General features: G+C 38.8%; 3 protein-coding genes across 6 annotated transcripts; 2 read left to right on the forward strand and 1 right to left on the reverse strand.

Annotated features, from left to right (window-relative positions):
- Positions 1 to 22,681: 22,681 nt before the first annotated feature.
- On the forward strand, positions 22,682 to 26,020 carry LOC127119314 (ADP-ribosylation factor 2). Its single transcript, XM_051049520.1, has 7 exons — positions 22,682 to 22,850; positions 23,235 to 23,407; positions 23,737 to 23,807; positions 23,961 to 24,080; positions 25,328 to 25,446; positions 25,533 to 25,614; positions 25,759 to 26,020. Exons 2-7 carry the CDS (start codon positions 23,260 to 23,262, stop codon positions 25,762 to 25,764), a joined length of 546 nt encoding a protein of 181 aa, XP_050905477.1. The 5' UTR covers positions 22,682 to 22,850; positions 23,235 to 23,259; the 3' UTR covers positions 25,765 to 26,020.
- Positions 26,021 to 30,558: 4,538 nt separating this feature from the next.
- Positions 30,559 to 40,616, reverse strand: LOC127119315 (type 2 DNA topoisomerase 6 subunit B-like). Of its 4 annotated transcripts, XM_051049524.1 has the most exons (13): positions 40,337 to 40,615; positions 40,216 to 40,246; positions 40,013 to 40,118; positions 39,572 to 39,652; positions 39,442 to 39,468; positions 38,955 to 39,060; positions 38,791 to 38,866; positions 38,307 to 38,327; positions 37,688 to 37,902; positions 36,939 to 37,083; positions 36,637 to 36,830; positions 36,132 to 36,261; positions 30,559 to 31,196 (listed from the first exon to the last, which is right to left on the reverse strand). In XM_051049524.1, exons 2-13 carry the CDS (start codon positions 40,219 to 40,221, stop codon positions 30,885 to 30,887), a joined length of 1,419 nt encoding a protein of 472 aa, XP_050905481.1. In that variant the 5' UTR covers positions 40,222 to 40,246; positions 40,337 to 40,615; the 3' UTR covers positions 30,559 to 30,884. The 4 variants fall into 4 exon arrangements, with proteins under 4 accessions (XP_050905481.1, XP_050905478.1, XP_050905479.1 ...); XM_051049521.1 differs by lacking the exon at positions 40,216 to 40,246 and having other exon boundaries at positions 40,337 to 40,614; XM_051049522.1 differs by lacking the exon at positions 40,216 to 40,246 and having other exon boundaries at positions 37,706 to 37,902; positions 40,337 to 40,610.
- Positions 40,617 to 44,983: 4,367 nt separating this feature from the next.
- LOC127123052 (uncharacterized) lies at positions 44,984 to 45,454 on the forward strand. Its single transcript, XM_051053315.1, has one exon. The coding sequence runs from the start codon at positions 44,984 to 44,986 to the stop codon at positions 45,452 to 45,454; it is 471 nt and encodes a 156-aa protein (XP_050909272.1).
- Positions 45,455 to 72,089: the final 26,635 nt, after the last annotated feature.

The raw sequence follows: 72,089 nt of genomic DNA on the forward strand, positions 1-72,089 counted from the left end.
AGAGTCTTTCGGTCCTTCTTGGATGCTCCCTCAGGATACTCTTGCGTCTCAAGATAGTGCTTGATATCGAAATACCACGGCTTCTCATCATCAGGCGTTGTATCAACAGCGAACACATAAGCCGGTCTATCTAGACGACCAACTTCCACACTGGGGAACTGATTCCACCTCTGCACCTTAATCAAGGCGGCCAGAGTAGCCAAAGCATCTGCCAAAGGATTCTCCTCCCTGGGCACATGATGCATCTTCACCTTGGTGAAAAACGTCAACAATCTCCTCGTATAATCTCGATACGGAACCAAATGAGATTGATGCGTATACCATTTCCCGTTAACCTGATTTATCACCAGAGCTGAATCTCCATATATGACAAGATTCTTGATTCTCAAATCAATCGCCTCCTCAATCCCCAATATACAAGCTTCATATTCAGCTACGTTGTTGGTGCACTCAAATGTCAGCCGGGCAGCAAAAGGAATATGAGATCCTTTCGGCGTAACCAAAACAGCACCAACACCGCTTCCATTCACGTTAACGGCCCCATCAAACATCAGAATCCATTCGGATTCAGGGTCAGGCCCCTCCTCCGGGATTGGTTCCTCGCAATCTTTCGATTTAAGGAACATGATGTCCTCATCAGGGAATTCAAACTTCATCGGTTGATAATCGTCAATAGGTTGCTGGGCGAGGTAATCAGACAATACACTCCCCTTGATCGCTTTCTGAGAGGTATACTGTATATCGTATTCAGTCAAAATCATTTGCCACCTCGCAACCCGTCCGATCAATGTTGGCTTCTCAAAAATGTACTTGATTGGATCCATCTTGGAAATCAACAAAGTGGTATGAACCAGCATATACTGCCTTAGTCGGCGAGCAGCCCAGACCAAAGCACAGCAAGTTTTCTCGAGCCGTGAATATCTTGTTTCACAGACGGTAAACTTTTTGCTAAGGTAATATATGGCATGCTCTTTTCGACCAGACTCGTCATGCTGCCCCAATACACACCCCATAGACCCCTCGAGGACTGTCAGGTACAGAATTAACGGTCTCCCCTCCACAGGAGGCATCAGAATCGGAGGCTCCTGCAAATACTCTTTTATCTTTTCAAATGCCGCTTGGCAATCATCATTCCACCTGACCGTTTGATCTTTTCTTAACAATTTGAATATCGGTTCACACGTGGCTGTTAGATGAGATATGAACCGTGAAATGTAGTTCAATCTACCTAAGAAACCACGAACTTCCTTCTCTGTTCTCGGTTCAGGCATTTCTTTTATTGCTTTTACCTTTGCAGGATCAACCTCGATTCCTTTCTCGCTCACAATGAACCCCAGCAATTTACCGGACCGCACTCCGAACGTGCACTTGTTCGGATTCAACCTCAGTTTGAACTGTCTCAACCGGTCGAACAACTTGGCCAGATCTACCAAATGCCCCTCTTCTGTCTGGGACTTTGCTATCATGTCATCAACATAGCATTCAATTTCATGATGAATCATATCATGAAACAAAGTCACCATGGCTCTCTGATAAGTAGCACCGGCGTTCTTGAGACCGAATGGCATCACCTTGTAACAGAAGGTACCCCATGGTGTAATGAACGTTGTTTTCTCCATATCATCTGGCGACATTTTGATTTGATTATAGCCAGAAAAGCCATCCATGAAGGAAAACACCGAGAATTGAGCTGTATTATCTACCAACACGTCAATGTGAGGCAATGGAAAATCATCCTTCGGACTAGCTCTGTTCAGATCTCGGTAGTCCACACACATTCTCACCTTCCCATCTTTCTTCGGGACTGGCACAATGTTCGCGACCCATGGCGGATAATTAGTGACAGCAAGGAAACCAGCATCCCATTGCTTCTGCACTTCCTCTTTAATCTTCATGGCCATATCAGGTCGAGTTCTACGCAACTTCTGCTTCACTGGAGGACAATCTGCTCTCAACGGTAGCTTGTGTACAACAATATCGGTATCCAACCCTGGCATATCTTGATAAGACCAGGCAAAGATGTCGACATACTCTTTCAACAACACTACCATCCTACTCTTGACACTTTCCTCCAAAGCAACCCCGATTTTCACTTCCTTCTTCATCTCGTCGGTACCCAGATTCACGACCTCAATCTGCTCTTCATGCGGCTGAATCACCTTCTCCTCTTGTCTCAACAACCTGGCTAATTCCCCTGGCAGTTCACAATCTTCTTCGTCTTCTTCTTCAGCAAGATAGATTGGATTGTCGAAGTCATACAAGGATGTAACAGGATTGTTATCAATGAGATCCGGAGAGGAATCGCATCTGCATGAATGTTGATTCATGCATTGCTTTAGAACCGGTGTGAGAAAATTGAAAAAGAAAAATGAAAACATTGCCATTTTTATTTGTTTTTATTTTTAAACTGCAAAAATAAATGAAAAACAGGGAACACCGCTTTTAACTGAAAAACATCCTTTTATTAATGATGCAAAATTCTTGCAAATTTAAACATGAGGTGGCCCTTACAATGGACCATTACGTGTCGGGCAACACGTATGGTTTGCATGCATGTAAGAATGAAACAAGAAAAATATTACTCTTCGAGGAGAGTGACCCGAATGATCTCTTCGGCCTTCCAGTTCTGGATTTCCATCCTCGGTGCGCACGACTTTATCCACCGGTCTATGTCGCAGTCACTATCAGCGTCTTCACCCATCATACAGATGTGATCCGGATCCAGCATTCCGGCGCTTGTGAAGGTTATTGACGTACGACGTCCTCTTCCTCGCTCTGAGCCTCGGCCAGGCTGATACCCAACTCCGAACCTGTCCTTCTTCTCAGGGACCTGCATCATTTTGCCCCAACCAGGAGCTTCTCCGCTTTTAACCACCTCAGCAGCCTGTTTGTAGGAAGCGATGGATGGTTTCTCTTCTTCTTGCTTCGCGAACAGAGCATTCTCCACCTTGACGGTTTCGAATGACTGGCTCGGCGTTTCCCAGATTTCACCATCCATCTCCACGTACTTGAATGAAGACAGGTGGCTGACAAATATGTCCTCTTCCCCACAGACAGTAACGACTTGACCTCCCCAGACATATTTCAGTTTCTGGTGCAAAGTCGAAGTAACTGCTCCCGCAGCATGAATCCATGGGCGACCCAACAAGCAACTGTAAGCTGGTTGGATGTCCATGACATAGAATGTCGACTTGAACACCTCGGGTCCAATCTTTACTGGCAATTCCACCTCCCCAAACACAGCCCGTTTAGACCCATCAAATGCCCGCACAATCAGATCAGTCGGGGTCAAAATCAGCCCATCACAGTTGAGCTTTGCCAAGGCTTTCTTTGGCAACACATTCAATGAGGAGCCGGTATCAACCAACACATGCGAAAGCACGGCTCCTTTGCATTCCATTGCTATGTGTAGTGCCCTGTTGTGGTTCCTGCCATCCACCGTTAGGTCCATATCCGTAAAGCCCAACCCATGGCTAGCATGCACATTGGATACGACCGTCTCCAGCTGATTGATGGTGATCTCCTGAGGAACATACGCCTTCTTCAGAATTTTCAATAAGGCCTCCCTATGCCCCTCTGAGCTCAGCAACAATGAAAGAATTGAGATCTTGGACGGAGTTTGCTGCAAATGATCCACCAGTTTATACTCCGACTTTTTGATGATTCTTAAGAACTCTTCTGCCTCATCATCAAATTTGTTGTCCGACCCCGCAGGCGCCGGTGTCACCACAGGAGTAGCTCCATTCTCAACCACAGCCTTCCCTTTTGCCCTGGCTAAAGCCTCGGCCTTTTCTTTTTTATCTTTTTCTTCCTCCCCTCTCCTCAATGCATCAGGAGCAAACAGCCTACCGCTGCGAGTGAAACCGCTGGGACTGGCATTATCCACCTTTAGCACGGTGGTTTCACTTGCAGATTGCTCTTCCCACTTCTCCCCATTATAGTACACCTCCCCACCATAATGCCACGGCACGGCATCATCTTTGTCATAGGGAATCGGCCCAGGTACCGTGATGGTAACTGGAGCCTCCTCCACAAGGTTAGACAAATCCACCGGGTCGTAATAAATGGTTATGGTGGAGACCTCTTCCTTCGCTTCCTTGTCAGCCCTCTCAACCAAGATAACCCCTTCGTCCATCAGCCCTTGGACACACTTCCGCAGAAGCTCACAACCATTCACAGAAGTAGTGCACTCAGCACACTCGTAGCCGCAGCCCGGATAAACCCCATTCTTTAACAACTGCCTCTTGACCTCAGTCAGAGGCGTCCTCAGCTGATCAACATCAGACAACCCAACTCTATTCTCCTCGGAGATTGCATTCACCCCCCTCTGACCATGCGCAGGCATGGGATTCGCATTGACATTGGGAGATGGAGCAAAATTGATTGCCTTTGAATCCACTAAATCTTGAACTGTGTGCTTAAAAGCTTTACAGTTCTCAATATTATGCCCAGGCGCACCTGAGTGGAATTCACATTTGGCGTTCTCGTCATAGCTGGCTGGCCTTTGATCAGGTCTCAAAGGTGCCAGAGTTCTGGTTTGCACTAGGTCCAAATCCTGCAGCTTCTTGAACAAGAAGGCATAGGTCACCGGAGGCCTATCAAATTGTCTGTCCTGTGCTCTGCCCCGAACTTGATAACCAGCCCTTTGCTGCCTCTGCTGAAAGGGTTGTCTCTGTTGCTGTTGCTGTTGTTATTGCTGTGCGGATTGCGACTCAGCAGGGATTGTTACCGCAGCAGTGTGCTGAAAGTAACGGTCCCTACTGGGTCCACGCTGCGTATACACGGTGCTGGTATCGCCCTCTTTTTTCCTCTGACCCCCATTGTTACCAAACGGTTTCTTCGAACCGGAAGAAGGCGCAGAAGCGGTACCCTGGATCTTACCCAGCTTTAACCAACTTTCAATTCTTTCTCCTGCCACCACAATGTCAGAGAAATTGGTGACAGGGCAACCCACCATTCTTTCTGCAAACGGCCCCTGCAGGGTCCCCATGAACAAGTCAGACATCTCACGATCCACAAGCGGAGGTTGCACCCTTGCAGCCAGTTCTCTCCACCGCTGGGCATACTCCTTGAATCCCTCATTATGCTTCTGAGACATACCCTGCAGCTGGGTACGGCTCGGAGCCATGTCAGCGTTGAACTGGTACTGCTTAAAGAACGCGTCACCCAGATCCTGCCAACTCTTTATATCAGAAGATTTCAGCTTAGTGTACCATTCCAGGGAGCCTCCGGACAGGCTGTCCTGGAAGAAGTACATCCACAACTTCTGATCTGCCGTGTACGCAGAGATCTTGCGGACAAAAGCTTGTAAGTGAGTTTCCGGGCAGGAACTACCGTTATACTTGTCAAAACTGGGCGCCTTGAACTTCTGTGGGATCACAATCCCCTCCACCAGCCCCATGTTAGACATATTCACCACTCCAGGAGTGGCATAGCTCTCGAGCACCTTTATTTTCTCAGCCAGCAGCTGAATTTCCTTGTTCTGAGGAGGAACGTTGTAAGGCACAAAAGGTTCGTTCTGCATAGAGAATTGGTCAGCCTCTCTATCTTCCTCCTGATCTTCGTCAAAACCATAAAACGGAGGCACAAAATTGTCTTTCATATTCTGACCCGGCTGGCCACCAGCACCACCAAGACCGCCAATATTGTTCACGAGACCCACAGTCGTCCTCTTTCCACCGTCTCGAGACCCTTGCCCCTGGTTGGAGACTCCATCCAGGTTAACCCCACTGTTTGCTGCAGAAGCCCGCTCGAGCTTTTCAACCTTGTCTGCCAGAGCCTTCTAACCAACTGCAAAGCCTTGCATTATGTTGATCAACTCATTCATTTTATCTTTTAGCTCAAGCATATCTGCACTGGGAAGCTCCATGAGTCTGGGTGTATTCCTTCTGGTATAATATCTGTGAGGGTGTGTTGAGTGCAAAGGGATGACTCTACGAGCGCGAGCAATGATTCCTGTAGCAAACAAGCACGTTAGTAACAGTTACCTGCAAAATAAAACACAAGTTATTATGATCAATGCATGAATGCAGTGTCTATCCATATGAAAGACACTTTGTCTCTCGATCCTGGCATCATTGAGACAGATAATAATCCGGCATCAATATTCTGATGTTCAGCATCTGATTTTGTCGTGCAGATCGGAGATATGTGATTTAGCATGATACCCCCAACCATGTGTGTGCTTGTGTGGGTGCATACGGTAAAGCAAATAAAGCTCGAGGACCAATCACTGAATGAAAAATCACCATTACATAACCAAAGAGTGCACAATCAGTGCCATAGTCATACATCAAGTCAAATAGAGTCAAATACAATCCTCCAGAATAGGAAAGAAATACAGACAAGTGAATTCCGTCAACAAGCCCGACGGTAATCCAACACAAATGAAAGATCTAGCTCGATGAGGGTCCCACAGATGGCCCTATCTCATCTTCCATCCTCGCGAACTCTGCGGCGAACCTGAGCTCGGTGTTCTCCTGCTGCAGTCTCCCCACTTCTTTCTGATGAATCTTCATCTGCCTGAAGTAGTGGTCTCTTTCAGCCATGTAATGATCCCTCTCAGCGGTGATCCTCAGATTCTCTGACTCTTTGACCTTCAGCTTTGTCTCCCACTCAGCAATGAGACCCTTGACTCTGTCGTCCCTCTGATCCTTCACCAAGATTTGCCTTCTCTTCTCATCTTCAATCACCTTTGATGCTCTGAACAGCTTATCCTTAGTGATGTCGTGCTCCCGGTTGGATGATGCTAAAGCTTGGCTGATCTTCCCATAGTAAACTGTATCCATCTCAAAGCGCTTGGCTGCCAAGGCATGTCGCTTGTCTTGATCTTCCATCTTTGTTTTGATCTCCTGATTAGCTGCCTGAAACCGAGTAACACTTCTCTCCAATTCAGCTTTCTCGGCAAGTAACCGATCTCTGGCTCTCTTCATCTCAAGGAATTCCTCCATGCTGACAGAAGCACTTGGACCCTCAATCATGGGACACACAGGATCACCTCCAGGAAATGGTAGAAATGTAGCCTCAATCCTCTTCCGCAACCAATCCTCGAACAAAGGAAAATACCGACTGTTGACTTTGCCAAATGGAACCTTACCCTTCCTCTGAATGTCTCGCCACTCATCCAATACCTGCCTCAGCTTGGTCTGATTACCATCAATCGGGAAATAGAAGGACTCCTGAATCTCTCGCCCGAGAGGAGAACCCTCTACAGCAAACCCCATCTGTCTCCTGAGAAGCGTTGGGTTGTAATTAATGCAACCCTGAACTCCCACCAAAGGCACATTAGGTAAACTCCCACAACTACATATAAAATCCCTTCCAACCAAACCATTATGAGTCCAAGCAATATCATCAGCCCGCAAACCCATCAACCTGAAGGACCACTTGACACTGGGATCAATCTGAACAAAGGCACCTCGAGAAGGCAAATACCCCATAAACCATTTGAAAAGCAACTGAGAACAGCATCTGATCAAACCACCACGCCTCTTCTCATTCCTATTATGCACCGAGTAGTAAACATCTCCGACCAGAGTAGGAATAGGGTTTCTCTGCATGAATAATCTGATAGCATTATGGTCCACAAAATTCTTCTGATTAGGAAGCAGAACAATCCCATAAATGCTCACAGCAATCAGAGCACAAACAGTCTTCCAGTTACCCATAGCAGCATGTTCCTTGGCATTAGCCTCCAAGAAACTCAAATGAAACCCGGGTAGCTTCCTCTTTTCCTTCAATCCTTCCTTGACCATTTCCGGACTCAAATAAAGAGCACGTGAAATTCCAAAGACATCTGGCTCTGATCTAGTGACGTGGAAAGGAATCTGATCACGGATCTGAATACCCAGGATGCTAGCATAGTCCTCCATCAGAGGTCCCAACAGATAATCTGGAAATACGAAACACCTCAGCCCCGGGTCATAAAACTGGAGAAGAGTATGAATGGCGCTTCTGTCACTATCAGTGAGTCTGAAAACCATCTTCAGGATACTACCGTATGCCTCTCTGAACATCCCCACATGGTCGGGAGTAATCAATGCTATCATCTCCTTCAGCACACCAATCTCAGGATCGAAGAAACTGTAGACAACATCGGGCTTCAAACCGGTCCTCATCTCTGAGCAAAGAAATCTCTCAACCAGGATCTCGATCAAAAATGTCCCTGCATATGGGTAAACATGTGTTAGATGCAATTAATGCAAAATGTAATGATGCTGATGAATGAATGCAATGCGTTGCCATCCTCCAAGTCATCTGATCATTTGCACTGAATCTGGTCTCTGAACTGATCACAACCATCTGAGGAGTGTACAATCACAAATCTGACCCACGGGTTCCGAAATAAACGGAAGAAAGATACATCATCATCATCATCATCAATCTCTGAGCAGACATTCACAACCCTCTGAATCGGCCCGGGGAATCCTGAAATAAACGGATCCCCACTGATAAATATCTCGGCCCGGGGAATCCTGAAATAAACGGATCCCCACTGATAAATCACGGACAACACTCCGGCGTCTCGGCAACAAACGGCCATAAATCCGACTTATAAATAAGACCCACGGAACAAAAAGTCACCATCTGAGTCACCATCTGAACATGCATCTGAAAGAATCTCCCTCCCCTCACAGGTAAATTCTAAACAGGTCATCCTAAGGCGGACAATAGTCTCGACAATCGGGCAGAGATACTCAATGGGTTTTCCCTTTCGGGTGTGCCATTGCAGCTCTCCTGAGATCGTCTAAACCAAAGATCCGGGAAATGATCGGTCTTCATGGAGAATATCCATTTGCATCCTACCGACTTCTTCCTTGATGGTAGGCTTGTGATCTCCCAAGTGCCATTCTTAATTAAGGCCTGAACCTCTTCAGTTACGGCTGCTGCCCATTCAGAATTTTGGAGTGCCTCATGGATGTTGCTTGGAATATGTGTATTGTCAAGGGTTGTTACAAACGTCTTGTAACTCTGGGACAATTTTCCATAAGATACAAATCTTTCAATGGGATGTTTAGTACACGATCTTACATTTTTTCTCAAGGCAATAGGAATATTAATGTCGTCAACATTCACAGAGTTAGGAGCAGTATTACCTGAGGGAACGTCATTTTCTAGAGTCTTGGAGGTTTCTTGGTTTTGCCTTGGAGCTGTGCAGGACTCTATTCCCTTCTTGCTCTTCCTGGAGTATACTCTCACGTAGTTTTCTGGTGCAGTTTCTGTTGTAGGGGTTGTAGTTTCTACTGCAATTTCCTCTACATTTTCTAACGTAGTTTCTTCTGGTCCATGTGTAGGTTCTGCAATTTCTGTTGCATTTTCATTTGGTTCAGGTGTAGGTTTTGATGCCTTTGCAGTGAGTTTGGGTTCAGTTAGCTCAAGTTCCAAAAGTTGGGATTCTACCACTTCAATTGGATAGATCTTCTCCCCCTGAATGCCAACTTTGGGATAATATGGTTGATTCTCAAAAAAAGTTACATCCATGGTGTGGTAGAATTTTTTGTTTTGAGGTGAATAACATTTGTATCCCTTTTGGTGAGGAGAGTAGCCGAGGAATATGCATTTAATGGATTTCGGGTCAAGTTTACTGCGTTGGGGATCAAGATTATGGACAAAGGTTGTGCATCCAAATATTTTCAAAGGAATAGATGTAAGGATGCGATTGGTTGGGTATAAGGTTTGGAGAGTGGAGTAAGGCGTATGAAAGTTAAGGATTCGGGAAGGCATTATGTTTATTAGATAGGTTGCAGAGAGGACAGCTTCTCCCCAAAAATGGTTAGGGACATTTGTAGCTAGCATGAGAGATCGGGTTACTTCTAGGAGGTGTCTATTCTTTCTCTCGGCAACCCCGTTCTGCTGAGGTGTATCCACACATGAGGTTTGGTGTATTATTCCATGTTGCGTAAAGTATGAGCTTAGTGCAGAATTATAGTACTCATGACCGTTATCACTCCTAAGCACTCTAATCTTGCTTTGAAATTGTGTTTGCACCATGGTATGGAAACATTCAAATATTCTACCAACTTCCGATTTGTCTTTCATAAGGTAGACCCAAGTGATCCGTGTGTGGTCATCAATAAAGGTGACAAACCATCTTGATCCAGTTACATTTCTGACTCGCGATGGTCCCCATACATCACTATGAATAACATAAAAAGGTTGGGAAGGTTTATAGGGTTGAGGTGGGTGGGGGCTGCGTGTATGTTTGGACAATTGACAAATTTCACATTGAAACAACTTCTGATTTTTATTGAATACTTTAGGAAGCATTTTTTTCAAGTACATAAAATTTGGGTGTCCTAGTCTATAGTGCCACAGCATTGCAGAATTTTCACTACATGTGTCGCATCCTGCGAAAAAACAACCGGCGAGGCTCAAATAAAAACACACACAGAGCCGCCACTGCGCGTTATTTATCCCAAGATAGGGAAAGGAAACGCTCAGAGAAACCTGGAAAGGAAATGGTCTTGCGACCAAAGAGAAAGGGTAAGGGAGTCGGTTACGCAAGGGGAAGGTATTAGCACCCCTCACGTCCGTCGTACTCGATGAGATCCACGTTCTAAGAAAAGAAAAGGTTGCTAAACATCACACACACACGGGGAACGCAGGTGGGGTTAAGAGAAGGGAGCTCGATAGGACGTCGCGTCCTATGCCTACATATCTTGTCTGGAACAAGAATCAGAGCCGTTGTAGTTCGGCTTACGCACGCCAAACAACATAAAACGCACAAACAAACAAGAGTGGCAAACATGGAGCCCGACAACCACTTGATGGAATTACGTCGGCATCCGAACCAAAACGCACTCAAAAGGCAAACGTGGAGCCCAACAGCCAATCACTGGGCTTACGTCGGCATCCGAACCAAACACAATCAGATAACAAACAAACACACACAAAAGAAAAAAAAAAGTTTGCCCGGAGTGGTCTCGCACGACCACCTGCCTACATACCTCGTCTGGAACAAGGATCAGGGCGATGTAGTTCCCCTGAAAGGGAAAAAGATTTCAGCCAGAAACCGGGGAGACACAACACTAGGGAGACTACGACTCGAGCCTAGATGTTGTCATGCACAGTCATCCCTAAGTTCAGTTTTCTATCCTACTTGCATAAGCAAACTACTCCTATCCAGGAAAGAAGCAAGCACACAAGCATACAGAATATAAGCATACATCAAATGAGAACAAGCATCTCAAACAAGCATGTCAATCAGATATCCACACAGCACGCACTATAGCCAAACAAGGGGGCTCAATCAATAGGTTTGACTGCCTCAGCAAGTCATCTGTACGGGTTGTGTTTGCTCTTAACCTTGCCATTACGAGGCTAAGGTGAAGCAGATGAGAGGTGAAGTGAGGATCAGACCTCACAGCTCTTATCCCTAACCAGGGAGAGCTTCTGACAAATGAGCATGGGTCCAGAATGGGGGAACCCTTCTATACTCAGAGACTCTGACACAATATGCACTGCACAAGATCTTGGGCTTGTAATCTCAATGCTACAACCATGTAATGGGAGCAAGGAGAAGACTCAACTGAATAGTGGGGGACAGATTGCTTATCCCTAACTTCCACCAATTGCCTTATTTAAAGGACTTTCACCTGCTTGGCACAAAAAATAAACAACCACAATCATTGCCTCTTAAGGAGGACTTCAGACATTTGCCCGGCCAAATAACAGACCGGGTCTCCAGACTACATGAAGTTAGGAAGTTATACCTCAAGCAGTTTACACAACCGAGCAGCAGCTACCAAGCAAGTTCTTAAAAGAACTAGAAGCGGCTAAAGGTACCTGTACAAAAGCTAACCAATTAGCAACTCAGACAAACAGTCAGAAAACAACAAGTGTTCAACCAATCAGACTATACAAACTAATGCACAACAAAGCAAGCTCAAAACTCAAGCCCAAGCTTCACAACCTACAAAAACAAAGTTATGTTAGTGTACAAACATCAAACAACATCAATTGCATTTAACTTGATTCATTCTCCATGTGCATTGTGCTATTCATCCTGAAAAATCAAGCAAACATTAGCAACTAGACCACTAGGCCAAGCCTAGGGTCCAAAGGCAAGAAAAATTCCTAAACAGCAAGGTATCTCTAACCAAACTCAAATTAATGTCAAACAAAAGCCAACACAATTAATCCCATGTCCATATCATTCATTATATTCATTCCATGCACAAAACAATTCAAACTAGTTCAAATGAAACACAAAACATCCAAACAGAACTATTGCATTCAAATCCATATCAAAACAAATCCAAAAAATCTCAAATAAATTACACCTAAACAGGGTCTATTCAAGGTATGGCACACCAAATTTCAGCTTAATTGGGCAAATGGAACCATGTCAATGAAAATCAACAAAAACAGACACAATTATATGCTCCAAATCACAACATCAACACATGCAGCCACTTCAAAAATTCATAAATCCATGAAGACAATAAAGAAATGGATGAGACCAAAACAGGGATGTCATACAATGTGTCTATAACATTCCTACCAAATTTCATGATCATTCAATACCATATGAGCATTTCACAAAAGATCTACCAACATATGTCACATGAGCTTGCACATTTGACCAACAGAGATGAAAAATAGCAATCAAATTGAAAATGCCACATAAAATTCCACAAAAATTCACATAGCATCTTAACATGTTAATGAACCATCATGCAAAATTTCACATCATTCTAACAAGCCTAGGTCATTCAAATAAATCCAGCAAATTGACATAATGAGGTGTGACACAAATTGTCACACCTAAGTTCCAAAATTCATAACTCAATGATCAGGAATCAAAAATTCATAAAATTTACGTGGAAATAAACATCAGCCAGTCAACAATCATCACAAAAATTTTCAAGAATTTATTTGCAACTATGAGAATTTCATGAACAAAATGGCAAAGTGTATCAAATTTACATACATGTGAAACAAACCTAAGTCAAACATAATTTCTACCATGCACAACTTTGACCAATAGGTCAAAAAACATCTACAGTCAACAAGGAAGTCAAAGAAACAATTCTCATATTTTTCTGAATTTTCTATGATTTTTTATGAATTTTCTAACATGTTATGAATTTCTTATGAATTAATTAAATTAATTGAAATTAGTAATGGCATTATTGTAAATAATGGAGGCGGGAGCGGGAAACACCATATTTGAAAATTCAAACAGCATTTCAGATCAAACATACTCTTCTTCATCGTTTCAACTCAGCAAAATTCCAGAAATTCAAGAAATCGATGAACAATGAACATCAACCAAAATGAACATGCGTATAACCGTTGGACTCGTCTAAGCACAAGGATCACAAATATCAACTTAATTCGACCTAAAAGTTCCTTTATCTCAAGAATCGATCGCGTTAGGGTTTGTCCTCAAAACTTTGAATCCAGATTTCCTAGCCTACAGTCATCTATTTGCTAAACTACTCACATCATTGGATTCTACGTGAAATGAACTTTAAAACGCATATAACCATTAAGCATTTCATGCGATTCGATTTTCACTCACCTGGAGATGGCAGCGCTGGAATTGGACGAATTCGTGTGTTTTGGCTTCAAACAGATGTAGCATGAGCTTCAGGAAGGTGAATGATGCGTTCAGATTTGCTTGATTCCACTCCTAGTGCTCATAATCACGATTTGCCATTGATGATGAATCCTTGTACAGTCACGATTCCACACTCCTTGCCTTCCAATCTTCACAAACAGTTGGAGATGATGATGAGAGGAGTTCAAATCAAAAAGAAACTCGAAGATTGATCAACAATTGATGAAGTTTGATGAAGTTGAAGGTTTTGTGTTCTTGAGGAAATTGAGAGAATTGGAGAGTTTTCAGATCTGATTTTGGGATTGGTGAAATTCTGTTATGATTATCATGTGATTAGGAATATATATGTGTGCTTAAACCATGATTAACCATGCTAATTAACCAAATTGCATTTGTTAGTGAAAATGTTAATTTTCAAGTGAGGGCAAAAATGGAATTTCATAAGCCAGCTCATTGCCACCTCTTTGACAGCTCACACAACTTCCAAATGCCATGTGTGAGCTGTTGCCACTTGCCTCACTCTCATTGGATGTGTATTTTTGAAATTCACCATGTAATGCCACTTTGTCCAATTTTGCAATTTCATTTTTCAAGTCAAATTCCAAACCACAAACCTTAGGCATGAAATGATGATTCCAACATCTTTTAAATACCATTTATGAGGTGTAGCAAAAATCCCCACTCAAAAATTCCAATTATTTCACAAGTTGGACAATTTTGCCCTTGGTCCATTTTAACTGTCCAGTTGAAATTTGACTTTTTGCATTGACCACTTTTGGAAAAATCCAATTATGCACCATGAAAGTACATGTCAAATGGAGTTTGTGCATATAAAGAACTTGCAATTTGGACAAACCATGTGGAAGTTATGGCCTCCTGATTATGGGTCATTCTTGAAATTCACTGAGCCATAACTTGACAACCATACATGGGATTTTCAAGTTCTTGGACTTTTTGGAAAGGTGAGAACAAGATCTACAACTTCCATGTTGAACAATTTTCCATTTGAAGTTTCCTTGGACACGTGGCTTTGAGGTCAAAAACTTTCCATTTTTGGAAACTTCAATTACAAGTCACTTTCTATTTTTGGCAGTTTTTGCTCTGACTTGATTTTCTTCATTCTTAAGCTTTGCAATGTCAAATATCACTTGTTCCAACATGAATGAAGTGTAGCCAACTCATCTCCACCTCCAAATCCATCAGATCATGTACAGTTGACCACAGTTGACTTTTTGTACTGACAGATGAATTTGGCAATGCATTGATCCATCTGAGCTCCAATCTTCAACTGAAATGGCTCAAGGGTGAAACCCTAGCCTCAATAAGCACAATATACTCATATAATGAACCCCATAACCATCATAGACCCCATCTCTTGATCATGCCCTGGTTGGCTCAATGCACTTGATTAGGGTTGACCAGTGGTCAAAACCCTAATCTCAAGGAATCTGCTTCAATCACTTGATTCTTCTGATGATAACCAACCATGATGATGATGATGTATCATTGCAATCAAGATGAAGACCAACATCCATTGAGAATCATGAAACCCTAATCCATAGCCCAATCCTCAGATGGCCCGTGATCAATCAATAAACCCTAGGCTTGCACTTTGACTTCCTCATCTTCTGATCAAGACTTGGGAGAATGACTTGCACAATGTAACCACATGATATGCAATATGCAATGCCTAATGACCTAAAAAATGATATGTAATATGTTAATGCTAGTCCCAAGAGAGGAGGGCAAATTTTGAGGTGTTACAACATGCAGAAACTACAGCGCAAGAGGTTGCCTCGGATTCTGGTTTAGATGCTTCAGCCTGAAGGATATAGAGTCCAGCACATTCTTTAGCATTGCCAATCGTCCTCCCCGACTCCAAAATCTGAAATTCACACAGGTTAGGAAAGAATTTAGTGATACACTTCAAATCCTTTGTAAGTTTACTGATGGACAGCAAGTTACAATCAAGTTTAGGCACATACAGTACTGAACTAAGAGTAATATTTTGTGAAATAATGACTGAACCTTTACCCATGACCTTAGAAAGGGTACCATCAGCAATTCGAACAGTCGAATTATTTTGACATGGAGAATAGCTATCAAAGACAGTCAAATCTCCAGTCATGTGATCAGATGCTCCTGAGTCAATAATCCATGAATTTTGTTTTCCCATGCTAGTGTTTAGAGCATGAAAAAGATTACCTTTTTGTGCCACAGTAGCTGTACCAATTGTTTGTTGAAGCATTTTTTGTAAGGCTTCCATTTGCTCCTTGTTGAATGGTGATGAGTGGGAATTTACCTCAGCTGTGTTCCCCCTGCTGTCCCGGTTTTTAGTCCATTTTAGCTCTGATGGCTTTCCATGAATGATCCAGCATGTCTCCTTGGTATGACCTGGTTTCTTGCAGTGGTCACACCAAGGCCGAGTTTTCTTTTGGAAAGAACGCTGATCTCCCCTTGCTGCCATTGCAGATCCTTCTATAGATGGGACTGCACTGGATTTTCCAAGCATCACTTTTCTCCTGCTCTCCTCTCTTCGTATTTCCGAGAATGCTTCTCGAATTTTTGGAAGAGGTTTGGTTCCAAGGATTCTCCCACGAACTTCATCAAGTTCTGTGTTCAAACCTAATAGAAATTTGTAGACTCTATCTTTCTCCACCAATTCTTTGTACTTCTTTTTGTCCTCCGTGCAGCTCCATTCAACTTCATCATATACATCCAGTTGCTGCCAGTGACGATTGAGAGTATTAAAATACTCTGTGACTGAGCGGTCATCTTGACGCAAATCATGGAGTATGCTCTTGATTTCAAAAATTGCAGATGTATTGTCGACATTAGAGTAGGTTTCCTTTACGGCATCCCACATCTCTTTGGCAGTGTCATAGTACATGAAATTTTCTCCAATTTCATTTGTCATGGTGTTTAGCAGCCATGACATTACTAGACTGTTTTCTAGTTGCCATTTTTCGAGGGTTGAATCCCCCTTTTTTGGACACTTGGAGTCTCCTGTGATATAACCTTCCTTCCCTTTTCCTTGAAGGTAGATTTTGACTGAGCGCACCCATTGATTGTAATTCTGGCCATTCAATTTGTGACCAGTGATAGGAAGAGCATGTCCTTCAGCCAAACTGTTGGCTGAATTTTCTGCTTTAGTATCTGCCATGGGTGGTGCTCAAGATTTAGGGATGGTTCAGATCTTGTGCTCTGATACCATATAGAAATATATTGTATATTTCATTGTAATAGGAACTATTACATTGTACGATATAAATAGGATACAACAAGCTGTACTAACTTGTTAATAAACAGAGAAATAACTTCGTATAATTGCTGCTACCTAAATAAGGAAATAATAATAATAGAGAATAAATCTATTTACACCACTGTTTTGTAACAGCTTAACAAATCATAATCAAATGATTATGATTTGATATGTGCTAATCTTCAACAATGACGTTTTCGGGATGCCACTAATAACCAACGAATGGCAAGTTCTTTTCCTTGTGTCGATTCTATTTCAATGGGAACTTGGTGAGTCGATCCGCTCATGTGTCTTGCTTTTACTGCTAGATTGGGAGTTACCCGACGTATTGCTTCACGTGAAACAGATAGTGGATTTGTTTTTGTCTTTTTTTGAATACTTTTCATAGCTCAATAGATAATTAGATAAGCCAATGACTTTTTTTCCGTGTTTCATAATACGGTTAACCAACATGTTAACTACTCGATTACGATAAATTGGATCGGATTTTGCTATTTTTTTTCTGCAGTACCTCGTCGCGACATGAGCGTAATAATCCATTTTTTATAACTTATAGGGGCTAAAATAATTTATTTTGGATTTTTGGCTCCATATTTTGAACGCCCTTGTTGATGATCCTTTACTGCGACAACATCTAGGGTTCCTCAAACAATGTGATATCTCACACCAGGTAAATCCTTAACCCTCCCCCTCTTACTAAGACTATAAAATGTTCTTGTAAATTATGGCCAATACCAGGTATATAAGCAATGATTTTAAATCCAGAGGTTAAGCGTACTCTGGCAACTTTACGTAACGCAGAGTTTGACTTTTTAGGGTTAATAGTGGAAAAGTTGACAGATAAGTAATCCTTATTGCCACTCTACAAAACCGTACATGAGATTTTCACCGCACACGTCTCCTCGTTCAATTCCTTCGATGTAATCGATCCTTTATCCTCGTTCGATAATCTCCACTTCTTCCCCCAAACCCAAAATAACGAGAACTAATTAAGTCGGTCGCATTTTCATATTTGAATTGCACACTATCTTTTTTTTATTCTCAAAGATGAAAATTATTCTTTTTACTTATTTCTTTTCTTTTTTTCCATTATTCCTTCGTTTCATCCTGTAAGATCGGACCCATTTTCTTATTCATCGAAAGGTCAGGTACGAAATAAAGAAGATTGATTTTTTTGATCAAAAGTACTATATGAAATTGTTGATTTTTTCTCTTTCTACCTATGTTGTAAGTATACTGTTTAAATCAATATCAATAGAAAACCTTTTTTTTCTCTATATGAATCAATATTATTCCATTCCAATTCCTTCCCAATATTTCCCAAAGAAAATACCAAATTGGATCTTAAATTGACAAGTTAGTGTGAGCTTATCCATGCAGTTATGCACTTTTTGAATAGGAATCTATTTTGTGAAAAATCCCAGCTTTCGTGCTTTGGTGGGTCTTTGAGATCCTTTCGATGACCTATGTTGAAAAGATATCCATCTATTATGATACGACGATGAATTGTGTAAAACGTGTAGTAGCAACGGAACCAGAGAGAATATATGGAAAAGACAGTTCTATTGTATACTATTCTATTATTATATATTAGTTAATGATCTCGGCTCAGCAAGTCCTTTCTTTCATGATGAACTACCTATATTTTATCGTCGTGGGCCGAGGAGAAAGGCAACAAGAGGATTGTAACATCATAAAAGCAAGTAGATCAACGTCTTTCCAGAATATATTATAGGTTTTGGCAATGCAATGTGGTTGGGATCTCATGTTGATCCGAATAAGTCATCCTTTTTGCTGAAGTAATTGCCTGCTAGACAAGAGGATAACAAGTTCAAAATTCTGTGTTAATGGTCAGATTACCACTTTGTTTTTTGTTTTGTAATGATGAATCTTATATGTGTTCCTAAAAAAAATTGTGTCTTTTTCAAGGTCTCGGGGAGAAGTGGAAACACAGACGTAACTCCAGTTACTTCATAAATGAACAAATGTGAGTTGTATTCATAAATAAATGTGAGTTATAAGTCTCATATTGCTTAGAAAAATGGAGGTTGAACACTTTATAAGTAAGAGGAGCCATACAACTATCACCTTAAGGTTTTGGGTGAGTATATTGTGTCTCTATCACTTGTTTGGGGCGAGTCTTTGACCTTTAGGTGAGTGTTTGACCCAATGTATATGCTTCCCCCTCATGATGATCCATCAATTAACCTGTGTGGTGATCTTGTCGGGTTGTCAGCGAGTTCAGAAGATGATTATTTTTTTAAAAATTAGAAAAATGGTTGAATTCTATCGGAAGTTCAAATTTTCAACTAACTATGATTTTTACGAAAAATTGAAAATAGATTCTATATACCAACTAAAATAAAAATGTAAATAGATTTTATTTTTTCAGATGTATAAATAAATTTTTATTGAGAAAATCATTATTTTTCAGTCGATAAAAATAGAACATTGTCGATTGAAATAGAATCATTATCTAAACGGTACTACAAACCATGTTCTTTGGTTCCTAAGGGAAATGAGTATAGTTTGGTTGGCATTAGATAAGAATAATACTAATGGCACATGTCATATTTTCAAAAATTGTCTGATCATATGGCATAACAAGAAGCAACACAATGTTGCGCTTTCTACTATCGAGGTAAAATACGTAGTCGCTAGTACTTGTTATGCACAAGTCCTTTGGCTAAAACAACAAATATTGGATTATGATTTAAAACTAGGTTGCGTTTCGATCAAATGTGACAACACTATAGTTATAAGTCTTACAAAAAACAATGTGCTACATTCACGCACTAAACATATGAAAATTAGGCATCATTTTCTTCGTGATAATGTGGAAATAGGCAACATAATTTGTAAATACGTGGGACTAAGAATCAACTTACTGATATTTAACTAAACCGTTGTCTGCGAAGCCGTTCCACAAGATTCAAAGAGAACTAGGGATCTTTGATCCCTCTTACTTTGAATGAGCAATGATTCATTTTTTTATTTGATGCATATTTGCTGGTATTACTAAGTGTGTCTTATGTATCAAGTTTCACATAATCAATCTCATATGGTATGGTTTTTCTAGTACCTTTATTTCTGTTTGTTTTATGTTTGTTCAATTTATATGTTTGTGTAACTTTTCATATGCTTGCTTATTTTCTGTTATATTTCATCTCGTGCATGTTTAGTTTTCTTCTCTGCATTTAATCTCTCTTTAAATGTAATCTTATTCATTTATTTGTTTCTATGTTTAATTGATTTTATATTTCAAGAAATTGAAATGTAAATTTCTATCTTATCTTTTGAATATTCTAAAATTTTCTCAAGGTTTTTTTTGTGTTACTTTTTATTGGCTTAGCAATTTGGTTTCTAACTATTTTCTCAATAGTTGGTTGAATATGATTATGTTGTTTGCTTCTCTATTATGTCTCATGTATGATCCTCTTTCTACTCTTATTTCTGAAACTACATGATATATTTTTTCTAATATTTGCTTATCTATGATCATTGTGAGATATTATTCCATGTGTATCGTTACATATTGATTGTGTGATTCTATCATTTTTCATTATTTTTGTTCTTCCGTCCTTCTTGATTATGTCAAAGGGGGAGAAAGATTTCAACTTTAAATATAATTTTGACTGATGCAATGAGTGTTCAATTCAGGGGGAACATAGCTCCATGAGTCACTTAAATTGCCCAGTCTTGCTAAGCATCGAAGAGGTGGAAACTAAAATTGCCCTCAAGCGTATTATCAATTATTTCGTTGCTTTGATGCTTTGCGTATTATAGCTTATTGTAATTATAAGTTTCCTCATTTAAGTTCTTAACACACACATAAAAATAGTGATTTTCCATGCATTTTGGAAGTGTTTACTAAAGTCAACCCTATTTGACTTGATTCAAGTCTTGTGTGACTTGATTCAACAAGCCAAGGCAATTGATCGATTCAAGACTGCCCGTGAATTGATTAATTCAAGTTTTGCATGTTTGACTCTATTCAATTATAGTGTGAATCGATTCACAAAGATATACCAAAATGTGTGTATGATTTTTTTGCAAGACTTGATTCATTAGGTTAATAACTTGATTCATTCTATTAATGCCTTGATTCATTCTGTCAATGACTTGATTCATTCTATCAAAGACTTGATTCATTATGACAAAATACTTAATTAAAAAAAGTGCCTCCATACATGTTTTTGGCTTTGTTTGCAAGACTCGAGTCATGGCCAAGAATACTCGAGTTAGAGATAGAAATGACTCAAGTTTTGGCCCTGTTGAATCGATTCAAATGGCCAAAAACTTGATTCATTTTGGCTTCGACTCAAGTCATTTTTTCAACTTCCTTCATGTTTTAAACTGATTCACTACAACCTTGAATAAATTCATTTAGTACATTTTTACTCATTTTTGTGTCCTAATTCAAGCACATATAAATATTTTTTCATTTCATTTCTTTAATAACTTAATGAGAAAACTCTTAATCTAGATTATGAGAGATCAAATATTTCAGTGAGAAAAATTCTTAAAAAATACATCTTCATCTCACTCGAATCACCGCCTTCATTATGTTCATGGAGAATCAATATAATGATTGTTTGTGTGATGATTGATTGTGAGAAAATATTATAGGTATAATATTTCATTTAAGGTATGTAGTTTTCAAGCATAAATTGATCTTAAAGATATTAAAAAAGTGAAGTTCTTTGAAGGAAAAAAGGAGAATGAACTTTTTCTTCATTGTTGTGGGCTTTTATGTGAATTCGTCGGAAAAAAGGATAATGAACTTTTCTTCATTGTTGTGGGCTTTTATGTGAATTCGTCAACCTGTTGAAGAAAATAACTCAAGCCTTATAATTTAGATATTGAGTGAAAATCGACAAATTTATGAAGATTAAAGTTTATCAAAGATTGAAGATCTAGATCTTTGTGAAGATTAAGGATAATAATGGTGGTAGCTAGTTGCAGACAAGTTCAGCCAAGAAGAAGGAAGAATATAGATTGTATTGTCATAGTTTGTCTTTTGTTTCACTAAAGAATTGTTGTAATATGAAACAAAATCAAATTAACATAGTTGAAGATAGAACATTTTGATGGTTTACCATTAGAGACTAGAGTAAGTCTCAGTTACTCCCCAATATTACGTTACAACTTCCAAGAGAGACTTATTGCACACATTCCTGAGAAACGACAACGCTTAATATATGACTTTCACGTTTATGGATCATGTGGTAGAGTAATAGTGCGTGTCACAAATCCTCATCACATAAATCAAAGATAAAGGCTTGAAGGCAACTGTTCCAGACCTTCCGTAAGACCTAGAAGACGAAGGCCAAACTTATAAACACGAGACATGAAGACCCTTTTTCCACCGTATCCAAAATATCTCTTCAGAGAATGCCATGCTAATCGTCCAAATTAATCTAACAACTGACTGTATCCCACACCGTTCCATACATATGCAATTATCAATCATCTCCCCTATTTTAAAAGGAAAATCGCCACTTCACATATATTCAAATTCTTTTCCATTCAAACTTCACTTTTCAATCTCTTAATAACTTGCTCATTGAAATGCTAACCTTACAAATAAACCTCATCTCAACCGCATCGAATCCACGAACCACCATAGCACATTGTGAAATCACTCTTTCTTTTCGATAACTCTAGTTTTAGTTTTAGTACGAAACAAAATGATTCAAACTTTATTTTTGAAAAACTAAAACTAAAACTACATTTAAGTGTTTAAAAAAGAAAAACATGATATATTTAAGGGAAACAATTGTTTGCACAATGAAACTTTGGCTTTAGAAGAAGAATCCACTTATAAATTAATTTTAAAAGATTTTAAAATATATTTTATTATTAGTTATTTTAAGCAAATAAAAAGAACCAATTGTGGTACCTTTTGGCGTAATAAAATCAATTCTCGTACCCATCTCTCTTCGCATTCCGCGTTGCTGCAAAGCATCCTTCACCTCTCTGTCTCTCTGCGGTTTCTGCTACATCAACTTTTCTTCTTCAAAGGTAAATTCAACCCTCAGATCCATTCTCTTCATGCAAATCGATTCATATCCAATTGCACTTCAATTTCACGCAAATCACACAGCTTCCGTTTCTATTTGCTCGATCTAACGTTTTCTAATCAAACTTTTCAGATCTTCTGTTTTTTTTCTCGTTCAGATCATTTTCCTCTTTTTATCGAAATTTTGTTTATCTTTTTGTTGCAACTTTTTTTGTGCGATCCGTTTCTTTAAGCTTAAGATCTGATTGAATCTGGTGACATTGACGCCATTTGCTTTGATCGATTTGTGAGAAGAAATTGTGACGGATTTGATTAGATCCTCTTTATTTTTTTGTTTGGAAGATTGTTATTTTTTTATTGAAGTTTTGATTGAACAATGAAATTAGGGAGGATCAAGGTAGCGAAGGAAAAATGGGGTTAACATTCACGAAGCTTTTCAGTCGGTTATTTGCGAAGAAGGAAATGAGAATTTTGATGGTGGGTCTCGATGCTGCTGGTAAGACCACTATCCTCTACAAGCTCAAGCTGGGAGAGATTGTCACTACTATCCCTACCATTGGTAAGTTTCTCGGCTCTACTTGTATGTTCTTATCTAAATGAATAAATCAGATTCGTTATTTACCTATACGAATATTGATTTGCATATAGAAGGTATTCACTTTTGATTTGCATATTCATTGGTGTTTATGGAATAATTACTCTTACATGTAAGAGTTTCTGAAAAAGTTGAGGGGCTGAAGTTGTTTTAAATGCAATGGGAAGCTTTGTTTGTATCACTCATAATCATGGAAAGATTATTTCGACACTTGAGTGTTTGGTAAAAGATTAACCAGATTGCTGAAATGCTGTGGTGCTATATTCATTAAAATGTTATTTATTTTTATTTAGGGTTCAATGTTGAGACTGTGGAATACAAGAACATTAGCTTCACTGTTTGGGATGTCGGAGGCCAGGACAAGGTTTGTATTTTTATTCTTATTCCTTCTAAAAAAAGTGCACTTTACAAGATGTTTAGTATATCCCCTCACTGTTGTTCACTGCCATACAACTGAATTTTGGTTTGCAAAGTGTTTCGGTAGCAAGTGGCTAAATACTTATGTTTTCTTCTACAGATTCGTCCCTTGTGGAGGCACTACTTCCAGAACACTCAGGGTCTTATATTTGTTGTTGACAGCAATGACAGGGACAGAGTTGTTGAGGCCAGAGACGAGCTACATAGAATGTTGAATGAGGTACTTGGTCTGTTTAGTTTGGCATGTTATGCAATGTTTTCATCTAAATATATTTTTCATGTTAGATGACTTCATTCATATAGACCACATAGTGGCCAAAAGGAAGGAAGGAATCCACACATTAGTTGTGATAGAAAGATCTAAGGATCTTATTTAACAATGAAGCTGATTCTGGGGTTGCTTTAAGCACCACATATTTTCTGCATCTATTATGGCCATGGTTGTCAAAATCGAGATCTCGATAAAGATTGTTAGGGTAAACAAAAAGCTTAAATCCTTAGGATCGTAACACAGATTGTAAGATCCTAACAGATAGACAAAATTATAGAAATAATTAGGAAAAATAACTTTAACATAAAATTCTCATTAATTTAATCATCAATAGCAAATATTTTATCCAAAAAACATAACAGAAGGTGAATTTATAGAAAAGATAGATGAAGGGAAGAAATCCATTCATTGTATGATTAATCGATACAAAATTCTCAAAGTTCCAATGGCTATTGTTTGCGGATAATCCTTATTTTGCAATTCTCAAAAGCTCATTTACAACATTGCAAGTCCCCAAACCCTAAAATATGTGCACAGCCATCGGGGATAATTATGGGTCAATTTATGTGCCGAATCCAATTGTTTAATGATCTAATCGAGACGGGCCTGAAGCTGGCAAAACAAAAAATAGATCGTTGGGATCTCAAGATCCCACGATTTAAAGGTCTTTCTCTAGGAGTTCAATGCTCCAACCAAATCCACAATCTTTGTGCCACTTAAATTGATGGCCGGTTGCCGGAGCGCAAGATACAACTTCGGGAGTTAGAGCGAGATCCCGACAATCATGGTTATGGCTGACTTTGCTAGAGATACATTAGTCTAGATCATAATTTTCACATGCTCATAATTTTCACATGCTCATTGGTTGTCTTTCCATTGATGAAAACATATTTCTTTTGAACTTCTCATGAAACACCCTTCTCTTCATCATTGTTGCTGTTAATTCATGTGTTTTTGCTGGATCATAGTTTCTGATGACCGCTGTATATTGGTGTGACTGAGATGTCTTTTGGAAGTTGAATGACCAATTCTTCCTAATTTCTGATTGAATTCATTTCTCTGTTACTTCAATGTATGAAACATTCATGACAAGAATCATTAGTCTCCCTGAGTCCTTGTTTCTTTCTTTTGTATTTTATGTGGTCTTGTAACTAAATGGCAATGTTTTGAATCCTTTATTTCAATGATTATTTCAGGATGAACTGAGAGATGCAGTATTGCTTGTGTTTGCCAACAAACAAGATCTTCCCAATGCAATGAATGCTGCTGAGATTACTGACAAGCTGGGTCTCCACTCTCTCAGACAGCGCCACTGGTAAATATTTTTGTTAATGAAGCACCTCATATTCTGTACTAATAGCTATCCTGTTGTGATCTAATACACTCTTCTGGGTTTTCCAGGTACATTCAGAGCACTTGTGCAACCTCTGGGGAGGGTCTTTATGAAGGTTTGGACTGGCTTTCCAACAATATTGCCAATAAGGTAGCTATTAGTTTCTTCCTTTATTGTGCAAATTTTGTTTTTTTAAGACATAAATATGTTTTTGGTCCTTGAAACGTCGTAAACATTTTGGAACTATTGGAACTAGGTTGCTTATTTTCTTCCTGATTTTCTTGTCCATTGCAGGCATAATGCTCTTTTGGGAGTCTATTGGATCAGTATTTTTGGATGCAGGGGTGAATATTATCTAGCTTTTATGAGTCCTCTTCCGAAACAACTTGAATTTATGTTCATGTATTATGATTTAGGACATATTGGTGGCTACAATTGTAGTAGGAATTTGTTTCATGGGATGTTTAATATTTTGAGCTTTCTAATATGGGTTTGGATGCAAAGCCTTCAACTGTAATGGAGATACTAATTCTATGCGCCATCAGGTTCTGATTTATAGTTTTGTCTTCTTGGTCATATATACCTTTTCATATTTAGTATCGGATTGGAGATTTTGTTTTTTTGTAAGATACCAAAGAAATTACAATATTCATACTTTTTTAGACGCTCATAACTTGGTTCAATGCAAATTGTATGGCCGACTGTTTTCATAATATTGGACACATCTGTCGGGGGCAATATTTGGTGATTGTTATACACGTAACTTGGATTTGTAAAATTTAATTGGTTAAACGAGTTTCATTTGATAATTAGTATTTTATTTATTTACTTAAAAAACATACTTCAAGTTTTATTGTAAAAGTAAAGCTGAATTTTTCGACTCAAAATCTAATTTGGGGATATATATATTTTACCTAATTTTTTTTTTCTCCCGATACTAAGCCGATTGACAAGATCGTATCTATGGATAGAGTCTTCCAACTATCGATTTTAGTTTTTGATAAACATAGTTTTTTTTCAAACATCGATATCATTAGAATTAGAAATAAAGCCTTTTCTAAAGGCTTTATTTATGTCACATAAATGGAGCTATTTTTGTGTGTTGAAAAGAGAGCCGAAAAAAAGAGAAGACTAAGGAGACTCTAACATGTCTAGGGATGGAGGAGACTCAAGCTTTATCATTAATGATATCCAATTTAGTTGACACGAGATTTGAAAGAACGAGGATTTATCATTATTTAAAGATTATAATTGATCATTTAATCATCACAACGGTTTTCTCCGTCAATATATTTGAAATTAATGTGTCAATTCTTTTAGGTGATTCTTTTAATTTTACGAATTAAAGTTTTAATTTTGTGAATTAAAGTTGAGGGTCATGCTTAATTATATATATCAAGATTGGTTGAGGGATTGTTATGGTCCTCTTCATATTCATGCTTAATTATATATATTAAGATTGGTTATTAGATTTGTAATTCTCTCATGCCAAGTTAGTTCAATCTAATGTAGCATCGCACATATTTTTACGGTAAGAGCATAACGTAAACCAATTTTTTTTTGCGCATATCCTCTCATCCAATTTTCGGAGGAGTCTTTGAACAAGCCATGCATTTTGTAGAAGTAGGCTTCTTTCCAATACCATCGTAATTAAGTTGGATCCAATTGTGCTTTGTGGAGGAGTCTTTAAACAAGCCATGCATTTTGTAGAAGCATACTTCTTTCCGGTATCATCATAATTGAGTTGGATCCAATTGTCCTATGAGGAATACCAATGAACATGCTTGATATCTGATTCTGATAACCTAATATTTCCTTTCACACTATCACTTGTTTCGACCTCTTTACTTGCTGCATCATTGGTCTGGTCGGGTTGTTAGGTTCCTGAAAGTGTTCTTCAAAAAGTGTTTTGTTCCTTCACTTCAGTAAATATCAACATGAGATCATAAATATTGACCTCCAATGATCGTTGTGCGAATCCGAATAATTTTCTTTAAGATTGCAACCAGTCCCCACAAGACATTGAACCAATTCTGAATAATTATGAATCCCACATTCTTTCTACATTAATCATGTATTTATGCATGAAGTGATATTTATAATTATATCATATTTGACCAACTTGAAGAAGAGAGGTGCTCTGCCGTCCCACAATCCAACAAAAATTAACCCTAAATATTTTTCTCAAATTTGTCCTACACCTTTGCCAACACTTTCCATAAAGAAGAATCATTTGGCTTGTTAATAATATTTTTCACAAGATTTTGTTTCATGCCATACTTATTGATGAAAGCCCTACACTATAAATCGATAGGATTATTCAATATATTTCAAAGAATTTTAAACAAAAAAGCATCATTCTTAATTGAGTTTGTTTGATGCCTAAGCCACCTTAATCCTTAGACATGCAATAAACCTCCCAATTGATCAAGTAAGTCGTGCAGGTAGCAGAGACGGAGCCAGAAATTATGAGTAGTGGGGTCAATATATATGAGTAGCGGCGTCATATAAGTAGTCTCTTTTTTATGAAAAATAAAATCATAATTTATTTTCAAAGTTTATGATTTTATACTGATTTTTTTCAAAAACTCGATATAAGTTTTATTTTTTAAATCTATTTTAAAAATTATAACAGGGTCCTAAATTTATTGGATCGATCCTAAAAAAGAGAGTAGAAATTGAGACATTTTATGGTGAGAGAAAGAAAAATATATATATGATTTGTCTGCTGAAAAAGAGTGAAATAGGGTTGAATAGGAATAGAGAAAAAAATGAAAATGAATTATTTTATATTTTATTAAAAATATTTATTTAATAAAAATTAAATAATTTTTCAAAAAATTAAATAAGTAGGACAAGCAAAATATCGATTAAGTTTTAAATTTAATAAGATATTAAGAATAAAAAATAACATTATTCAAAATTTATTTGATAAATGTGAGTCATTTTAGAAGTTTTTCTTAATTGTAGATTGTAGTATATCTATTGTATAATTATTATTTATAATACTAAAAACTAATATTGTAATTATGGTAGTGGGGGCATAATTTTTCTTAATTGTACATCGTAGTATATCTATTGTATAATTATTATTTATAATACTAAAAACTAATATTGTAATTATGGTAGTGGGGGCATAATTTTTCTTAATTGTAGATTGTAGTATATCTATTGTATAATTATTATTTATAATACTAAAAACTAATATTGTAATTATGGTAGTGGGGGCATAGGCCCACTCTTTGCATCACATGGCTCCGTCACTGGCAGGTAGTCTATGTGTTTCCCCAAATAAATCCTCTTCGCAACTATTCCAAATCATGACAAATAATGGTGAAAATTTTAGCATACTGCATTGAAATTAAGGGATAGAACTTAACAGTGATTGACTAAGCGTAATTCTTCTTGTCAAGCTCAAACACTTATACTTTTAGCCACTCAGTTGATATTGAACATGTTTAGTAATATGCCAAAATCTATTACTAGAGTTTCTACCATGGGTAATATTTTCCTTAAGATACTTTTCCAGACTCTGGAATTCTACGAAACCTGTATGCTGCATAATCTCCATCTCCTATCGAAGTTGAGAATCTGTATTTGCCGAGAAATAAATTTGAGTCTTCTCAACATTAATATTTTGGCTCAAGGTTGACAAAATTGATCTAGACAATGCTTGATATCGTAAGCATTCTCTTTAGTTTTCTATGCGGAAAGAAGGAGGTCATATGCAAATAGGAGGTGAGAAACTTGAGGTCCATTCCGCCCTACACACATAGACTTCCAATATCTTGCATCAGTCTGGTCAGTAATAATATGCGATAAACGATCCATACAAATAACAAAAAGATAATGAGAGACATGGGATAATCTTGACGAATACCTTTAGATGGGGAAAAGATATCAAGCTTGTCCCCATTCCATAAAATTTTGAAAGATGAAGAGAAAATACAATGCTAAATTAAATTAATTAATTCTTCGAAAAACTTACAATCTTGAAGATACTGGGTGACAAACTTTCAACTCAATCTGTCATAAGTTTTCTTCAGATCAATCTTAATTGGCATAAATATCTTTTGACTTTTTATTCTTTTATCACATGGATTATCTCTCGGGTGATAATAATATCATGATGAATATTCCTCTATGGGATGAAGCTAGATTGATTCGACGAAATGATATTATTTAGCAGAGACTTCGCACGATTCATCATAGTTTTAGAAACAAACTTATATATCACATTGCAAAGGGAAGTATGATGGAACTGTATGAGAAACCCTGGTTGGTCGATCTTCGAAATGAGCACAAGAATAGTATTGTTAGCCGAACCAATCAAAGAGGGGTCACTCCAAACCCAACTCACAAAATGATGTGAGGACGACACCGTTATATCCTAAAAATGATAGTGAAAAAAAGGAGTCGGTAAGCCATCTTCACCCGGAGTTGTATGAGGACTCATATCAAAAAAGCCTTATTGATCTCTAGATTGGACGAGACAATGTGCATGCTTATATGATGATTCTCCAAATAAGTAAGATAAGAGAAAATGGTAATTATGGACTCCCTTCTCTTGGTTTTCCTTCAAAAGGTCAGAAAACTTTCTCATCGCTATCTCTTTCATCTTCTCCTCATCACATTCCCAATCTTTATTCTCATTTCTAAGAGGCATGATTGTATTTCTCCTTCTACAAACAATGATCTTCGAATGGTAATAAGTGTTTCTATCTCCGTCAGTAATCCACCCACCTCTCGACTTTTGAAATAAAAGATACTCCTCTTGATAAAGAGTTTGAACTAATTGTTCTTTAAGGTCTCCCTATGTTATACTCTTTAGTATGATTAGTGATAACATCTAACAAAGACACTAACTCCCCCATAAATCAATTTTCCACGCATTCAAGGCCCAAAATTCTCATGCGTAAGCCAAACCACATTGAAAATAAAGAACTAACTAAATAAACTAACTAAATTAATTTTGCAAGATCACGTTTTACAAACCCTTTCCTAAACATGGTTTCAATTCTGTTAATGAGAAATGTAAAGAAATCTTTTGGAAACATAAACTTTTGTCTAGGTTTAAAAAAAACACCCGTTAAATATAATTTTTTTAATTTTTTTCAAGGATATAATATCTAAACATATTTTTATTTATAATATGAATTTAAATGGTCCTGAACATTTTGTTTTGGTGTAAATGGACACGAGTGAAAAAAAGGGAGTATGAACCGGACCCCTCGAGCCAGCTTACTGAACTAGCGTATGGCGGGACAATCATAGAAAAAGACAATATGAACCGGGTCAAATAATCAGACCATAGAAACATTCATATCCACAGCATGTATTGGCAGCAACCATATATACAGTGCTACAATGGCCACATTTGTTATGCGAAGAGAATTTGAAATATGGACGTATAGAAAGTATTAAAACATATCGATGTCCAGGTCCAAGGGGCTTAAATAGCTTTCTTGAAACTCTGCTTCCAGTTCCTCCTGGATATGATCATCCTCCTCGAAAAGGAAAGGGGCAATTTCTTTAGATTTGTCAGGATCCTTGTCGTTCATCTCTATAACTGAAACAATCTTTTCCTTGATACTGTTTTGCATGATTTCAGTTCCAACATCTTGAGACTGTAAGCCAAGTAGTGAAAAACATTCTCTCTGAAAATTTAAGTCACTGGAAGACAAGATCAGTCCAGCAATTGTTTGAGCGAGATCAGGGGCATAATTGCGAATCTGAAAGTGAGATACCATTATCAGGCCACAAAGTTGGGTCAATAGTTGAATGAAACCAACGAGAAAATTCAGAAAAAAATGCAAAACCATCTTACATCCGAGTTACTGTTGATGGTATTCTAGAGGTGGTGTAAAAAAATATATATTTTTGAATACTCTTATATTATTGAATCCACCACACACACTCACTTTTATATAGGCTTAAAGGAAACTGACGTAGGAGACAAAAAGTTGGTAATCAAGATGAGGGCTCTTTGGTTCTCTCAATCTTAATGATACAACTCTATCATAAATCTAAATAAAGACAATTATTATAATGTGATGGTTATAATTCTCTCATAATACATACTAAAGATGGTGGTTACAACACATTAATTTTAACACTCCCCCTTAATGTGTTGCTCTTTAACTCACATTGCTTCTATAAGTTGCTGAAATTTTCCTCTAGGTAGTGCTTTAGTAAAAATGTCTGCAAGCTGCTCTTGTGAACTGCAGAAAGCTAACTGCACATCTCCTTCTTCAATCACACTTCGAATGAAGTGATACTTTATGTTAATGTGTCTGGTCCGGCTATGAAAAATAGGATTCTTTGCCATGGCAATAGCTGATTTGTTGTCACAATGAAGTTGTAGACTTCCCTCTTGTTTCTCTCCAATATCTTCTAATATTCTTCTCAACCAAAGTGATTGTTGTGTAGCCAAACCAGCTGCTAAATACTCAGCTTCAGCTGAAGATTGTGCCACAGTATTTTGCTTCTTTGAGCACCAAGAGATCACACCTGAACCAAGGTTGAATACATAACCTGAAGTGCTCTTCATATCATCAACACTTCCGGCCCAATCACTATCACAATAGCCTTTAACTTCAAGTTTAGAATTCTTCTCAAATCTGATTCCATGCTCCATGGTTCCCATGACATACCTTAGAACTCTTTTTGCTGCTCCGAGATGTAAATGACTTGGTTTACTCATGAATCTTGAGAGTAAACTAGCAGCAAACATTAAATCGGGCCTTGAAGCGGTAAGATAAAACAAACTTCCAACCAAAACTTCTATACATGCTTGCATCTACTAATCTTCCACCATCTTCCTTCTTTAATTTTTCATTCACCACTAAAGGAATATCAATAGGTTTGCAGCCATACATGCCAAACTTTTTCAAAATATTTTCGACATATCTCTTTTGACAAATAAAAACTCCATATTCATCTTGGTAAACCTCAATACCAAGAAAATGATGCAACAAGCCAAGATCACTCATCTCATATTTTTTCATCATTTCTATTTTAAAATTTTCAATCATTTTCTTGTTGTTACCCGTATACACCAAATCATCAACATAAAGGGCAACAAGAAGGATATCATCTTTACCTTGATGCTTCACATACAAGGTAGGCTCACTTTGACTTCTTTGGAATTCTTGCTGAATGAAGTAGTTGTCAATTTCACTATACCACGCTCTAGGGGCTTCTTTCAACCCATAGAGAGCTTTCTTCAACTTGTAAATTTTTTCCTCCTGGCCTTTAGTCACAAAGCCTTGAGGTTGCTGCACATACACCTCTTCTTTTAATTCTCCATTCAAGAAAGCTAACTTCACATCAAGTTGGTACAAATTCCAACCTTTTTGAGCTACAAACGCAATGATTGTGCATAGCCTTTGACTACTAACATAGTCTTGGCTCTTTGGATTGAACCATCTGGATTATGTTTCAATTTGTACACCCACTTTACTCCAATAACTTCTTTGTCATTTGACTTTTCAACTAGCTGCCATGTTTTGTTCTTTTCAATTGCATTTATTTCTTCTTGCATCGCATTCCTCCAAACACCTTCTTTGATTGCTTCATCAAAATTTTCTGGTTCCACAATACAATAGTTGCACCTTGCATAAATATCACTCAAGTCCTTCAATTTTATTGGAGTTAAGCTGGGAGATGATGAACTTGAAATTGGTGAACTTGGAGAGGATGAAGAACTTGGTGTACATGGGGCTGGTTGCTCATTTTCAGTTGCTGGATTTTGTTGTAATAAAACTGCAGGGACTGTTTTCTCCTTCGTTTTGTCTTCTTCCCAATTCCAAGAAGCCTTCTCATCAAATACAACATCCCGGGTAATAATCACCTTATTTGTCTTCAAATTGTAAAGTCTATAGCCCTTTGACATGAAACTATAGCCAATAAAGACACATCTTTCACTTGTTTCTTCCAGCTTTGTCCTCTTTTGTTTAGGAATTTGAGCATAGCAAACACACCCAAAAACTTTAAGGTGGTTAACTGAAGGTATTCTTCCACTCCAAGTTTCAAATGGAGTCTTATTCCATACAACCTTTGTTGGACATCTATTCAGCAAATACACAGCAGTATTAACAGCCTCAGGCCAAAAGGTTTTAGGCAAACCTTTCTCAAGTAGCATAGACTTCGTCATCTCCATCACGGTTTGGTTCTTTCTTTCAGATACACCGTTTTGCTGAGGTGTATAGCCAACAGTGAGTTGTCTTTCAACACCTTCATCTTCACAAAATTTGTGAAATTCATTCGAGGTGTACTCCTCCCCCTGTCACTTCTCAACATTTTTATAAACCTACCACTTTATTTCTCAACAAAAGCTTTAAACTTCTTAAAAATTACAAAAACATCAGATTTTTGTCTCATAAAATATACCCATGTCATGCGGGTAAAATCACCAATAAACAAGATAAAATACCTGTTTTTTTCCATGAGACAAAGTATTCATAGGACCATACACATCTGTGTGTACAAGTTCCAACCCTTGTTTGACTCTCCATACTCCTTCCTTTGGAAATGGTTGGCGGTGGTGTTTGCCAAGCATACATCCTTCACACACACCAGATTTTTCTTCAATTATTGGCAGCCCATACACCATCTTCTTTTGATAAAGCAACTTGAGACTATTGTAGTTCAAGTGCCCAAGTCTCTTGTGCCATAAACAAGAGTCATTTTCTTCTCTAGCCATCATGCTGAATTTTTTTTTCATAATTAAGAGAAAGTGGAAAGCTTCTATTACTGGTCATTTTTACAACAACAACATTTCTTCTCTTTGAATCAAAAATTCTGCACTCACGATTCTCAAAATTTAGAGAATAGCCATGCTCCAAAAGCTGTCCCATGTTTAGCAAGTTCTCATCCAACTCTGGCACATAAAGAGTGTCATGAATGACTTTGCTTCCTTGCTTTGTTGTAACTCCAATGCTGCCTTTTCCTTTTACTTCAACATGTTCTCCATTTCCCAATTTAACTTTTGAGCCAAATGAAAAATCAATGTTTATAAAAGCCTCTTTCTTTCCGGTCATATGGTTGCTACAACCGCTATCCAAATACCACACATTTTTATCTTCATGAAATGCTTTTTGACAAGCAAAGAACAAACTACCTTCATTATTTTCTCCTTCTGCAAATGAAGCATGTTGTTGATTGACAAAACGACAATCCTTTTGAATAGCCCGAATCTCTTGCAATTGTGACATTGTGGTTTGCCCTTGTTCCAACAATCATTCTCGTTGTGAGTGTTACTCTTACAGATTTTGCACCATTTATTTGATGCTCCTTCATGCCATCTTCCGCCATTCGCGCCTCTTCCTCTTCCTCGTGAGTTTCTTCCTCTGCCCATGCCTCTTCCAAATCTGCCACCTCTAGAAGACTCACCTCTATTTTGTATTGGGGGCTTATTTTCACCATTGTTGGACTGAATGTTGAGTTTAGATTGAAAGACACTCTCAACTGATTTTTCAGAGTGTCATAACAACCTTTGTTCGTAGGACCTCAAAGACCCCATCAACCCTTGAACAGACATAGTTGATAGATCCTTAGTTTCTTCTATAACAGCCACCATAGGATTAAATTTTTCTGTCAATCTAATCAGAATTTTATCAACAATTCTGCGATCATCTATTGTATCTCCATGTGACTTCATTTGATTCACCAATTCAGAGAGTCTATTAAAGTATTCATTCAAACTCTCATTCTCTTTCATTCTTTCATTTTCATAGTCTCTCTTAAGAGATTGAAGCTTCACAGTTCTCACCTTTGAGTCTCCTTCAAACTCTTGTTGTAGAATATTTCATGCTTCCTTTGATGTTTTTGCTCTCATAATCCTTGGGAAAATGGATATGGAGACCGCTCTTTGAATCATCCCGAGAACTCCAACATCTATGATCTTCTTTTTCTTCTTCTATTCTTCAAGTCGTTGGCTTGATTCTTCAGCCTTTGTTGGTGCTGGTTCTTCATACCCGTTTTGGACGAACTCCAAGACATCCAAAGAGGTGAATAGAGTCTCCATTTTAACAGCTTAAAAATCATAATTTTCTCCTTCAAACAAAGGAACTTTAACATTGTTATAAACTGTAGAAGAGTTGCTTGTGGAAGCCATTTTTTTCTGCTGCAGCTGCAAGGATCTGCAGCTCTGATACCACACTGTTGGTGGTATTCTAGATGTGGTATATGATAAATTATATTGTTGCAGAATTTAGAGTAAGAAAAAATATATTTTTGAATACTCTTATATTATTGAATCCACCACACACTCACTTTTATATAGGCTTAAAGGAAACTGACATAGGAGACAAAAAATTGGTAATCAAGATGAGGACTCTTTGGTTCTCTCAATCTTAATGATACAACTCTACCATAAATCTAAATAAAGACAATTATTATAATGTGATGGTTATAATTCTCTCATAATACATACTAAAGATGGTGGTTACAACACATTAATTTTAACAGTTACATATGCAAAGATGTATCAGAATTATTTGATCGATTCAGCAAAATGTGATAGTGCACATGCTACACTATATATGAAAAGGAATGGCAGCTGCCCTTGCAGAGGGAGGTCTACTGTGTACAAAGCTCAGTGCAAGAGGCTTACAGATCACAAATGTGAAGGGAAAAAAGCTATAGATAATTAGATATGAATTTACCTGGAGGGCACGCGAACTAAGAAAATCCCCGGAATGCTTAGCCTTCAAGTCATCCAGAGAAAATTTAATAGCTCTTTTAACAAGACTTCTATCAAGTTGAGACCTTTTATTTGGCGCAGGTATCACGGTCTTACAATTACGTCAAGGAAGTAAAATTCACATACAGAACAGCAAGAAATTTTAATACACAAGTATGTTATTTTGACTAGCATATTTATTACTTTTGACATAGAAAGCACATTAAATGTAATTTTAACACTAAAATTTAGAGCTGTAAACTGGTTCTATAAGGTTATATGCCAATATAAAAGTAAAATCTCTTATGATAACTTAATCCTCGAAATTTTAAGAACTGTCCGATCGTTACTTATTTAGTTAATAATATAGACATAATAGAAAAAGGAAATCCAGAGAAAAGTCTTGCAACAAAGCATCAAGAAACTCTGACAGAAATGTAAATAAATAAAAATATACTATATGTTTAGCTGTCTCAGATGTCGGATATTGTTTTAGATATGAGTGGAGGACAATATCAATGTGAGTATCAGTAGGGAGGTTTTCCCATTCTAGTAATGCTATGCCATCTTGCTCTACTATACGCCCTAAATGTAAACCATATCTTTTCCAGTCAATGCTTTTCAATGCCTTCATAGATGATTGAGACATTGTGCTTGGTGAAAAGTCCTTGAAATACAAAACCTGAAATTGACGATTGTTATCATCCAAACCAATTAGCAGATAAGTAAAGTTAATACAACAAAACAAACAAAAACAAAAACAAAAACTTCAAGGGACTAGTTTAGGGACCTCTGTTTTGTCACCATATTCTCTGATGCACGTAGTGTTTTGAGTTGACATATTACTTATTGCTAAGACCGCTTCCATCACCAGTTCAGTGTGTAGACGGTTTTCAGTGCTGCAAGCCACTCCACTGCCAACTTTGAGCTCCTCCCTAAGAATGGTTCAAAAAGTAGGTAAGTTAAAATCTTTTAGTGCTATAACTTGAGAATCTTGAGGCCCTATTTTTATTCAGCGTGTCATATCCACCAAGAAAGTAAATATTTGGAGAAGGCTCAGAGTTACAGAGCAAACCAAGCTCTCAAATTTACTTCTACACCGGATATGTTTTTTCTTTCTTTATTTATTTACAATTTTATGCAGTGCTACAAACAATGAATTTAAATGGATCCAACAATAACAAGTTATTAATCACATGTAAATGGGATCAACAGTTGTGAATATCAGACATCAAAATTGTCTGGGTCATATCATATGTTAAGGGTTCTCCTATGCAGCTGACTATGACACTTTAGAAAAAACTGAGAACTACTATGCATTATAATGCCCATAGGGTTGTAATCAGGGAATTTTATTGTTCAACAATAATCACATATCACAGGAACCATAGGATTCTGCCAACAAATAATCAATCATATTATATCAAAGTAGAAAAGATATCTTCCTAAATCCTTAGTGACTAACCTTTGCGAAAGCAACCAAACTACTGATTCTAGAACAAAAACAATATGTTTCTAAATGATAAACATGGTGCTAACGTGAGATTGCGAATGTACCAACTTGTGAAGCAAGAGTTGCAGTGGTCACTTAAGTTATTTCCATGCTTAAGTACATAGTCTCGGAGGCCTGACTTAAGATGTTCAAGACTTGACGTTGAGACTGTTAACTGCTCAGAGGTATTTGCAAGAAAAACCTTTTCATATCGTGATTCAGGCACATCGCTATCTTCTGCTACTAATTGAATTGCAACATTCTGGATAGAAAGTTAAAGTAAATCACTTAAACTGTGTTAGAATCTCAATCAAGTGTTTAGCGTAAATTTGAATTGTTTATGTGGATTATAAAAATGACACAAGTGCAATTTGCACTCTGATTTGTGAAAACGTTAACTGTTAAAAGTGTAACAAACTGAAGCAACAAAACATGCCAAAGTTTCAATCAGTGGTTCTGCAGTAAATATGTAAGGCTGCTTCAGATTATATCAATGATATGGACTTGCAATTAGGCCATCTGATTTGGTTGAATTGTTAATTGTTGTTAGCATATGAGATGGAAGGAAATGCACTCCAGTTGCACCATTTACATTATGCAAATTATGTTTGTTTGAAAGAATGTGAGAGCCTCAGAGAATTCTGCTGTAACGACAGTTCAACTTACAGGAATATTTAGAATTAACATCTGCAAAAAGCAACAAATGAAAAAATAAACACAGAGAATATGGAATTTGAAGAATGTTTTGCAAAGAAACAGCGCCATGTTAGAACTTCAGTAAAATCCTTCGAACAATATAACTTCAATATTGATATGCATTAAAGAACTACAAAAGTTGCCGCAAACTTGGCACATATATGTTTGACAAAACTACTACCAATGTGTATCATTACTTCATTTTTGTTCTTTAATTTCATTTTTCTCACCATACAATTTTCCTGTTTTTAGTCGCCATTTTAGTAAAAAGAAGCACAACACTGTTTGATAGTCATTACCCTAGAACTTCTGGATGACCAAGGCACCGTGACAAATAAGCCATTTAATCAAGCAGATGAAGATTGAAAATATCAGCATACCAAAATTCAAAAGTTTTGATCTTCCAACAAAAAAAAAGAAAGATTTGACCAAGTAGACAATGAAGCCAACATACCTTCTGTAGGAGGTTATGAATTTCAGCCAGCAAGAGATCAGGGTTAACAAAAGAAGAAAGGCAAACTTCACTACCACTGCAAAATAAATCAACCACCCACTTTTAGAAAGAAACTTGGCCAACAAATTAGTCTTAAATCAATGAAGTTCAAGTAACTTGCGTGCCTGAATTTTGCACCATTTTTTGTATCCGAAGGTAGTTTAGTTATTCTGGAGGAACCACTTTCTTTCAGATTTATCTGATAATTATGTATCTCACTATCACTGATACCTTCCATTTCCATAGACTGCGATTAGAATTGTGACAACAACTAAACTAACATAGCAACATATTCAATACTAGTTGAAATCTACTTTACTCTTAAACTATGAAGTAGTATAAATAATTATGCCACCAAGGAAATACTTAGTAAAACAAATGTGGTTTGTCAGATTTCTACTCGGTTAATGAAAACTGAGTTCATACCAAAAATACCAATTATTAACCATTTTTTCCTCCATATACTACCTCCCACATTATGAGCAAGAGCAATTAAGTTATCACAATACAAGAATAATGGTCTCTCCTTTTGAATTTGTGCTCTTTAGGATATCAATATGTACATGTTCAACGAGAGATCAGAGCACAACGACATGAGAACATTGAACTTACCGGTGGTTTTGATAGAAAGCATTCCATCTGTTTCACAAAATAAAAATCATCGATTAATACTCATCTACAAAATACAAATCATAGCGAGGAAAATATCAACTCTGATGACAATCATGACTTGTTCATCTACCCCAATTGTCAGCAACATTTGTGAAAGAAACCCTCATTTCTTGAAATTCCTCTAAGCTGCTCCCTATGCCAGTATCAGATACTGCGAAAAAGAAAATTGAATGTTCATTACTCTTATAACACAAATTGTAATAAAAATTATAATTACCAACAAAAATCATTTCACTAAAACTGAAGGCGAAAATTCCTGTAACATACATATAGAAAGCATGCCGCTAAAATTGAACATGAAAATTCCTCTAGCATTACTAATAGGAAGTATTTCCCTAAAATTGAAATTATAACCTAACATTTTTTCGACATAGCCATAAAAGTTTTGAAAAAATAAATTAAAATACCAAATAACAAGGTCTAAATTCAGTCTCAATTCTATATTATAATGCTATCTAATTAAGAAATTCAACACAGAAATGGTGATTAGCGTGCGAGGATAGAGGATTACTTGAAATTTTAAGAGAAGGATCTAAAGATGAAGAGCAAGTGAGACCAACTGAGAGTCTGCAAATCTGTTCGGATAATCGGCATCTCTGATATGCTGAAGAAATTAACTGCAATCGAAGAATGGAATCATGTATGTAACTGAACAAGTCGAAAAATCGAAGAAACCGAAATTGAACAAATCTTCCAGTTAAGAGAAGACGAAACTCGCATAAAATGTCAGAACAGATTCACATTACTGCATCAACGAGTTGTAGCAAAATAATAAGTATATTTGAAGATTTCTCTGTGAAGAGATTAAGAAGAAGAAGAAGAAGAAAAAGCTCACATGAAAGCAAAGCTTCTGAACTGAAGAAAACTCCATTCCGAAAAGGTTCTCTCTCGTTCGCGCGCTGAAAATGAGTACTGGTTTTGAAAATCATTATTTATACTCCTGAAAACTAACAAGGTGGGTCTGATAGTGGGCTCTTTTGAAATTTGAGAATTTATTAATGAATTCGATGCATTATTAATACGCTACATAAAAATAAAAAAATGCCTCAAGAATCTTGAAATGCATCACCGGATCCATCCTAAGTTAATACAAGTCTCACTTGATGTTGAAAAACTATGAAAATGTTTGTAAATATTATAGAGATGAATATCCATCTCTTTATACATAACCCACCAAAACCCTTCTTCTTCCACACTTGTTAAAAAAATAATTTTTTTCTAAAACTCTAAAATTCACATTGTTTCAAAATCAATCAAATAACATCAAAATCTCTTCAATCAACACCAACTACATCAAATAGCTCATTCAATTACATCAACTCCAAAGATTCCCCACTTCTTGTATGTTTTTTATGATTGTAAACTTTTTTGAGTTTTTTGTATAAATTTGTAGAAATGGATGATTAGGTATTTAAAATATATAGTTTATGCATGTTTGATAGTTGATACATTATGAGAAACGTGTTTCATAGTTAAAAGTAATGATCAATGCATTATTTTCGAGGTCTTGATGGTCTGCATTAGTGCCATTGATGAAAATGAAAGTTATAGGAAAATTCGGAGATGCATCTCCGTATTTTTCAAAGTTTGGATTCGTAGGAATTGAAGATGCATTTCCGTATTTTATTGGTCTGTATTTTTTTATTTATTTTCTTAATTGTAGGGTTGCTTGTAGTAATTGTGTGACACTTGTCTGGTTTACTTAGAAGCATTATGGTTGATAGAGACGACATATTGAAGCATGATAGAATTTCACAACATGCATCTCTCCGGAGGAAAAAAAGCCAGGTTTCGCAGACTCCTGTTCCCTCTAGCCTGATTGATGCGGATGCGTCGACTTCTGGGGATCATATATCACCACCTTCTTCTTCCCATTGGAGACCAATGTCACCTAGTGATGCATCACTACCTCCATCTCCCTGTAGGTGACATGTTTTACCTACTCAAGAAGCAGAGGTACTAGAGTCACCTGAGGTACCTCAGTCACTAGAGGCATCAGCGCCACCCAGGCACCGGAGGGACCTCAAGCTGATGAGACAATAAAGGTATTTGGAAGAGGCCCGTTAGAGTTATCATTGTTGTCTCTTTACCCGAACCATACTGTTACACATATCTGGGACTGAGAGGTATTAGTTGGATTCATTCCTTTTAAATTATGTTTATTGTTATATTACAAGTTTTTTACTATGATTTATTTTTTTGCAGGACTGTGACCCGATTAAATTCATTAACCATAGGCAGATGATTACTGGTTTGCATCAGCCTACTGACGAGTGGTTTCAGACAGCTTTGCAATTATATGAGATGAAGGACTTATGGAAGACTGATTATGTTATGGTGAACTACGAATGCTTAATGCATTTGTAGAGATATGACATATTGAGACCTCACCATTTCATCTACCACTTGGTGAGATGTCTATCACACTCGACAATGTGTTGTGTCTGCTACATCTTCCGATTAGGGGGGAACTTTTAGATTATGGGAGGATTAGTAGAGATGTGGAACTTGAGTTGATGGTAGACTATCTGGGAGTTGACCCAGACGCTGCCTTGAGGGATTTTGATGCCACCAGAGGGGCTCATGCTAGGTTTTGATTCCTGGAGAAGGTATATACGTATGAGATGTTTAGAGCAGAGCAGGCTCCTGGTGATAAGGAGTAGGTGGGGAAACATATAGTGTATGCTATAAGAGCATACATGTTATATTTGGTTGACATTGCCATTTTTGTGGATAAGAGTGCCACTTATGTGGATGCCCTCTACCTATGATACTTTGAGGAATTTGAGCGGATCTATGAGTATAATTGGGCCCCCGCTTGTTTGGTCTACTTGTACTCTAAGTTATCTGAGGGTTGTAGGTGTAAGACGAAGCATGTGACATACAATATCACACTTTTGAGGATAATATTTATTGGTCTTTTAGTATTCGTGTGCCTTATGCTCTGGATGGTTGGCTTGCGGTTCACATCTGACATTTCCTCATCTGCCTAAGCGCGTCATGAGGAAGTTCGGTTACACCCAAATTATTCCTAAATACCATATTGTATTTGTTTCTCCTGCAATCACACGTAGAGATATGGATTCCATGTTTGATGATTACCTTAGTCATCTGGTACTGAATGAGGCACAAAGTACCATAGCTGAGAGCGACTGGAGCTATGTAGACTGGTATATTAGGTAGTTCTTTAGGGTGTCACATCCATATATGTTGTAGGCTGCTCCAGAAGATCCACCGAGGATAGCTTATCTGGAGTTAATAGAGGAAGAGCATACTAGGTTAGATCATGCTCATGATGTGTTGCCTAAATGTCACCGTTTTGTGGAGATTGCACATGCATGTATTTACAAAGGTATATTTCTTGGTGGTTCTTAGGTGAGGGAGGTCCTAGATGCCGTTATGGCGGAGGCACGAGAGACATTGATGTACCAGAGACAATGTCAGAGCACGGGGGTAGAGGAGTCCAAGGAGCCCGAGGAGCTCGAGTCTGACATATTGTTACCTTGGGTTTTTGACATAGATATTAATGGTAAGAAAGACACAAGGACATGTCATGGTGAGGTGTGAAGTAAAAAATGGTCAATCAAGACCGTAGGTCGATCTGTCTAAAGAGGGTTCGGCAATTCCCAGTCAAATATCAAGAGGTAGTTGTGGAGTTTTGGACTTATTAAAATTTCCAATATTTGGGTTGGTTGTTTTTACTAGTCCAATGAGTCAGAATTGGATAAGATCAGGTGGTTATTCAGAGAGATGTGGAAATCTATCGAGGACAAGGTTTGCATGGAAGCGAAACATGGCACGATGTGTCTAGGCGACTGTCATGGGCAGTTATTTTAGACTAGTATTTAAGTAGACACTTGCATATATTTTAAGGGTCCACAATTGTACCGAAAATCCTACAAACTCAAAGTACCGGTGTTGTTGAGAAACGAGTGGGGAAATGTACGTATGCTTTCCATATTTATAAGTTTTAAGTATTTTACATTCAAGTCATTCTTGCATTTAAGTTACTTTCAATCATTTTAATTTTAAGTTTTTACGTTTCGACTTCAGTCACTTTACTTTCAAAGCTTTTACATTTCGATTTTAGTCAAGTTCCAATTATCATCTCAAACATTGCATTTCGATTTCAATAGCAACATGTTCAAAGGTCACAGTTCACACAAATATGTTCCAGGATATTTTTTTGAGTTTGATCCCTTAAGTATTAATAGAAACTTGTTTTATTTACAAAATTTACCAGTAAACAAATTGGCACACATGGTAGGACCCTTTTTATGTGAATTTCTACTTTTCATTTTGAAAAATATCATTTTTTATGTTCTTTATTTAATTGACTTCTCATTTTGTGAGTGTGCATGAGATTGAGGAGTGGTGGGATAACCAAGAGAGAAGTTAGAAAACCTACGAGGAAATACATTAGAAGAATGACTATTTCTAGAAACAATAATGGAGAACAACCCTCTAATAGCACTGGAGCAGGCACAGTCACTGCGACGTCGACTGAGCCAATCCCTTATATTGCTAGCACAACAACCATACTGTCAATGACGGTCGTGCCATCAACTATGCAAGAAGGGACATTTTTCTCCCCTTCAGTAACCCAGAGTCACCCAGTGACTCCTAGACCAATTATGGTGACAGAATTTAGGCCTTTCGCCACAGGTTTTACAATGCCCATGTCGGGGCGTGAACAACCTTATGGGATGCCAACATCAGTGATAACAAGCCTACATACTAATCCTTCAATACAGATCTCTAAGTTACTTGATTATAGGGAATGAATTATTCAAGAAAATGCCTGAAGGGGTTTTACTTAGTGCCTTGGTGAAAGTGAGACATACCTGGTTGTGTCGAATGTTCATAGTGGGACATGTGGTACCCATCAAGTGGGGCATAAGATGAGATGTTTGCTTCATCACCATGGTGTTTATTTGCCTACAATGTCGAAAGTTTGTATTGATTTCACCAAGGGTTGTCAAGAATGTCATGTACGCTCATGCATTCAACATGTCAATACGAGTGAATTGTATGCGATTGTGAAGCCATGGTATTCAGAGTACGGGCTCTGGATTTGATTGGGGAAATTCGACCAACATCTTCTAAAAGTCAGAAATATATCCTAGTCGGCATCAATTATTTTACAAAATGGATATAAGCAGTTCCTTTAGTTAATGCTGACCAAGATGCGATAACAGGGTTTATTTAGAAACACATTGTGTATAGGTCTGGAATCCCCGAGACCACTACGACAGATCAAGGGTTGGTATTCACTGGTCGAAAGATGCATGAATTTGCCTCTGAAATGGGGATTAAGTTATTAACTTCGACGCCTTATTACGCTCAAGCAAATGGATAGGTCAAAGTAGCCAATAAGGTTGTTATTAGTTTTATCAAGAAGCATGTTGGGAAGAAACCAAAGAATTGGCATAAAACTTTTGACTATGTGTTATGGGCATGTCAAACATCTCCTAAAGAAGCAATGTGTACTACTGCGTTTCAACTGACTTATGGACATGAAGTTGTATTACCTGTTGAAATTTACTTGCAATCAGTTCGAATTCAAAGGCAATATGAGATTCCATCCGACCATTATTGGAGTATGATGTTGGACGAGATGGTCGATTTGGATGAAGGAAGGATGGCAGCGTTGGATGTCTTGATAAGACAAAAAGAGCGAGTCACCGTGGCTTATAATAATAAGGTTAAAGTGAAAACATTTTTGATTGGAGATCTTGTTTGGAAGGTAATATTGCATATGGATCGAAGAGATAAAACTCTAGGCAAATGGTGTCCTAATTGGGAAGGCCCATTTCAGATTATTCAAGCATTTTCGAACAATGCTTATGAAATTGAAGAGTTAAAAGCTGACAAACAAATTCTAAGAGTAAATGGTAAATACCTGAAAAGGTATAAGCCTATGCTACAAGAAATTCGAATTGATAAGGAATAATTTACATCAAGGAATGAACGTCAAAATGGTATTAAGTGCCAAAATGACATTGTAATTACAAAACGTAAAAGGCAAGGGAAATAAAAATACAATTTAAACGAGAAATTTTGACATAAATTCTCCGAGCTTTGTTTTAGAGAAATCGATCCAGGCAGTCAGTCGATCACATATTTCTTCTAGAGAGTTGATTTCAAGCCTCGGGTTAAGGGCATCCTCGGCATGTTCGACGCCTTTGGTGGCTTCTTCATCGATCATCTCTCTGGTAGGAAGTGACTTTTCCTACGCAAACTCAGCTTTTTCCTTTTCCAGGTTGGCGATCTCTTTGTTCAATTCTGCAATCTTTGCTCGATGTTGTGCAATTTGATCATAAAGTAAAGCCTTCTTGTCAATGTATTCCTGGATTGGTTTCGAGTTTGTCGACTTCTTGCTCACACGTACTGCTTAGGTTCCAGGCTACAGTCATGGCATCTTCACTTGTTGAAGGCGGGCACTGTTAGTCCATTTGAGATCAATTTCCTTGTAGACTTGATTGAAGCAAGCTTCAAACTCAAATAAGAATTGATCCATAGAGTCACACACCAATTGTTTGTTGAGCTCAACCAACAATTGTCGAATATCAGTGCCAAGTCGAGCATCTACGTCAGTGGCATTAAGGAGATCAACCTCAAAGATATTGACTTTTAATTGTTGGATCAGGGAGTTCAGTGAGTCATTGCCTGTATCATCCAATGAAGCATCAGAGGAGTGGCTGGACTTTGAGCTTGTCGAAAGCTTGCGAAGTTTCTGGATCCTTTTCAGAGCCTTAATTGTGTTTTTTATTTTGAGAGCAAGAACTTCTTCTTGGCTCAAAGAGGTGTTCGGCGCCGAATCATGAACGGTGACTTGGGTTTTCTCTTTTTCATTGGTTGTAGTTTGATTCTTCTCTGTGGTTAAGGTAGTTTCGAACTCAGGCATGGTTTGCTCTTTGTCGATTTTTTTGGATTGTTGGGCTTCAAATCATATGGAATGATATTGTCATAGACAGAGGCAGTGATGTCGTCCAATTCCTCGTTGCGTTGTGGAGAAAATTGGTCGATGTTAACTTCTGCTTCAGGTTTCGGTTGTGGATATGCATCTATTGTATTGTTGATTGGTTTGGTGGCTGGATGGAGAGATGAAATGTTGGAATCAAGAAATTTAACCAATGAATATAAGAAAATGTTTCATAAGGAATTGAACAAGGGATACCTGAATCAGACACATGGCATACACGTGGAGGTAATGAATCATTTTTGTGTATTACAAAGTGGCAACATTGATGTGAATGGAGCAGTTGGTAACGACGTGCACATTCATGTTCTCTTACAAACTGGGAGTAATGACGAGATTCTAAAAAGATCTTATGGAAAATGACAACATGCAGTAAAATGGTAATGGTGACAATGACGTCAACAGAGAAGTTGAAACAGTGTCAAAAATACACTAAAAAATGCCACCTTTCTCTTTTCTGATCTAAATCGAAATATGGCCTTTTGGAGGGAAATTTGTTACCTTGTATTTTAGACATAAATATTAATGGTAAGAAAGACACAAGGACATGCCATGGTGAGGTGTGAATTCAAATATGGCCAATCCAGACCGTAGGTCGATCTGATGAATTTGATCTGTCGAAAGAGGGTTTGGCAATTCCCAGTCAAATCCTAGTCAAAGATCAAAAGGTAGTTGTGGAGTTTTGGACTTAGTCAAATTTCCAATATTTTGGTTGATTATTTTAACTAGTCGAATGAGTCAGAATTGGATAATATAAAGTGGTTATTTAGAGACAAGTGAAATCTGTCGAGGACAAGGTTTGCATGGTAGTGGAATGTGGCACGATGTGTCTAGTCGACCATTGTGGGTAGTTATTTTAAACTAGTGTTTAAGTAAACACTTGCTTATGTTGTAAGGGTCTGCAATTGTACTAAAAATCCTACAAACTCAAAGTAAATGGATTGTTGAGAAACGATTGAGGAAATGTATGTATGCGTTCCACATATATAAATATCAAGTATTTTACATTCAATTCATTTTTGCATTTAAGTTACTTTCAGTCATTTTAATTTTAAGTTTTTATGTTTCGACTTCAGTCACTTTACTTTCAAAGCTTTTATATTTCAATTTTAGTCAAGTTCCAATTATCATCTCAAACATTGCATTTCGATTTCAATAGCAACATGTTCAAAGGTCATAATTCACACAAATATGTTTCGAGATATTTTCAAGTTTGATCCCTTAAGTATTAATAAAAACTTGTTTTGTTTACCAAATTTACCAGTAAACACATATGCAATAGTTGATAGTATTTGTAGTTTGGATTTATATTCGGTTGTATTTTATTTTTACTTATTTTGACTTCATTATATTTCGACTTTATTATGTATGTCATGATGACTTATTTTGACTCCGGATTTATATATATCATTTTTTGTATATCGATTGTATGGTTTAATGCTCATAACATAACAGGGGTCTTAACATTTATAAATCATCATTTTCATCTAAGTAACCATAAAACTAACTTAACTTGCATTGTTTTGACTGGTTATAAATATGCATTTCCGTTAACCCTAAGCGGAGTTGCATCTCCGGACCAGTAAAAGTTTAAAATGAGCCTTTTAGAGAGGGATGCATGAGGTGTATTTTGAAATATTTATGAGATGCATCTCCGGATTCGTGTTCACAAGATATGTTGGTGTGGCTCAATGGGATGCGTGGGGTGTGTTTCGAAATATTTCAGAGATGCATCTTTGAATCCGTGTTAACATTTTGACTTAAGACAGGGGTGCGTTCGGAGATGCATCTCCGGAATCTAAGGGGAACTTTGGATTTTCCATAGGGTATTTTTCCATCCTATAGGGTGGGATAATAAATTCCCTTGAAATTTTATCTTATACCCTAATAAATTCCCTTGAAATTGTATCTTATACCCTAATAAGTTAACTGATATAATCTTGTATAAATAGTATAAATTTGAAATTTTTAGTTTTTTCTCATTTTGTTTTGAAGTTGTTTGACCATTTGTTATTACTTGAGAGAAATAACATAAAGTTTGAGTACCAGGCCTTATTGATTATTGTCCGGTCTATCTAATCTTTCGGAGGTTTTGTATTGAAGTTGTCTAATCTAAATATTAGCACCAGGGATCTTACTAGTAAGTTTTTCGATCCAATAATTTTTTAATATTGTTCATTGGAGAACTAAGACCATATTTGGTCCATTACCAAAATAATAAAGACCTAAAGTCTTATACTTATACTAAAGGTATCTGGTGTCAAATATCTTTAGTATAAGACTTTGGAGAATGTTAATATTTTAGCCATCAGAGGTCTTAAGTTAGAGTCATATGATGTTATTGGTTTTTTTTTAAAAATTTGTATAAAATTATTTTTTATTAGTGGCGCATAGCCGAGGATGCGAAAAAAAGATTATTCTATGTGGAGGCCTAAGACGAAAAGCATTACAAGTTCAATAGGCTATGAATGCACAACAAGAGTAGGAAATTGGACCTGCGGAGCAACCACATTATTTTTTGGAGGATCGCACGACACATCTCTTCTGGTAAGTAATTCTTTTTATTAAGCTAAATAATATTTAATTTTAATTGTTATTTGTATTTTATAATTTATACTTTAAATTTTTTCCAGGAGCAGGAATCGAAGAGAGAACTTAAGATTACAACTCATCAGAGTAAGCTGATAGAGCGAGTTTCGTAATATCACCCACCTATGATAATTGTATGGTTGAATGAATACGGTCTATCTTCACTCCACATAACCAATTTAAAGAGGATTGGTGCCAACTAGGTATCTGCTTTTGTTGAGAGAGATGGCATCCAGAGTCACTGTCCTTTCATATGCTATTTGCTGAAATGACGATCACTTTGGACAATTTTTATCTCCTTATTCACCTTTCGATTAGGGGTTATTTTTGAGATATCCCACTGGGCATCGACAAAGAAGGATACACGAGATACCTATAAGTTCAACCATCTATTTTGCGGTGATTTCCCTAATATGGGTAATTTCCTTGGTTGTATTGACCAAGTTAGTTGCACACCTAAGTTCTATCTTGTTTTCCTCTTCATCAAGCTGCACGCACCTCCAAATGGGCATGTCAATTTCAACTTAAAGCACGACGTCAGCACTGTAGAACATTATAAATGGTGTTTCCTTGATGCTCGAATGAGGGGTAGTGTGATATGACCACAAAAACTCATGAAGCTGTTCGGACCATAGGCCTTTGGCATCGTCTAATTTTTTCTTTGTCCTACTTTTTAGCACCTTATTTGCTAATCGTCTTGCCTACTGGCCTACGAATAGACGACTGAAATGAAATTCGTTTGTATTCCTAGGTGATGGAAAAAATCTACCGCAACCGAACTAGAAAATTATGTACCGTTGTCCAAGATGATGACTTTGGATAGACCAAAACTGCATATAATTCATTTCCATTAGAACGCCGATCCCTATCTGTCGTTATTTTGGAGACAAGCTCCGCTTCAATCCACTATGTAAAGTATCTACCTTGACAATTATGATTTTCATATGTCTTGATGCCAGTGAGAAATGGCCCAAGATGTCCACGCCTCACTAGTAAAATGGCCATGAAGATGTGACAGAGTGAATAGTCTTAGTTGGAGCATGTTGTAGATTTGAATGTCTCTTGCACTTGTCACACTTTTTGACAAACTTTGCTCTATCTTTCATAAGGGTTGACCAATAATAGCCCGAGATTCTACTAAGAAGTCTTTCAACACCTGAGATTTTATACTTCCTCTACGCATTAAATAAATATCATACTTGGATTGATCTATTGACTAGATAAAATTCTACCAACTAAATCCGAATTTTTCAAGATTTGGCGGATTCAATATTTGGTTTTGACCAATACATGATGCCCTTGGAAATGTGGTTTGAGTTTCCTTGCAGTAATCAAGACCGCTAACACCGGTCTCTCAATTTTTTGATACCTTGCCTAAATGCCTTTGAATACCTTGCTTACGAAGTAGACCGACTATTCAACCATTTCTTTTCTCTTGGACGAGTACGAAGCTCATCACCCTGTTAGTAACGGATAAATATAAATATATGGGTGGGCCTGCTTCTGTGCGTGTCAGTATAAGCTGTGTTGCCAAATTATTTTCAATGCTACAAACTCCTCCTCACATTCATTTGTCCATTCAAACTTCTCCTTCTTTTTTAGAGTAGCAAAAAGCTGAATGTTGTCACCTGCACATGAAAGAAAACGAGATAAGGCATTCAAACATTGTGTTAGCTATTAAAATTCCTTGATATTGGAGGGGATCTTCATGTTAATGATCACCTGTCATACGGTGAACTGGACTTTTTGTATTTTGCTTTTTATCGCAATGTCGCGGATAGCAAGAGTCGCCACCGACTTTTCTTTTATCCCATACGGAAAGGTGGAAAAGAACAGGAAAGACCTTAATTCAGATTCTTAGGTTCGGGAGGTACGTTATACAAAGGGAAGGTGTTAGCACCCTTTGTATCCATGGTTATCCATGGGCTCTTAATTGCTCAATCATTTATGTTTTCCTTGTTTGAAAAAGGTGGTTGAGAAATGTGTAGGAAATGTTTTGAAAAGGAGAATTTAACTTTGTAATGATTCTTGCATGAATGTATACAAAGTGGTTATCTCGTTTAGCTTTTTGAAAGTAGTTTAGAAAAATATAACTCGGCAATGATCCTAGTACGGATGTATGCTAAGTGGTGATTTTCCAAAAGGATGTTTGAAAGGTGTGAGGTGTGAAAAGTATTTTTTTAGGTTATGAATGAGCAATTAAGGGTTATACCTGTCCGAGGTCTTTCCGGGCATTTCCTATCCTTATGAGGGTAAAACTGTCCTTACTATTGAGAAGTAAGTAGTTTTATCCTTTGGATGTAAAAGGGTCATCGTAGGGTCATCGATTGGTCATTGAAGGCAACAGTTGTAAGGATACCTTAGCATTCGAAGGGACGATCATCATTTAACCGTAGGCTACACCGAAGGGTCATCGGGGACAAAATCGTATATTCGAAGGCAACATCCGAGGGACTATGATTTATTTTATGATGATTTACTCGAAGGGTCTTTGCTAAGTGTATCCCCACATTCGCGGGACATGACCGTAATACCGTAATTGTGGGGTAACGAAGAGAGGTCCGATATCATTTATTTAAAGTCCATATTTTAACGTTCATTAGGTAATTATGGTGAATTTCCACATTAAAATCAACACATTAAAATCAATCAATACATTAAAAATTAATACATTAAAATTAATTAGGCAATCAATATGAATCTTCACATTAAAGTGAAGTAATTTGGAATCCATCTCCACGAAGGTCTCCCACACGTAAAGTGGAGTACCTAGCCGGCCACTTCATTGGGGATATGGAAGCTTTTACACCATTCAACGCACGGGTTAGAGCATTAGGATAAAATATGATTTGACTATTACCATAAAATGCACATAACAGTTACGAGTTCAGGCCAAACGATGCAAAATCATAATTAAATACACATAAAATGGAACAGCAAAGGGACAAAGCAACCACTGTCCCGTTCGCCTCTGCCTCGCCTAGCGAAGGCTCAGCGAAGGCTCGCTGCAGGCTCGCTTAGCGAGGAGCTAGCGAGCGGCCACGGGTTTGGAGCTTGGCAGCAGCATGACTTCCGAAAACCTGCACTCTTATGGCATTCGATCACAGGCATAGCATATACGATTATGTCATACCCCAAAATTTACCCATCTTTTTTCCTGAAAAAAAAATAAATAAAATAAACGAAAAAGTAAACGAAAAAAAAAAAAAAAAAACGAAAAAAAAAAAGAAATTTTTTTTTTTAATTAATTAATTAATTAAATAATTAAATAAATATATAAATAAAATATAACAAATTATTTTGGACTTGGGTCTCCCTCATTCCAAGCCCATTACCCACGAAATTAGTCTATAAATACTGAAGTTTCAGTAGAGGAAAACACGTGGAGTTAGACTTGGAGTTTACACTGGGAGATTCACTGGAGAAAGAAGGAAGAGAAGCAAAACACTCTGAGGTTTCCTTGGAACAAAACCTTGAGGAAAAAGAAAGAGAGAGAACAGAGAAGGACGGATAGAAACTTTGGCATAGGAACCCTGCCAACCCGGAGAATTCAGAGTAAAGAAATCCGGAAAGCAGCCCATCCGCACCGAAGCCACCGCCGCCCAATTCCCGCCGCCTAACTCATTCCGATACCACAAGTGATCAACCCCTTCAACCTTGAATTGGCAAACAGGTTTGCGTATCTCTATTGTTTATACTTTCAATTGGCCATATTTACATATATAATGCATCATGATTAAATGTTGATATATAATTTGCTTTCGTATGTGAATTTAAATATGCCTGAATACCCTGAATGTTTGACCATGCTGTTCCTGTGATTAAATGCCATAAAAATTCAAGGTTCCTAACATGGGGCTGTTTTCAAATTCAAAATCCGTGGCCGCTCGCTAGCACATCGCTAGGCGAGCCTGGGGCGAATATTCGCCTGGCCTTCGCTAGGCGAGGCAGAGGCGAACGAGACAGTACCTGATTTTTCTAGTCTGTTTTTTTTATGTTTTTATCATAGCCATGCATTATTCATCCTATCCTATTTACTGTTGCGATATTTTTCCGGTGTAATCTTCGATTGCACCCTGATTTGGTATTCTGACATGTTTCTTTTTGAGTTTCGAAAAGGTTCACATATCCCAGGAAAAGGTTATTGGCTAGGTATTCCACTTTATTTGTGGGATACCCATGTGGAGTTTCACCCTAAATCAATTTTTAATGTATTAATTTCTAATGTATTAATTTTTTAATATATTATTTTTAATAATTTTAATGTGGAGTTTCATCCTAATTATATAATTAATTGTAAAACTTTGCCTTTGAATAAGTGATCTTGGACCTCTCTTTGTTGCCTTACGATTACGATATTACGGTCATGTCCCGCGAACGTGGGGATACCCTTAGCAAAGACCCTTCGGTTAAATCATCATAAAATAAATTATAGTCCCTTGGATGTTGCCTTCGAATATACAACTTTGTCCCTCGATGACCCTCCGATGTTGCCTACGGTTAAATGATGATAGTCCCTTCGAATGCTAAGGTATCCTCATAACTGTTGCCTTCAATGACCAATCAATGACCCTACGATGACCCTTTTACATCCAAAGGATAAAACTACTTATTTCTCAATAATAAGGACAGTTTTACCCTCATAAGGATAGGAAATACTCATAAAGACCTTGGGTCGGTATAACTCTTAATTGCTGGCTCACAACCTAAAACATTTTTTTTCACACCTCACACCTTTCAAAATACCTTCAGAAAATCACCACTTGGTATACATTCATACTAGAATCATTACCGAGTTATATTTTTCTAAACAATTTTCAAAACTAAACGAGATAATCACTTTGTATACATTCATACAAGAATCATTACAAAGTTAAATTCTCTTTTCAAAATAATTTTTCTAAACAATTCACAAACACTTTTTTTTTTGTTGACAAAAATAATATAAGTGATCGAGCAATTAAGAGCCCATGGATAACCATGGATACAAAGGGTGCTAACACCTTCCCTTTGTATAATGTACCTCCCGAACCCAAAATCTAAATTAAGGTCTTTCCTGTTCTTTTCCACCTTTCCTTATTGGATAAAAGAAAAGTCGGTGGCGACTCTTGCTAACCGCGACATTGCGATTAAAACCACAAAAAAGTCCAGTTCACCGTATGACAGAACTGGCGACTCTGCTGGGGACTATTTAAAAAGAGAGGTTACCTTAAAAACAAGATCACTTATTCAATTTGTCTGATTTATTTTTAAGGGATTGCTTGGGTATGTTATGCTTGAGTGAAAGATCCTACACCCGGATCTAGTGTACCTTAGGTAAGTAGCAAGAGATCATCGCGGCTGTCCGGCGTATACTGGAATGGTCAAAATGATGGCTACGGTTAATGTGGCACTTTGGATGTCCTGATGTTCCTCATGTTAGTTGAGGAAATATTTGGCATTCGCGTGGTGTCATAAAAGCATTAACCAGACCTTTAGAACCCTAATTGACTCATCCTGGCCATTAGAAAGTAGTGAGATAACTGGCTTCGGTTCCGACTGGAGTTGGTTGAGACTCGATACTACACTCTTTGAGATTGGACTTTAGGGAAGCTTCGGTCAACCACTTGGTGTTGCACTGAAGTGGACTTAAGGAAAGGTCAATGATTTGAGATCCTTCTAGAACCCGGTTACTATTCTAAGACAGGTTGAACCCACCAAACTTCAGTGGGGAGGGTACTTACCTATGGAACTCATGCAAGCCTTAAAACCTAGGAATGATTGTTGTATGACTTGCTTATGCTTGTTATTTGTTTAATATCATAATATCATAACATCATAACATCATAACATCATAACATCATAACATCATAACATCATAACATCATAACATTATGACATTGCACTAATCACTTCGAGGACTTAGGGATTTAACTTGGCTCTATTTTGTAAGGCTATGGCTCCCAGGAAGACTATCCGGATAAATTTTGTAGTCATCTCTCCTCAACTCAAGGATTTAGTGTCAGAACTTCCTGGTCAGGCTCAATTCATCAAAAAGCATGGTTCTCTCCTCGATTTGGTTACCACTGGTTTCAAAGAAGATATGATGAGAGTCCTATTCCAGTTCTTCGATCCTGAACATCATTGCTTCACATTCCCCGATTATCAGTTGGTGCCCACATTAGAAGAATTTTCCCAGCTGCTTGGGATACCTATTCTTGATCAAATGCCTTTCAGTGGTTTAGAAAAGATTCCGAGGTCCGAAAAAGTTGCCGCAGCTTTACACATGACAAAGTCAGATATTGAAGCTAATTGGGTAACAAGAAGTGGAGTTAAGGGTTTACTTGCCAAATTTCTGATGAATAAGGCCCGAGAATTCTTAAAAGTCATGAATGTCCATGCTTTCGAGGAGATTCTAGCATTACTAATCTATGGTTTGGTGTTATTCCCTAATCCAGATCAATTCATAGATATGAATGCTATTCAGATATTTCTCGCTCGTAACCCTGTGCCTACCTTGCTCGGCGACATTCTGCATTCCCTTCACACTCGTACTATGAAGAGGCAAGGGACTCTCATGTGCTGCATACCTTTATTATCCAGGTGGTTTATTTCGCACCTTCCTCAGTCAGTCTTGAAGAATGAGCAAAGTTTGAGATGGTCTCAAAGGATAATGTCGCTCTCCCACTCAGACATCCGTTGGTGTCCTCATTTCAAAGAAAACAATATCATCATTGACCGTTGTGGAGAATTCCCTAATGTACCACTCATGGGGATAAGAGGAGGTATTACTTATAATCCTGCTTTAGCCCTACGTCAGTTTGGTTGTGCTCGAAGAGATGGTCCACATGAAATAATTATACAAGGCACGGTGTTTGACTATGATAACGATTCCCAAGGTCTCCGTCAAAGATTTGTGCGAGCTTGGGGCATGGTGAAAAGAAGTACTTTAGGACAGAAAAACTCTATTCCTATGGAACCTTATCTCAGATGGGTCCGCACAAGGGCTCGTAAACTTCTCATGCCATATCTGGCAGTCGGACCACTGATTGTTGAACCAGAAGCTGAAGGAGGTACTCCTCAGATCGTTCCTTATCCAGATATGCCTACCGATGTTGAAGAGTTAAAGAAGTCCTGGATCCAGTTGAGAGAGGAAAGGGATACTTTTGAAGCCCAGTTCTGTGCTACAAGGAAGAAGGTGTTAGAGCTCACCGGCCAGCTTAATGAGGAACGAAGACTCAATACATATCTTCGCCCAAAAAGAAGCCGTCCCTGGGAGACCTGAGCTTTTATTATTTTACTTCTTATTATAATGAATATTAATCAAATATTATTAATAAAAGTGGCTTTCTTTTTTGGTAGTTTATGCAAAATTAAATTCCAAAAGTCCTTGAAAACATTTCATACATTGCATAGCATAACATGACATTGCATAACAGGTACTCTAAAAGGATCAGTATTCTCACGGTTTTCCTTCAAACAGAAAAATGGACCTCGAACAAACTGTCAAAGATCTCCAGGCTCAGAATGCTCGACTCCAGGAGATGATCTTGAACTTATCCAAGGGGCAGGAGGAACTGAAGACTCTCTTGCTCAAGAAGAAAAAGGACAAGAAATCTGTGAGGCACATTAACCCGGAAGAAGGCAGTTTACGAAGATCAATATGACTTTAGCACAAGCACTGCAGGGTATGCTAAAAGTAAATTTAATTACCCTCAGAGATCCTCCTGCAAAACCCAACACTACTTCTCCTCGTTATAATCCCAACGCCAGGTGTGCCTATCACTCCGATAGCCCCGGGCATGATACGAATGATTGCTGGTCGCTGAAGAACAAGATTCAGGATATGATCGACGCTGGGGAATTTGAATTTGATCCTCTGAATATTCCTAATGTCATCACTGCTCCTATGCCCGATCATGACAAGACTGTTAATGCTGTAGAAGATGTGAATAGCGATTGCAACTTGGATAATTGGAAGGCTGAAGACACTATTCCAACTTCCTTTAGTCAGGAGTAATTGTTTGTTGTTTATTCAATGTATCAAATTTGGTTAAATGTTTTGTCATTCTCATAAGCATATTCATATTCAATAAATCAATGGACTTTTTGCATTCAAATATTGCGCTCTTTATCTTTCCTGTCATTTTTCAAATAAGCTATGCTTTCTTGCACACACTCATGTAACAAATTGCGTATCCACATCCACTCTGGATCCTGTTGATAATAGTTCTGCTACTGTTCATTATGACTTCGAAAATCCGATCTACCAAGCCGAAGATGGAAGTGAGGAAGATTGTGAAGTACCTGAAGAACTTGCCAGACTGTTACTGAAAGAAGAAAGGACTATACAGCCGCATGAGGAGTCAATTGAAATTGTCGATCTGAGTACTAAAAGTAGACAAGAAAGAAGTCAGAAGCCTCTTGGGGCACTTGAATTACATTGCCCGGTTTATATCCTACTTGACTGCTACTTGCAAACCTATCTTCAAATTACTGAGGACAGTCAAGAGATGATGAATGTCAGGAAATTTTTGATAAAATTAAGAAGTGTCTCCAAGAACCTCCAATTCTGACACCACCAGTTGAAGGAAGACCTCTAATCATGTATTTGACCGTGTTAGAAAATCCAATGAGGTGTGTTGGGGCAACATGACGAGTCTGGTCGAAAAGAGCATGCCATATACCGTCTTAGCAAAAGGTACCGACTGTGAAACAAGATACTCATAGCTCGAGAAAGCTTGCTGCGCTTTGGCTTGGGCTGCTCGCCGACTAAGACAATACATGTTGAATCATACCACTTTATTGATTTCTAAGATGGGTTCTATCAAATATCTATTCGAGAAACTTGTTGTCTCCTGAAAGAGTTATCACTGATAATAGTGCTAATTTGAACAACAAGACGGTTACTGAACTCTGCACGCGGTTCAAAATAAAACACTCTAATTCTTCTCCGTACCGGCCAAGGATGAACGGCGCCGTGGAGGCTGCTAACAATGTCCAGAAGCTTATACAAAAGATGACAGTAATGTACAAAGACTGGCATGAGATGTTACCATTTGCTTTTCATGACTATCGCACTTCAGTACGCACTTCGACAGGGGCAGCTCCGTTCTCTTTAGTCTATGGAATGGAAGCCATCTTACCAGTGGAAGTTCAGATTCCCTCGCTAAGAATCATGAAAGAGGCGGGCTTAGATGAAGAGGAACGGATTCAGACTCGACTCGATCAGATAAATTTGATTGAAGAGACTCGCGGCTGTTTGTCATAGGCAGATATATCAGAAACGCATGACCCAGGCATTCAACGAAAGGGTCAAGCGACAAGTGTATCAAATTGGCGACTTGGTAATCAAGCGTATCGTGCTACCGCAAACTGATCCCAGAGGCAAATGGACTCCCACGTACAAAGGGCCATTTGTAGTTAAGAAGGTATTCTCTGTTGGAGCCATGATACTTGCTACAGTGGATGGCGAAGATTTCCCGCATCCCGTGAACGCAGACATAGTCAAAAAATACTACGCATAAAAGAGACCCGCTAGGTCGACGTACCTAGGCAAAAATAAGGGCATCCCGGCGAACCGAAAGGGTTCGGGCAAAAATTAGGGATATATATAAAAAAAATGTACACCCGGCAAGTTGAAAACCTGAAAAGGTGGCTTGGGCAAAAAAGGGTATCCTGGTGGACTGAAAACCTGAAAAGGCGGTCCAGGCAAAAATTAGGGATTAAAGCGTATGACTATGTCCCGTTCTCAGTCAACTTTCATCCAAGTTCAAGGGACTGACCAAGCCAATCACTTCTATCCGACAGCAGGGGATGAGATGCTTGAAGACATAATGGCAGTAGTAGACTTAAAATCAATAGGACTTTTTCTGCATAGCTTTCTCTTTGTTTTTGACAATTTCCTCTTACTAGGATTTCTGTCTCCTTGTACACAATTTGCCTGTTTATAGGCCTTCTTTCAAAAATCAATACAACCCTCTTTCAAAAAAATGCTTTTGTTTTTTACTTTTCTGTTTTGGTTGCGTAAATGTCCATTGATTTAATTTGAATTAATATGTGCATTTGAATATGACCAATGTTTACCAAAATACATGCATAGAATAGCAATAGCAATTACTACCCTACTTCAGGATCAAGGAAAAGGTCTAATCATGCTTCCAATGAATCCACTACCAATTCTCTTCCCCCAGCAAGCCTGTTTTTCCCCAGAAGAAGTTGGCAGTATTCCCCGGCACAGCCAGCTATTCCCCAACAGAGGTCGGCATCATCAGACAGATTGATCATCTCATCCATCCCCAGCCAGGCTCTGTTGAATATCTCTACCATCAGACAGAAATCAGAACCCCCAGCCGAGAGAGGGTCCTCAACACGAATATCTCCAATCAGTAGATGGGGATTTATTTTCCCCAGTAGAGTCCCCAAGCAGAACTTCTCATACGCATAACTCATTCATTACATCATTTCACAGCATACGCATGCATACAACATTCGCATTTATTTTCGAAAGCATAAAACATCTCATGAATCATGACATGGCATAAAGCTAACTTTTCTTTGCAGGTTAATTATCCTCCTGATATAGTCAAAGTAAAAGGCTCATTTAGGCAAACGCCTTTATCAATCACAGACAAGATTCAGATACATATTCCAGATGCAATTCATGGGAACATTCATTCTGACAACACTTCGATATCCTCCTAGCGATGGCATCTTTAAGCCCATCCCAGACATTTATTGCAAGTACAACGTATACAGATACAGCCTAACATACGGTTCATTCTGATTCAGCTCAACATATGACTCCTTCAACTCAGATACGATCTAGCATACGATCCATTCTGACCTTCGACAACTCAGAGACGATCTAATGTATGATCCATTCTGACCTTCAACAACTCAGATACGATCTAGCGTACGATCCATTCTGACCTTCTTCAACTCAGATACGATCTAACGGACGATCCATTCTGACCCTCAACAACTCAGATACGATCTAGCGTACGATCCATTCTGACCTTCTTCAACTCAAGTACAGTCTAATGCACGACCAAGTTAGACCTTCATCTGACCAGATGCTACCTTCGGACAGGTACATTTCTGGATGGTAGCCCAGTATACGGCTACTCCCTTTCCCAGATGCTACCTTCGGACAGGTACATTTCTGGATGGTAGCCCAGTATACGGCTACTCCCTTTCCCAGATGCTACCTTCGGACAGGTACATTTCTGAATGGTGGTCTAGTATACGGCTACTCCCTTTCTCAGATGCTACGTTCGGACAGGTACATTTCTGGATGGTAGTCCAGTATACGGCTACTCCCTTTCCCAGATGCTACCTTCGGACAGGTACATTTCTGGATGATAGTCCAGTATACGGCTACTCCCTTTCCCAGATGCTACCTTCGGACAGGTACATTTCTGAATGGTAGTCCAGTATACGGCTACTCCCTTTCCCAGATGCTACCTTCGGACAGGTACATTTCTGAATGGTAGTCCAGTATACGGCTGCTCCCTTTCCCAGATGCTACCTTCGGACAGGTACATTTCTGGATGGTAGTCCAGTATACGGCTACTCCCTTTCCCAGATGCTACCTTCGGACAGGTACATTTCTGGATGGTAGTCCAGTATACGGCTACTCCCTTTCCCAGATGCTACCTTCGGACAGGTACATTTCTGGATGGTAGTCCAGTATACGGCTACTCCCTTTCTCAGATGCTACCTTCGGACAGGTACATTTCTGAATGGTAGTCTAGTATACGGCTGCTCCCTTTCCCAGATGCTACCTTCGGACAGGTACATTTCTGGATGGTAGTCCAGTATACGGCTACTCCCTTTCCCAGATGCTACCTTCGGACAGGTACATTTCTGGATGGTAGTCCAGTATACGACTACTCCCTTTCCCAGATGCTACCTTCGGACAGGTACATTTCTGGATGGTAGTCCAGTATACGGCTACTCCCTTTCCCAGATGCTACCTTCGGACAGGTACATTTCTGGATGGTAGTCCAGTATACGGCTACTCCCTTTCCCAGATGCTACCTTCGGACAGGTACATTTCTGGATGGTAGTCCAGTATACAGCTACTCCCTTACTCAGATGCTACCTTCGGACAGGTACATTTCTGGATGGTAGTCCAGTATACGGCTACTCCCTTACTCAGATGCTACCTTCGGACAGGTACATTTCTGAATGGTAGTCTAGTATACGACTACTCCCTTTCCCAGATGCTACCTTCGGACAGGTACATTTCTGGATGGTAGTCCAGTATACGACTACTCCCTTTCCCAGATGCTACCTTCGGACAGGTACATTTCTGGATGGTAGTCCAGTATACGGCTACTCCCTTTCTCAGATGCTACCTTCGGACAGGTACATTTCTGAATGGTAGTCCAGTATACGGCTACTCCCTTTCCCAGATGCTACCTTCGGACAGGTACATTTCTGGATGGTAGTCCAGTATACGGCTACTCCCTTTCCCAGATGCTACCTTCGGACAGGTACATTTCTGAAGTATAGTCTAGTATACGGCTACTCCCTTACTCAGATGCTACCTAGTGTACGGTACATTTCTGAAGTATAGTCTAGTGTACGACTACTCCCTTTTACCATCAGATTCAGCCTATTGGACGGCTCATTCTGCAACTCAGATTCGATTTAATGTACGATCCATTCTGAGCTCCAGCAACTCCAATGCGGTCTAACGTACGACCCATTCGGATCCTCAACTACTCAGATGCTACCTAGTGTACGGTACATTTCTGAAGTGTAGTCTAGTGTACGACTACCCCTTTCATCATCAGATTCAGCCTAACGGACGACTCTCTCTTCAACTCAGATACGATCTAGCGTATGGTCCATTCTGATCCTTTATCCCCAACAGCATATGACACACTCCGACTCCCCAGCGAAGTCGGCAGCCTAATGGATGACTCATTATTCGGTCTAATGTACGACCCAGTGTGGCACCCATGTCTTCAAATTGGCCTAATGTACGGCTCGATCTGAAGCTTTCGTCATCAAACCTCCCGGATGGCATCTTTAAGCCCATCTCCATCAAGACCAACTGTCGATTCTCAAGTGCAAATTTTTGGGGCATTCTAGTGTTCAATAATCTTCCACCTCCAGACCACGAATGGCATACACGCCATCCTAACTCTCTCGGTTCAAGAATATTGAACAGGGGCAGCTGTCATACCCCAAAATTTACCCATCTTTTTTCCTGAAAAAAAAAAAAAAAAAAAAAAAGAAGAAAAAAAAAACGAAAAAAAAAACGAAAAAAAAAGAAAAAAGAAAAACGACAAAAAAAAAGAAAAAAAAAAAATTTAATTAATTAATTAATTAATTAATTAATTAATTAATTAAATAATTAAATAAATATATAAATAAAATATAACAAATTATTTTGGACTTGGGTCTCCCTCATTCCAAGCCCATTACCCACGAAATTAGTCTATAAATACTGAAGTTTCAGTAGAGGAAAACACGTGGAGTTAGACTTGGAGTTTACACTGGGAGATTCACTAGAGAAAGAAGGAAGAGAAGCAAAACACTCTGAGGTTTCCTTGGAACAAAACCTTGAGGAAAAAGAAAGAGAGAGAACAGAGAAGGACGGATAGAAACTTTGGCATAGGAACCCTGCCAACCCGGAGAATTCAGAGTAAAGAAATCCGGAAAGCAGCCCATCCGCACCGAAGCCACCGCCGCCCAATTCCCGCCGCCTAACTCATTCCGATACCACAAGTGATCAACCCCTTCAACCTTGAATTGGCAAACAGGTTTGCGTATCTCTATTGTTTATACTTTCAATTGGCCATATTTACATATATAATGCATCATGATTAAATGTTGATATATAATTTGCTTTCGTATGTGAATTTAAATATGCCTGAATACCCTGAATGTTTGACCATGCTGTTCCTGTGATTAAATGCCATAAAAATTCAAGGTTCCTAACATGGGGCTGTTTTCAAATTCAAAATCCGTGGCCGCTCGCTAGCACATCGCTAGGCGAGCCTGGGGCGAATATTCGCCTGGCCTTCGCTAGGCGAGGCAGAGGCGAACGAGACAGTACCTGATTTTTCTAGTCTGTTTTTTTTATGTTTTTATCATAGCCATGCATTATTCATCCTATCCTATTTACTGTTGCGATATTTTTCCGGTGTAATCTTCGATTGCACCCTGATTTGGTATTCTGACATGTTTCTTTTTGAGTTTCGAAAAGGTTCACATATCCCAGGAAAAGGTTATTGGCTAGGTATTCCACTTTATTTGTGGGATACCCATGTGGAGTTTCACCCTAAATCAATTTTTAATGTATTAATTTCTAATGTATTAATTTTTTAATATATTATTTTTAATAATTTTAATGTGGAGTTTCATCCTAATTATATAATTAATTGTAAAACTTTGCCTTTGAATAAGTGATCTTGGACCTCTCTTTGTTGCCTTACGATTACGATATTACGGTCATGTCCCGCGAACGTGGGGATACCCTTAGCAAAGACCCTTCGGTTAAATCATCATAAAATAAATTATAGTCCCTTGGATGTTGCCTTCGAATATACAACTCTGTCCCTCGATGACCCTCCGATGTTGCCTACGGTTAAATGATGATAGTCCCTTCGAATGCTAAGGTATCCTCATAACTGTTGCCTTCAATGACCAATCAATGACCCTACGATGACCCTTTTACATCCAAAGGATAAAACTACTTATTTCTCAATAATAAGGACAGTTTTACCCTCATAAGGATAGGAAATACTCATAAAGACCTTGGGTCGGTATAACTCTTAATTGCTGGCTCACAACCTAAAACATTTTTTTCACACCTCACACCTTTCAAAATACCTTCAGAAAATCACCACTTGGTATACATTCATACTAGAATCATTACCGAGTTATATTTTTCTAAACAATTTTCAAAACTAAACGAGATAATCACTTTGTATACATTCATACAAGAATCATTACAAAGTTAAATTCTCTTTTCAAAATAATTTTTCTAAACAATTCACAAACACTTTTTTTTTTTTGACAAAAATAATATAAGTGATCGAGCAATTAAGAGCCCATGGATAACCATGGATACAAAGGGTGCTAACACCTTCCCTTTGTATAATGTACCTCCCGAACCCAAAATCTAAATTAAGGTCTTTCCTGTTCTTTTCCACCTTTCCTTATTGGATAAAAGAAAAGTCGGTGGCCACTCTTGCTAACCGCGACATTGCGATTAAAACCACAAAAAAGTCCAGTTCACCGTATGACAGATTATACAGGATGTTCATACTTAGATTCACATACGAAATCAGACTACATATCAAACTTTAATCGGAACGCATCATGTAGGTAAAGAATATCAATTGGAAACGTAAAACAGCGGTGATACGCAAACCTGTGTGCAATTGCAAGATTGAGAGGGACTGGCTGTTTGGAGGCTGGATTGAGTTGGGCGGCGGTAGTTTCGGCGCGGATGGGCGGCCTTCAGGGTTTCCGTCTTCCGAATTCTCTGGATCAGCAGGGTTTCTGTGCCAGGGTTTCCGTCCTTTTCCGTCCGTCTTCGTCTGTGTTTCTCCGTTTGCGTCTGTCTTCGTCTGTGTTTCTCCGTTTGCGTCCGTCTGTCTTTCGTGGCTGAAGAGCTGGTATTTATAGTAGTAGTGGTGGTGACCTAATGGGCTTAAAATGAGGTCCAAAACTTCAGATTTCCGCAAGCTTCGCTAGGCGAGGGAATTGCTCGCCTAGCGAGCAAGCCATTCTGGGCTTTTTCTGGATCTGATGCTTCGCTGGGCGAGTGTCATGACGAAGTATTCGCTAGGCGAAGGGATTGCTCGCCTAGCGAGCAAGCTATTTTGGGCCCCTTTAGGATTGGGCCTGTTGTGAGCTGGGCTTTTGTTCACTTGATGTCGGTGCCTTGCAGAACAAGTCGGAGGGTCTTGAGGAATGCTTTGTAATATCAACGGGCAAATTTTGGGGTATGACAGCTGCCCCTGTTCAATATTCTTGAACCGAGAGAGTAGAATGGTATGTGCCGTTCGTGGTCTGGAGGTGAAAGATTATTGAACACTAGAATGCCCCAAAAATTTGCGCCTGTCCATTAGTCTTGATGGAGATGGGCTTAAAGATGCCATCCAGGTAGTTTGATGACGAGCTTCTGATTGTGTCGTACGTTAGACGATGTCTGAAGAAATGGATTTCATACCGGGTCATACGCTAGACCGTATAGTGAATCATCCATCATGCTGTTGACTTCGCTGGGGAGTCAGAGTATGCTATATACTGCTGGGGATAAGGGATCAGAATGGATCATACGCTAGATCATATCTGAGTACCAGAGTGAGCTGTTCGTTAGGCGGATGACTTTGATGGGGATGAAAGATCAGAATGGATCGTACGCTAGATCGTCTCTGAGTTGCAGAATGAACCGTCCGTTAGGCTGAATCTGCTGAAAAGGGAGTAGTCGTATACTAGACTACCATTCAGAAATGTACCTGTCCGAAGGTAGCATCTGAGTAACAGAATGAGCCGTCTGTTAGGCTGAATCTGCTTTAAAGGGAGTAGTCGTATACTAGACTACCATTCAGAAATGTACCTGTCCGAAGGTAGCATCTGAGGAGATGAAGGTTTAACTTGGTCGTACATTAAACCATATCTGAGCAGAATGAGCCGTCCGTTAGGCTGAATCTGCTGAAAAGGGAGTAGTCGTGTACTAGACTACCATTCAGAAATGTACCTGTCCGAAGGTAGCATCTGAGTAAGGGGGTAGCCGTATACTAGACTACCATTCAGAAATGTACCTGTCCGAAGGTAGCATCTGAGTAAGGGAGTAGCCGTATACTAGACTACCATTCAGAAATGTACCTGTCCGAAGGTAGCATCTGAGTAAGGGAGTAGCCGTATACTAGACTACCATTCAGAAATGTACCTGTCCGAAGGTAGCATCTGAGTAAGGGAGTAGCCATATACTAGACTACCATTCAGAAATGTACCTGTCCGAAGGTAGCATCTGAGTAAGGGAGTAGCCGTATACTAGACTACCATTCAGAAATGTACCTGTCCGAAGGTAGCATCTGAGTAAGGGAGTAGTCGTATACTAGACTACCATTCAGAAATGTACCTGTCCGAAGGTAGCATCTGAGTAAGGGAGATGAAGGTTTAACTTGGTCGTACATTAAACCATACTTGAGTTGTTGAAGATCAGAATGGATCGTACGTTAGATCGTATCTGAGCTGAAGATCCAAATGGGTCGTACGTTAGACCGTATTGGAGTTGTTGAGAGTCAGAATGGATCGTACGTTAGACCGTATCTGAGCTGGAAGAGTCATGTGTCGGGCTGAATCAGAATGAACCGTACGTTAGGCTGTATCCGATAATATTTGTTGTATTTGCAGCGAATATCTGAGGTGGGCTTAGAGATGCCACCATTGGGAGAGTGTCAGAACGTTCGTCAGATGGATCATATCTGAGAGCTGTATTCGAACCTTGAATGTGATCAGGAGGATAATTAGCCTGAAAAATAAAGTTAGTTTCATGCAATGTCATGATGCATGAGATGCTTTATGCTTGTGAGCATGGTATGCATATACATGCTATGAAATGATGTAAAGTATATGATGCGGAATGAAGTAAATGTGAGCATTGTATGCAGGTATGTAATATGGAATGATGTAATGAGTGCACTATGCGTCTGAAACGTTCTTCCAGGGAACTCTACTGGGGAGATAAATTTCAGTCTTCTGGTCGGAGACATTGGTATTGATGACCCTGTCTTGGCTGGGGGATACTTGATTTCTGTCTGACGATGGAAACACTCGACAGAGCCTGGCTGGGGATGGAAGAGACGACCTTTCGGTATGGCGGTGCCGACCTCTTCTGGGGAATAATTGGCGTTGCCGGGGAATCGAGTTAGCAACGGACTCCTTGGAAAGCGTGGTTAGACCTTCTCCTTGGTCCTGAAGTCTCGTAGTAATTGCTATTTCCATTTTAGGCATGTATTCTTGATAAACATTGATCATATTCAAATGCATATATCAATTCAAATTAAATCAATGGACGTTTATGCAATCAAAACAGAAAAAGTGAAAACAAAAGCATCTTTTTTGGAGATAAAATTGTATTGATTTTGAAAGAGGGCCTATAAACAGGCAATTTGTGTACAAGGAGACAAAAATCCTAGTAAGAGGAAATTGTCAAGAACACAAAGAGAAAGCTATGCAGAGAAAGTCCTATTGATTTTAATTCCACTACTGTCATCATGTCCTCAAGCATCTCATCTCCTGCTGTCGGATAGAGGTGGTTGGCTTGTTCAGTCCCTTGAACTTGGTTGAAGCTGACAGAAAACGGGACATAATCATACGCTTTAATCCCTAATTTTTGCCTGGACCGCCTTTTCAGGTTTTCAGTCCACCGGGATACCCTTTTTTGCCCAAGCCGCCTTCTCAGGTTTTCGACTTGCCGGGTATACGTCTTTATATATTTATCCCTAATTTTTGCCCGAACCCTTTTGGTTCGCCGGGATGCCCTTACTTTTGCCTAGGTACATCGACCTAGCGGGTCTCTGTTATGCGTAGTATTTTTTAACTATGTCCGCGTTCACAGGATGCGGGAAGTCTTCGCCATCCATTGTAGCCAGTATCATGGCTCCACCAGAGAATACCTTCTTAACTACAAATGGCCCTTCGTATGTGGGAGTCCATTTGCCCCTGGGATCACTTTGTGGTAGAATGATACGCTTGATCACCAATTCTCCGATTTGATACACCCGTCTCTTGACCTTTTTGTTAAATGCCTGGGTCATGCGCTTCTGATATATCTGCCCGTGACAAACAGCCGCAAGTCTCTTTTCGTCAATCAAATTTGTCTGATCGAGCCGAGTCTGAATCCATTCATCCTCGTCTAAATCCGCCTCTTTCATGATCCTTAGAGAGGGAATCTGAACTTCCACTGGTAAAACAGCTTCCGTTCCATAGACTAAAGAGAAAGGAGTTGCCCCTGTCGAAGTGCGTACTGAAGTGCGATAACCATGGAGAGCAAATGGTAACATCTCATGCCAGTCTTTGTACGTTACTGTCATCTTTTGTATGATCTTCTTGATGTTCTTATTAGCAGCCTCTACAGCGCCATTCATCTTTGGCCGGTACGGAGAAGAGTTATGGTGTTTAATTTTGAACTGCGTGCAGAGTTCAGTAATCATCTTGTTGTTCAAAATAGTACCATTGTCAGTGATAATTCTTTCAGGGATGCCATACCGACAAATAAGACTATTCTTGATGAACCGTGCCACCACATTCTTGGTGACAGAAGCGAATGAGGCTGCCTCTACCCACTTCGTAAAGTAATCAATAGCGACGAGAATGAAGCGATGTCCATTAGAAGTCGTAGGTTTAATCTCTCCAATCATATCGATGCCCCACATTGCAAAGGGCCAAGGTGCTGTCAACACGTTCAATGGAGCAGGAGGCACATGTACTTTATCCGCATAGATCTGACACTTGTGACAGGTTCTGGAGTGATGGTGGCAATCAGCTTCCATGGTAGACCAATAATACCCTGATCTCAGAATCTTCTTGGCCATTGTATGTCCACTAGAATGAGTCCCAAAAATACCGTCATGCATGTCTTCCATAATCCTTTCTGCTTCCTTTTTATCCACACAGCGAAGCAGAGTCGAGTCATGATTACGTTTGTATAACACTCCATTACTCAGAAAGAATTTAGCGGAGAACTTCCTCAGGAATTTTTTGTCATTGACGGATGCCCCTTCAGGGTATTCCTGATCTTCTAAGTATCTTTTTACGTCGTGGAACCAAGGTTTCTCCTGTACCCTCTCAGTGTTAAGTTCATAACAGTATGCCGGTTCATCTAACCGTCCAATGGTAATCATGGGAGCTTCGCTGCCCCATCTGACTCTGAACATAGATGACATGGTAGCTAATGCGTCCGCCAACTGATTCTCCTCTCGTGGAATATGTTCAAATGTAATCTCTTCAAAGTATGGGATTAATGTCATCACCCGCTCTCGATAAGGGATGAGATTTGGATGTTTAGTATCCCATTCTCCTTTGATCTCACTGATTACCAAGGCTGAATCTCCGTACACGCTCAAAAACTTGATTCGCCGATCTATAGCAGCTTTGAGTCCCAAAATACATGCTTCATACTCAGCCATATTATTGGTACAATGAAAACATAGTCTAGCAGTGAAAGGTGTATGGTAACCTCCGGGAGAAATGATTACAACGCCAACACCATGACCCAGTGCATTAGAAGATCCGTCAAAAACCATAGTCCATCGGGATCCTAATTCGGGTCCTTCATCTGGTCTAGGTTTTTCGTAATCAGTAACAAGCATGACATCCTCATCCGGAAACTCAAAGTTCATAGATTGATAATCGTCCACCGCTTGATGAGCCAAATGATCAGCTAGCACGCTTCCTTTGATTGCTGTCTGGGTAGTATACTGGATATCGTACTCTGTTAAGATCATCTGCCATCTCGTTATTCTTCCGGAGAGGGCAGGCTTCTCGAACATGTATTTGATGGGATCCATCCTAGAAATCAACAAAGTGGTATGATTCAACATATACTGTCTTAGTCGGCGAGCAGCCCAGGCCAAAGCACAACAAGTTCTCTCGAGCAGTGAGTATCTTGTTTCACAATCGGTAAACTTTTTGCTCAGGTAGTATATGGCATGCTCTTTTCGACCAGACTCGTCATGTTGCCCCAATACGCACCCCATTGAATTTTCTAACACGGTCAAATACATGATTAGAGGTCTTCCTTCAACTGGTGGTATCAGAATCGGAGGTTCCTGGAGGTAGTTCTTGATTTTGTCAAAAGCTTCTTGGCATTCGTCATTCCATATCATTTCTTGATTTTTCCTCAGTAATTTGAAGATGGGTTTGCAGGTAGCGGTCAAGTGGGAGATAAATCGAGCAATGTAGTTCAAGCGTCCCAAGAAACCTCTGACTTCTTTCTCTGTACGGGGAACTGGCATTTCTTGAATAGCTCTCACTTTAGCCGGGTCAACCTCAATTCCTTTACCACTGACAATAAAGCCCAAGAGTTTACCGGATCTTACTCCAAAAGTGCATTTGTTCGGATTCAATCTCAACTTGTACTTCTTCAACCTCTCGAACAGTTTGTATAAATGATCGAGATGTTCTTCTTCAGTATGAGATCTAGCTATCATGTCATCCACATATACTTCTATCTCATGATGAATCATATCATGGAACAAAACCACCATAGCACGCTGGTACGTTGCCCCGGCGTTCTTTAGACCGAATGGCATTACTTTGTAACAGAAAGTGCCCCATTGCGTCACAAACGTAGTTTTCTCCATATCCTCAGGTGCCATCTTAATCTGATTATAACCCGAGAATCCATCCATGAAGGAGAATACTTTGTGTTGAGCGGTGTTATCTACCAGAACATCGATGTGCGGGAGTGGAAAGTCATCTTTGGGACTCGCTTTATTCAAATCTCTGTAATCTACGCACATTCGCACCTTACCATCTTTCTTCGGTACCGGTACCACATTAGCAACCCATTGAGGATAAGAAGTAACGGCTAGAAAACCGGCATTGAACTGTTTCATAACCTCGGCTTTGATTTTCTCAGACATTTCAGGACGCATGCGGCGAACCTTTTGCTTGACAGGACGACAGTCCTCCTTCATTGGCAGACGATGTACTACTATGTCAGTATCCAATCCTGGCATGTCTTCATAAGACCAAGCAAAAATCTCGATATAGTCATGTAACATCTGAATCAATCTTTCTTTGACACTGTCTCCCAAGCCTGCTCCTATTTTGACTTCTTTCTTGTCCACTTCAGTACCCAGATTTACCATTTCGATTGACTCTTCATGCGGCTGTATAGTCCTTTCTTCTTGCAGTACCAGTCTGGCAAGTTCTCCAGGTACTTCACAATCTTCCTCACTTCCATCCTCGGCTTGGTAAATCGGATTTTCAAAGTCATAATGAACAGTAGTAGAACTATTATCAACAGGATCCAGAGTGGACACGGATCTGCAATTCGTTACGTGAGTGTGTGTAAGAAAGCATAGCTTGTTTGAAAGATGACAGGAAAGATAAAGAGCGCAATATTTGAATGCAAAACGTCCATTGATTTATTGAATATGAATATGCTTATGAAATGACAAAACCCTTAACAAATTAGCTATTGTGCCCTGGGTATAGACACAATGCTTTAAGAAGTTTAATTGAAAAATAAAGATTTGCAATACTAAATGGACAATAACAATTACTCCTGACTAAAGGAGATCGGGATAGTGTCTTCAGCCTTCCAATTATTGAGTCCGTCGCCAATTGTTGGGTAGATCCAGCTATCCAGGTCGCAATCACTATCAGCATCTTCTACAGCATTGATTTGATCTTTGACCATCTTTTCAGAGTTGAATCCCAGACCAGATTTATCAGACTTGTAAGGTATGTTGATCAGTTGACCCCAGCCAGTACGACCACCATCTTCAACTACAGCTTGAGCATCTTTCAGAGAAATCATGGCAGGAGGAGCGTGAACAACCTTGGGCACACAGGAAGTTGGCTTAAGGGCAGGATCGGGCGGAGAAACCACTTCAAATGACTGAGACGGAGTTTCGAAGAATTCACCATCCATCTCAACGTATCTGAAGGTATGCACACTACTGACAATGTATTCTTCTTCCCCACACACAGTGACGATCTTACCCTCTATTGGATATCTCAGCTTTTGATGGAGAGACGAAGCTACAGCGCCTGCCCCATGAATCCAAGGGCGTCCCAGCAAGCAGGAATAGGCAGGGCGAATGTTCATTACGTGAAAAGTAGCGTCGAAGACTCGAGGTCCTATTTTGATAGGGAGAACCACTTCACCGTGGACAACACTCTTCGCACCATCGTAAGCACGCACCACAATGTCACTAGGCTTCAGTTCAATGCTCTTGCAGTCAAGTTTATCGAGCACGGCTTTCGGTAACACATTCAACGAAGAGCCATTATCGATCAACACATGAGACAGGGTGATCCCTTTACACTC

This window comes from Lathyrus oleraceus, chromosome 2 (genome assembly GCF_024323335.1).
Source record: "Lathyrus oleraceus cultivar Zhongwan6 chromosome 2, CAAS_Psat_ZW6_1.0, whole genome shotgun sequence".
NCBI classification, from domain to species: Eukaryota; Viridiplantae; Streptophyta; class Magnoliopsida; order Fabales; family Fabaceae; genus Lathyrus; species Lathyrus oleraceus.

Coding starts and splice junctions, on each gene's coding strand:
- LOC127119314 (XM_051049520.1), top strand. CDS start 23,260: ATGGGGTTAACATTCACGAAGCTTTTCAGTCGGTTATTTGCGAAGAAG. Junction 23,808..23,960: donor ATGTCGGAGGCCAGGACAAG/GTTTGTATTTTT, acceptor TTTCTTCTACAG/ATTCGTCCCTTGTGGAGGCA. Junction 25,447..25,532: donor TCTCTCAGACAGCGCCACTG/GTAAATATTTTT, acceptor TGGGTTTTCCAG/GTACATTCAGAGCACTTGTG.
- LOC127119315 (XM_051049521.1), bottom strand. CDS start 40,372: ATGGAGTTTTCTTCAGTTCAGAAGCTTTGCTTTCAT. Junction 37,903..38,306: donor TGTTAATTCTAAATATTCCT/GTAAGTTGAACT, acceptor CTTTCTATCCAG/AATGTTGCAATTCAATTAGT. Junction 36,262..36,636: donor CTCCACTCATATCTAAAACA/ATATCCGACATC, acceptor ACGTAATTGTAA/GACCGTGATACCTGCGCCAA.
- LOC127123052 (XM_051053315.1), top strand. CDS start 44,984: ATGTGTACTACTGCGTTTCAACTGACTTATGGACATGAAGTTGTATTA.